Source organism: Pinus tabuliformis, chromosome 8 (genome assembly GCF_031772625.1).
Source record: "Pinus tabuliformis cultivar Carrire ecotype Pingquan chromosome 8, CPIR1, whole genome shotgun sequence".
NCBI classification, from domain to species: Eukaryota; Viridiplantae; Streptophyta; class Pinopsida; order Pinales; family Pinaceae; genus Pinus; species Pinus tabuliformis.
In genome coordinates, this window is record NC_142294.1 from 1,149,673,857 (window position 1) to 1,149,745,945 (window position 72,089).

The 72,089-nt window shown below is 37.4% G+C and overlaps 1 protein-coding gene across 1 annotated transcript; it reads right to left on the reverse strand.

The window, feature by feature from the left end:
• Window positions 1–26,930: 26,930 nt before the first annotated feature.
• LOC149239422 (uncharacterized) lies at window positions 26,931–29,698 on the reverse strand. Its single transcript, XM_089369855.1, has 2 exons — window positions 28,458–29,698; window positions 26,931–28,287 (listed from the first exon to the last, which is right to left on the reverse strand). Exons 1-2 carry the CDS (start codon window positions 29,696–29,698, stop codon window positions 26,931–26,933), a joined length of 2,598 nt encoding a protein of 865 aa, XP_089225981.1.
• Window positions 29,699–72,089: the final 42,391 nt, after the last annotated feature.

Below are 72,089 nucleotides of genomic sequence, written 5' to 3' on the forward strand. Positions count from 1 at the left end.
GCGCGAAGAATTAGAACGTCACAAGGTTCGCGATCGCGCATGGAGGGTTGTGCTGCTGCTTGGGTTGGTTGGGAGGTGACCATTGGTGTCACTATTCATGATGGGATGTTCAATTTGAGGCCAAATGGAGCAGGCAACAGGAATTTAAGATGTGAGTTATGGGCAAGATTTGGGAAAATCCGCCACAAAGAAAGCATAAATGGCCCGAAATTGGGGGCAACAGTCAAATTCGAATTCGACAGGTGCTATAAAACTCAAAGGGATGGCCAGCGAACAACACTTGGTCATTTGAGATTTGAGCGCTTGAGTAGAGCGCAGAGCATTGAGAGTTGAGCGATAACTAGGGCCCTAAGTTTGCGATAGATCGCATACAACCTAGATATGATGATGGCCACTAAGGATGGGTTGTGGATTGAGGAGGTAACTGCCGACAAGGCTGCATAGACCCAAATGGTGGAGTATGTTATAGAAGGCTCCGGGGTGGTGACAGAAATCCCCAAATCACCAAAAACACATGGGTCCAGTACACATGTCCCTGAGGAATCTGCGGCACAAAAAACTATCCATGGAAGAGAAGGGGAAAACAGTCAGAATAGAAAAAAATGAGGAAGAAGAAGACTTGTAGGCCCTGATCACCACAACAGAAGAAGAAGATTATGTGGAGGAGGATATCCAACCATTGTGCTCTACAACAAAAATGCCTGCGTATGTCCCACCATGAAAAGGGGAAACAAAAGTACCAAAGGATCTGGATGAAATGAAGAGCTCACTCCAGACCTCACTCCCCCTTGATGGCATTGTATTTGAGGGCACACACCTAGGCGTGTTCGAACCATGAAATTTGAAGACTAGGACCTCACTGACTGTGAAAAGTTCCCGCACCTAGAGATCTAAAATTTGATGAAGCATAATACTGAGGGGGTAGTGATAACTTTAGAGCTACTAAAATGGTTGTGGGAAGCAGAAAAGGTTGGGTTGCTGCACTTATTATGGATACAAAATTTCCACCGTGCATCCATCACCATTTTCGTCATCACGCAGCTGATTTACCTGGTGCATGATGGGTATCTATGGCTAGAGGAGCCTATTCCCATCACATTAAAACTCATTCACTGTATCTCTTGGCTCCCCTATAAAGGAAAGGAATCTATGACTATAGCCAGAAAAGGTAGCGATTTGGCTCTCCCAGAAGCTATGAAGGCAAAATAGAAGCTAGAGAAGAAGAATATGGGGTACACCATCTCCAACATTGAGGACAAAGGGGTGCACATAACAACCCAACTCCTGGCTGGCAAAATTATGAGAAAGTGCCACGCCGATGAGGTACCAGCGCTGATGGTCGCACTAGCCGAGTAGTATGTGGAGGGGGTCTAGCTCAACTGGTCCAAATTCCTCTGTGAGGAATTTTTGACAAACTGTCATGAAGCCTAGTAGTAGGGTAAAACTTTCCACTATGCATGGTTGCTATTATCCATATTTCTAGTAGTAGGAGAATTGTCGGAGGACATTTGGTTCCTCGACATTGACAGAGAGTTACTAGAGGCCGCGAATTACGCTTTGCTTTGGGCCACCAACGATGCGAAATAGATTCGTGACACCAAAATTTTCTGGGTGCTCATGGAGGCAAGCATCCGGATGTGGATCAATTGGAGGCCACACCTTTCACCTATGGTGCACAATAGTTTGCAGAGTTTTGTAGAATTCAAAGATGATATGCACAATATTTATATCAGGGCATGAAAGGATCCAGAGAAGTAGTGGACGAAGCTACCATTTGTAGCCACTGACAACGTGAGTTTTACTATCTTGGAGACATGGACTCCCGAATGGCACGCCCCAGACCTAGCAGAACTAGAGAAGGTGGAAACACAGAAGAAAAAGGACAATGCAAAGCTGTGCATCACCCAGTTGGTAGAGAAAAGGTGGAATGAAAAAGCAGCAACTAAGGTAAGGGTAGTGCGAGAAGTGGCACAGAAAGCCGCGGAGTAGAAGAAGGTTGCAAAAGCAGTAGTAGCCGCATAGGCAGTAGAGGCATCAATGGCGCATGTAGACGAGGAACAAGCAATGTCCTTAGGGCAGGAGGCAGAGGAAATAGAAATGGCATAAGGAGTGCAGACCCAGGGGTTGTGTCCACACAATTAAAGTGCTTGCGCATCGCAGAGAGATCAGGCCCAAGGAAGAAGGTCAAGGCCTTGAAGTTGGCCATTGATCTGATAACCTTAGCCGAAGGTGATCTCCATGACATCGGTGAGACAGTCCACGATGTCACAAGTGAAGTGCTTCAAGAGTTCATGCAGGAGCACCAAACTGTGTTGGGGGCCCTCAGGGCATAGCTGCAGGAGTTACAGGTGCGACCCCCTCAGGAAGGTACCCTGTCAACACATGTCATAGTAGGAACTTTAGCAATAGAGCAGATGTTGCACACAAGGATGGAAAACACAATAGTGTTGCCAGAGGGAGCTCTAGTGTCATCCAATGCGATGGATCAATTGTCACTTAGCATGATGAAAGACCTTGGCCTTAACTTGGCTACCCTTCCTTAGGAAATGTTGTATCAGTTACAGGATGGGATAATGGTAGAGCTGCAGGCCAGGGAGAGCCACGCAATCCAGGTTCTTAGTGAGCAAAAAATAAACATAGAACAACTCAGCTTGCAGCGCGACGAGTTGGTGTCGCAAAATCAACATTTGGTGCACATGGTAGATGACGCTTGCCGACGTGTCCCAGAGCTAGCCATCGTAGCAGATCTACCGGTAGAAGTGCAGATCCATAGTTTGGCAACTAGAGTCCACGAGGCCAGAGAAGAGATGACAAAGGTTCAGTTGGATCTGAATCTTCAGATCGTCGAGCTGTAGTTGAAGGCGCAACCTTCCACTCCCCTAGGAATCAGAGAACAACGTGCCAATGCTATCAAAACAAGGTTGGAAGCAATTGGAGGTGTAGTGCGTGACTGTACCAACATATTAGAATAGGCACTTGAGGTCCTCACGGAGGACCCCAACATTTAGTGCTTGGAGATAGAGGCGCACAAACTCCAACAGCAATACGACAGCATCAGAGGGACTGCATAGATGGTATTCCTCACCCAGCGGCTTGAAAGGATGCAGCAAGCCAAGGCATTAAAGGAGCAGGTGGACGTGACACGCCATATGGAAGTAGTTCTAAAAGCACGCGTTCAGCCATGGATTGACGAGGCCTTCACAATCATGGCGAATATTGAAGGGAATCTCGTGCACATTCAGGGGATGCTTGCACAGATGTAGGGTAGCACACTAGACAAAGAGGTATCAGGAGAACAGATGTAGCAGGTTCAACAATCAGCAGCTCATTGCACTATGGACATCAAGACCGTTCGAGACTAGTTGGAGGGACTCCTCGTCAAGATTGTTGCACCGATAGAGTGACTCGAGGGTGAGCCACGATGTTTTTATTAGGGGCCTGTTGGGAATGGAATCCCCCCACAACATGTTTTGGGGCTCAAAGTAGAAGTTTTGAGTGATATTATTGTAAAGCTCTGCGAATTGCGAGCACGAAATGTATGTTAGAGTCATAGGGCTATCTGCCCTAAGTTTGAATGTAATATCATCCTACCAATGGTTCGCGAACCATGGGATTGTATAAATAGAGTGAGGGTTTGAATTGTAAAAACATCAGATCATCATAGAATCTAATGGATAGAATGAGATTGTGAAGCATATAAGAAGATTCTAAGTGTGTCTTAGGTCATAGTAGTAGCAAGAGGCTCTGTAGCTGAGTGTCTAGAGGCCTAGTAGAGTCCACAGCTGAGTGCACGGACCCCTGCAGCTGAGTGCACAAGGTAGAGTTGAGTCTGTAACCAGAGAAGAGATTAATAAAGAAATGTTTTGTTACCAATTCAGTGCATCTGTTCTGAGCTATTACATGTTTGATGTCATTTGCAATTATATTGTTTATTTACTATGCGCACTTGTATGAATTGTGAATATTGTTAAGTATAACTGAAAGCATAAAAATAAGCTAAGTTAATCAACTAATATCAGGCTACTAGTAAGGACTTGGGTAATAACATTGTTCAGACCCCGAGTAGGGTTGCGCAAAGGAAACATCTTAGGCTGCAAGGTACAGGGAAGTTTGCGCAGTAATGTGCACAACCACAGACCACTTGAAACCATCATGCATCTCTAGGGTGCAGAAACCTGGTTTTAACACCTTCCCATGCTACTTTGAGTAAGACCTCAGTCCTCTCTCTGCGGACTATTGCCCAAAGGGCTAGTAGTACTGGGATTTGTGTGGCTAAATCACCTCGAACCTGGGTCATGCCCCAACAAGCCAACAAAGGTTCCTTCTTACACTAGTCAGCCCTACACTTATTGCAATCTGCTTGCACTAGTGCAGGCACAGATATTTATGCAAGAGGTATAAGTTGTGCCTTACCAAATATTATTGAATTCATGCAAGGGCTCAAACTTCAAGGGTTCTGAGTACTTGGATGTTGTGACAAGAAACGAATTATTGCACCTGAGCAGAGTTCCTTGCACTTAGTTATTGATTCTAGAAATAAGCATTAACTATTGCAAATGAAACTTGATTGCAGAAATAACTTACACATTTAAAAATAAATGTTTCCAATCTTAACTACATGTAAAATGGAAATAAATAACCATAACTGGAAACAACCACTAAAGAATTAACTTACCATCTACATATATATTGCTTAGAAGAATGGAAATGAAACATTGCATGAAAGAGACTAGAAATACTTGATGCAACACACCAACGTGCACTGGTGCAGGTTCATTTCCCTTGCTTCGAGCAGGCAAGAAAAACCAACCGAAAGGGATTGCATGAAAATAAATTGTGGGAAAGGGAAAAGGATTAATCACACCAACATGCACTGGTGTACATTCATTTCTCCTGCTTGGACCAGGTGGGGAAAACGAACTGAAATAAATTGCATGAAAGGAAATTGTAGGAAAGTAAATCTAACTAATTCACACAACGGAACTGTGCACACTTTGACAGGAATACATGTGCATGGAAATATAATTCAATTAAATCACACTTCAAAAATAATAACACATAAATAAGTACGAAATCGGAAATAGGGTAAATGAGCTGGGTTGGCTGGGCCCTAGCCAACCAGCTCGTTTCCCTTCTAAGAAACGATGCTACTCAGAAATTTAGATCAGACTCATTGGCTTAAAAGAACATATAATATTTGAAAGGCATGAGGCAGAGCTCCTTCTTTCTATTAATTCGCAGAGGAAAAGTACATCATGGAATACAAAGTCCAACCCAGATTTGGGCGATAACAAAATATACAATACATTTGGAACACAGTGTTGTTATCTCCTCTATCTACCGGTTTTTAATTCTATCTGCACTCTATGATTTATAGACCATCGGCCCAAGGCCGTAACTACTAAACTTACTATAGGCCATTCGGTAAACTATTTTCATAACAAAATGTAGATTTTAGCCTCTTGGCTTTTAAATATAGACAATTGAACTCGTTGACTCTGGGCCAAATCTTTAGCTTCCGTTCAAGCAATATGCAACTTTAGTCTTGTCCTTGGTTGCCTTTGGCTAGTCTGGTCTTCATGGCCAATGATGCACAAAATTTGGTGGTGGTTAGGGAAGTCCGGATTTGCTGTGCGGATTTGCTGCACTGGCAATAGTGCGAGATCTGATCCTGCACTTAAATAAGTAGTGACGCTAAGTGGCTTTATTTACCAAGTGTTTATCGAAGATAAGGATAAGTTACAAAAGTGCATTAAAAGTAAGAAATCTAAATTAAATAACTAATTAAATGCTAAATTAAAATAAAATATGAAAAATAAAGTACATGTGAAATATATCACCATGCTTAGACTAGTGTAGGATGAGGGTATGTGAAAAGGGAAAAACATAGGTAAATAGCTATGGTTTATAAAGGGAAAAAGGACAAGAATGGGGACAATTTAGGGGACTAACAGGCAAATATCTTGCTTCTAGTCTCTCATTAGCATAATATGATAAAAAATGTAAAAGTTGTGAAAGAGTTGGTTTATAAGCAAAAGGTGGCTGGTTAACTTGGCCACCTTCGCTCAGTCAACGAGAAGAAGACAATTAGTCCTTACACACGTGGAAGTAGTCAAGTCAAGGAAAATGAGAGATGAGATCAGAAGTGGTTAAGTTACAGATGTCCGAGGTGGGAGTTGATTACGAGGTGAGGAGAATGATGATGTGGTAGTGGGACCAATAGTCCAAAAATAGATATCCGTACCTCGGCTGCTAGCACACCACCCAACTCAAATCACCCACACAAGGAAATAAACGTTTATCCCTATGCACATTTGCATTCTCGAGGGTACACACTAGCAAAGCCTCTCTCAGCCCTCAAGCAGTCTACAAGAAAGGCAGAATTCATTTTTTCCCTATGCAGGAGCACCTAAAAGATCCTACAGGATATAGAACAACACCTACAGGATTGACAGTGAGCAGTTCTACAAGGGAAAAACATAGGTTGGCTTCATCAGTCAGTGATAAGAAGGTAGGCACTATACTTTCCCACAATTTCCAAGTGAAAATAATATAGAAAAGCATTCTATTGTTTTGAAAAAGATTACACTCTAGGGGAATTTTATACCCAAAATTTTTCATTTAAAATTCCTCATTCATTAAATTTGGTATCAAACATAAACAACCCTCCATCCATCAGAGAAAATGACAGGGGGATTTAATAAGAGGTAACCCATCAACACAGTGAGGATTCATCAGCATCCTCCTATACTAGAGATATTCACACAACACAATTGGATGGGTTTCTTTGAGAAGTTGAGGGGATATGATGATGAAGAAGCTGGAAATTTTGCTCTCTCCATCATTCCACTGACTAGGACCCATGCCACTTTTGTGGTGAAATTCCTCTCTACAGAACTCACCCCTGAAATCATAGGCAAAATCACCACCCTTCCTTTAGGGATTCCTTGGAGAAAGGATGATAAGGGAAATATCAAAATTACAAAGAAGAAATTATTTTTAGAGGGAGAGGAGGCCTTGGAAGACAAAAATGGAGTCAGAAGAGCAAGCCTACCATATCATTGGAATGAAATTAGCTACCACCTTATAAAATATATATCATGTGAAGGTAGGTACAGTGTGGTATATGGATACTACTTTAGGCTTCTCCAAGAGATGAGGTTTGAAGCAGACATACCTCCTCAAAATAGACTCAGCATACCCTATTTCCTTATTCAATCAAGGATAGATACGAGTATTAAGGTGCGGGAAGGAAACCACCAACAGCTAGCCCATCATGGGTTAATTAGACTTATCATAGAAGATGCCCTCCAAACTCTCAGATTCCCTATCACATGGGAAACTTTCATAGACATGCAGATAGAGGAAGGCATAAAATCCCTTGAATGTGATAAGAGCCCCACTTCCAGTGAAAGGGATGAAGAAGAAAAGCTGAAGGAAAGTGGTGAAGAGACAGAACAAGATGCAAAGGAGGAAATGGATGAACAGAGTGAGGAAGTAAAGGGAGAAGGAGAGGAGAATGACAAAGATGATAAGGGGAATGGAAAAGGGGAGACAAAATACAAGGAAGAATCACCTAGGGTATCTCTAGAACCCACTAAGAAAGAGGTGCTAGCTGCCTTCACTACCCTTAGTATCCCTATAAAAAAAATGGAAGAGAGAGAGACAAACTCCATTGTACTTTAGGACAAGAAAAAGTACAAAAATAAGGAAAGGAAAAACTCAAACTCCCACCAAGGTTCCTATTGTCATTGAAGAATCACCCAAACAACAGGAAGAGATAGCTCCTCTTATGAAAAATCAAGGAGAAGGATCATCAGGACAAGACTCTCCCAAGTCTCCTATCACTTATGTTGGGAGGCCTGTGACTAGATCCACCTCATCCAAAGGAAGAGTCCTCCTATAGGATACACAAAGAACCTACAGGAAGCAGATGAAATCCTACAGGAAACAAAAAAGGAGGACCTACAGTTGAGGGAACCTAGTCGTCAACCTAAACTTGACTCCTACTACAGGTTCATTGAAGAGGGTAGGGTCATTCCAGAAAATTTTTCCATCCCATTATTCTTTGAGCTTGAGAAAGAAAAGGCAAGAACACATAGATGGATGCAAATTTCCAAATCCAAAGGAGTGGAGGACATAGGTCACATGGAGGAGAAAGTAAAGGAGATGGGCAGAGAACTGAGCAACCTAAGGGATAGAGAGGCAATGATGAAATCTCAGTTGGAGGCAGAAAATGCATGGTTAGGAGGACGACTACAAGAGAAAGAGAATAAATTGGCATCCATGGACAATTTATCATTAGAGGCAATCTACTGTAGGATGACAGCTAAGTCCTATCATTGTATCTGAAGGAACAGTGGTTCTAGTTCCAAATCAATACTTTAGCACAAAGAGGCACTATGCCATTCCAAGATTATAGATAATTCATTGATCATTGTGATCAAAGCACATTGGAGGATAGGGATAAAATGTCTCAGCTCTACATACATAACTTAGCCTCGGTATATATGAATGTGTGGGACCCTAATTCAAAATTGGGAGACTTACAGGTGATGGATTTCGAATCATGGATGAACCATCACGAAGAAAGGGCTATAGAAATGAAGAAAATAATGGAAAGGGAAGAAACAGAACCTCTCATGATAAGAGATTAGTAGTCAAATTCAATGGCTATCATGAACACCCATAAATTTATTGCAAATGACCCTCAAATTACACCTTGGTACCTTTCTGCCCAAGAGAAAGCAATCAAAAACCTTGAGGACGTGTTTAGGCAAGCTTTCCAAAGGAGATGGAACACTCTGCACTATATCTTGAAGATCATAGAGCACCATTCTCCTTAGAGAATGAGAGAAGCACTGAACATGACACCCATGTACAAACAAGCTCTCCAAAGACTCAAAGTCTATTGGATTGGATTGAAACTCAGTCCACCACAGCTCTTAGGAATGTTGGAGGGAAGGAAGGAAGAGGAATAAGAAATAAGTGCGAGGAGATAGAAAGGAAGGCATGATTCTATGCATAGGAAGAGGAAGCTACAACGGAAGCATGGGATGTCAGGGAGACCACTAGAGCAGTGAAGGACATGGATAGTGATTGAGTTGCTTAGAGGATGAGCAACACTTTCAGTAGGGGTTGGTGATGAGCATCATAATTGGGTAACTATATGGACCTTAATCCACCTCCTAACTTACTGAAATCATCTCTTCTCATAATTTATTACATATTTTGATTGTAATTTTCTTAATGGGATGAGTCAATATATTTATAAGAAGAATTTCGGCGTAAATCACATATAGAAAGACCTTTGTCGAGATGAGTCAAAGTGAGATATTATGCTTAATAGACTAATATGTATTGATTGCAGGTTTTTGAGAGAAAATCATGGAAATTTTGGCTAATTAAGGGCTGAAACTAGAATGAGACAAGGAGGAGATATTTTAGGAGGTAGATCCTCCTCATTTACTCCTCACTCATTCGAATATTCCTCCATCAATCACACTAGCTCAAAGTATAAGCAACCATGTCATGGAGATCAAAAGGCAGCCGAGCAAGTGACAGTCAAAGAGCTAGCTTATCTTGAGTTTTGGAGCTGATCCTCGATAGATTTAAGGAATTCATTGGAGACTTCATTTGTATGAATAAGAAGGCCTAGATCCTCATTAGGATTCAAATTTTTGCTGTAAAAGAACTAGTCATTTTTCGAGTTCAAGACTTGTGGAAGACATTGTTATGTAATTTTCTATTTTGATAATGAGAATGAGTATTTCCTTGATCCAACACTGAGTTGAATCATAGGGCTAAAAATTTTGGGTTAGGTCCCAACCCTAGTATCAAAGGATCCTCTTCTTGTATTTGTATCGTTAGTCAATTTCATAGATTAATGGTTGAATTATCTTTAGAATTATTTCATTGCAAGTAGTTGTAGATTTGATTAGTTTGCTTTCATTTATGCATTACTTCAACAATAGCTTGGAAGAGATAAAGGAACATCACAAAGCTGTCAGTAGGTGTATTTGGCCTCACTCCTTACTTCAGGGACGATGGTTTGAGGAAAGGACCCCTATGCAGCCCCAAAAAGACAAAATTCTAGTTTCTCATGGAATTTAGGGTTTTTTGTACTTAGGCCAGCATTTGATCAATTTGCAAGAATAGGATTTAGTTATCAATTCTTCTATGTTCAGCCTTACGTTAGATATCATCAAGGTTTCATCTTATTCTTTAAGTTTTCCCTCATGCATGAAGTAGGCAGCTAGCTCATGAAATTTTGTTTTCCTTCGTTAATTGAAATCCTTCTTGTTTACATGATTTTTGGACAAATGTCAATGGTTGATGCAGTGCAGGAGTTTCAGAAGTACAGATATATTTCATGATCATCAACCTAATTCCAACTTATGCATCCATGATCACTCCTTCCTTTCACCAAAATTCTCACCAATTGTATCATTTCACAAGAGTACTTCTCCAAGTTTGTTAAGCAAATCCAACCATCTCCGAACTCTGGTTTTAAGTTCTGAAGTAGTCCTAGGCACTCCCTTGCCTCATTCCATCCACCAACCACTTTCCCTAAGCCTTCCATCACCTTCAACATCCCTCCTTTTTCTCTCGGCTGTATCCCGTAGGAATACAGGAGATCTTGTAGGAATTTAGGACATCGTGTGGAATGCATTAGGACATCATGTAGGGTGACCTATAGTGGCCTGTTTTGAGGCCAATGTGTGGAAAAAGCCCTAGGGAGCTAGAAAAGGAGACCTACTTGTCTCCCAACCCTTCTAACCATTCACCATCATCCCTAAGCCACTTGCCACATAACCAAAATAAGTTAGCTTTCACACTTTCTCATGAAAAAATACAAGAAGAGAAAAAGAGCTATTTTATTCATTTACATGCACAACAGTAAAGTGTTTGATGTTTCAATTTGCATACCTAGGAGAGTAGGATTGCATACATGTTAAATTAGCATTCTTTTGAAGCAAAGCCTCTTAGCAGTTAGTTATAAAATGATGTGTTTGGTACTTGATTTCAGTCATTTTCCTTACTGCACTACACAAGCTTTCCCTGAGTGTAGATTTCTCTTTTCCTCATTTGTAATCAAGCTTTTTCTCAATCAATAGAAGTCTAGTTTGAAAAACCTTAGTGGTCTATCGCCAGCTTAGCAGTGACAAAGAGCGGACCCATCACATTTACTTGTGTATACAACACTGTCACCTCCAAGTTTGTACAAACCCCTGGTTGATAAGGTAAAGTTGGTAACCCGAGGAGTTGCATTATTGTTGCTACAATACTGGTGCTCATCAGAAAGATAGTCCATGATTTTACCATTACTTTGGTGTCAAAGTAGGTCTCATCATAGGTAGACACAAATGTGTGGAACTGCTTTCTTTAAAGTTCTATTAAAACTGGCAGTGGGCAAAGGATTGCCTGAAACATCGATCTATGGGGAATCTTAGGTGATCATAGATTGGGTAAATGGAAGAGATGTGGTAGGAAATGATATTTGCACCCTATTCTGAAACAGGTATAACTCATGGATCATATTTTATTTACCATATAATACACATGCATATAAGTTTTCAAAAACAAGCTTGTAGCTGACAGCCAACACTGGTGATGAGCCTTACTATTGCAACAAAAATGTTGCAACTCCCAAGGCTACAAACTTTAATTATGAACCTGAGGTTCGTGCAAACTTAAGAGGTATCATAACTATGTGTACATCATACATTGTGTCCTTCCTTTGTTGTCATGATGTAATAGAGTGAATGTAATGAAATCAAATCCTAAACTATTTGCAGCAAATGAAATGGAAACCTTAACCTATTACAGGAAATAAAATAAAAGGAAAGAAAACCTATTCTAATTGTGTAAAGAAAATATCATGAACTAAATATCAATCATTACATTTCAAAGAGTTTAGATCCATTGGCAGAGTTCATTGGATGTGGCAATAAAAAAAATCATCATTGTATTCCCATTTCATAAATTTTTCCATTAACCCAAATCGCTAAGATGTTTTTCATGGGTAAAAAGGCAAGTCCTAAGTGATGTTTATTCCTCCTCAACCATTTATTTAGAGCATAGGGGTCATTATTTAATCCTAAGGGACAAAAACCAATATTTTTGAGCAATTCTGGGTAAGTATATACACGTCGGAAGAGTGCTACCGAAAACTACAAGATGCTACATGATGATACAAGATGTTATAATTCACTGAATGACCAAGAAGATCAAATCCAAATTGGATGGGACATTTTTTTTTTACCAGGATTTATTAGGTCTCCATTCCAAGTGGAATCACTAAAAAATACCCCAGTTAACCCATGCTAAAAAATGGCAGAATATTACTAGTCTAAAATCTAGAAATTCGAGAACTAATGAGCTAGTAAATATATCAAATGCCTAACCTAATAAAGTGAAAATGAAATGGGGTACATTTTGTTATTAACTATAATGTTTTTTTGATATAATACAAGTGGAATCAACTCGATTGAAACTCATTAGCATGTTCTAAAAAATAACAAAAAATTATTGTTATTTGCCACAAGGGGCTTTCAGAAATTTAGATTCGGGAATAAGCAAACTAATCTAAGTAGCTCAAGATTAATATGACCTTCCAAAGTTATTACAAGGATGAAATGATGCTTTTGATCCTGCAAAATAACTTACTTCAACCGTTTCACCCAATCCTACAACAAGAAATTATCAATACTAAATGCAGAAATATAAAAAGACAAGAACAAAAGATGCACATGAATAAGAAGCAAAATGAAGAAAAATAAATGATACAAAAGGGATCTGAGGCTCCTAGGATGGAAAAGGCAAAGGAAAATTAGATTTCTATGAAAGAGACGAAGATTTAGAAGCCGAACATGGCACCAATCTTCATTATTTCCATCAATACCTCGCAAGAAATGAAAGTGGAGTTGCAAAAATACAAGTTCTCTCCACAAGAAGACTAATAAAAATCCATCCCTAGAGGAAAATTTGAATTGGTACTTATAAAATATGATGAGGAAGCATTCTCCTTGAAAGGAGGATATTTTCCCTCCAAAATACCTCAAATAGTGGATCTGGTCCCCAACACTAGGAATATGCATTAAATGCAGGGAACACATTTCTAGATTTTCTCAATCACTAGAGCTCAAAAATTTGTGCAATAATTTTAGAATATATTGTTGATATATTACCCAATATTGATCCTCTTGTAGTAGGGAGTAAGTCCCTAAATTATCTCCTCCTCCAAATATTCATAATCTGCCCAATATTCTACAAAAATAAATAATATTAGTCACAAATATAAAATTATCTCTAAACCTTCCTTATGAACATATTAAAGCTAAAAAACATTATTAGCTATAGATGGAGAGTTTTAATATACCCTTCATGTGCCCATGAAAGGCTAGATGGGCCTTAGTTTGTGTCTAATTTTGAGGCTCATCATACCCCCCTATTGAAATTGTTGCTCATCCTCTAAGAAACCTATCCATCTTCCTTGCCTTGTTGTTCTTCATGTATGGTGACATGTTTCATGCTTTTTTTGATGGTCTATTTGATCATATTTTTTTTGCACTTCTTTCTACTACATTTTTTCCTATCTCAATTTCCGAAGGAAGCCCTAATGTAAGTTGAGGTTGCTTCTTTCCCTTAGGTGATTCTTTAACTGTAACAAGTTCTATTTTTGAGGGAAACACCTTGCTTTTGGTTCATATTCTTGGCCACTTGGATCATGTAAATTGACTGCAAAATCAAGTGCAATCCCATCATCATACCCCCTTACCTTTTGTTTGCACCCTTTCCATTTCCTTTGAATATTTTCTTTCTCCCCAAGGCTCTAGTGGTTGTTCTGGGTGAAATTTTCCTTCTTGTAGCACTCTATTAGCTTCTTGTAGCAGTTTCTCGACCTTCCTGTAGTGCTACAGGATCTTCTTGTAGCAATTACAGTCTTCCTGTAGCAATCGAGAGAGGGATGAAATTTGATTTTTGAGTTATTGGGATGATGGAGACTAGCGAGTACATGAGATGCACACAACCTGAATCTTGTAGAAACTAATATTTGCATGCCAAGAGGTGGTGGGGCCACCTTTTATTTCTTTTATTTTATCATTTATTTTATTTGATATTATTTTTTCTCTCGCTTTTTCAACTTTTCTCTATTTTTTTCATTGCATGCAAAATAAATGCAAAGTGCTTTGATTTAACTAAGTTGGCCCTCACCTACCCCTTTGCACTCCTTTTCCTCCATCAAAATTAAATGATTACACCCCACTTTCTCAAGTCCTCTTCACTTTTGTCTTGTCCTCTCCACCATGTGTGGGTGTATTGTTGCAAAAGTGAAGTTAATTGCTAGTTAAGGTTGAGGTTTCTTTGCTACCAATCTTGGCTAAAAAACCTTTTCCTTCATACACTTGCAATGTTTTTCAAGCTAGAATACATTTGTAGGAAAGGTTTAAAGGATTGCGTACTTATGCCTTACCATTGATGTGTTTTTGCAGGTGATATTGAGGCCGTTGATAAGCATGTTGAAGTTGCGTTTGGTGGCCCTGAAGTTGCTACTAATGATCTTGAAGCTGCATGTGGTAATTTGCTGGAGGTCCTATTGTTGATAGTCTTCAATCTGGAGGTCTTCTAGGTTTTTTGTTCTTGTTGTTGCTGCTTCACATACTTGGCCAAACTGTTGATGTTGAGCTTCATAACATGATGATTTTGGAGGTGTTTACTTCCTTTGTTTTTTTCTCCATAAGTCTTTATAACATGATGCTTTTTTGACTGATGAAATCTTTTTTGTGTGAAGGTCTCTTTCTAGTGTTAAATGTGTTATTGTTGGAGTTGACGGATGACCTTACATCTAATCTTCAGGGATGGTGTGTCCCTTCTAAGATTTAAGAATGGTCTCGTGATGCCTCAAGGTGGGTAGATCTTCTATTTTGGAGCTGCAAAAAAATCTAGTTCATGATCTTGTTGGAACTAAGGAGGCTGCTACAAAAGGAATCCTCTTCCTATAGCAGTCATTTAATTCCTATTCGAGACCTCATTACTGTATGTGGGACTAATGGAAAGTCATATGTGGTAAAAATATAGGGTTAAAATAATCAAGAGGTGATGTAGGTGGTGGAAAAGTCGATGACAAAGCTTTTTCTTATTTTTTTCATGTAAGGTAGAGTGGAATTTGAAGATGAATTTTGGCTAGATGGAGTGGATGATTTATGAATGTGGTGTTGGGGGACCTCTATAAACCTTCCCTAAAGAAGACATGACAATTTTACCACTTTCTCCAATAAGATCACCTCCTGTAGCTTCTTCTCAACCATCCGCTAATGCTACAGGATCTTCCTGTAGCAATTCATGACAACCTCATGTAGTAGACTTGTTTTGTCCATATCTCCCAAACGATAGACTGGATTGAGATGAAATTTTCAGAGCATGTTTTCATAATCCTTGTGCACCTCCCCATAAAAAGTATTGGCCAATGGATTCACAAATATAGAGTAAACTTAAAAAGTGGTTGTAGGTGATGGAGGTCAATTTCTTGAAAAGTGTGCATCAGAATTTGCTAAAATTTCTTGGGCATGTTACAATTATCCATATGCATCTCCTCATGACACAGCCTGGAAAATGGATGCACGGATATTGATAAAAATAAAAAATGGTTATAGGTGATGGAGGGCGGTTTTTGAAAAGTGTCCACTGGAATTTGCTGAAATTGCTTGTGAATGTTACCATCATCCATATGCATTGCCCCTTGAAACAACTCAGCAAATGGATGCATGGTTTTCAAGATATAACAAAAATAATTTTATGCTCTCTGTATTTTAGCTTCCTGTAGCAAAATAGAGCCTTCCTGTATCATTTTATGAAAACGAGGAAAATGAATGGGAGAAGCTTGAGAATGATGGGTGGATGGTGGAAATAGATGAGGGTGATGGATTGACATGGCCTTGGTCCTGTTGGAGCATCCAGGAAAAGGAGGACAAAGCCAAAGTTTGACTTCCTTTGAATAGATTTTTTATCAATTTTTTCCTTTTAGTGCTAAAGTGTTTTTGTTGCTTGCAAAGGTTAGAAAGCATCTATATTCATGAGAGAGAGATACATGGAGCAAAGATTTTTTATTTTTTCCATTTTTTTTCTTTTAGGCCTACTAACTGCCTGAATGAGGTTTTCAATTGGTAGGTCTGCCTAGGCATGTCAAAGGAGGTTTTCACCTCAATTTTTTTTTTTTTTTTTTCTCTTTTTTTCTCTTTTTTCTGACCCATTGATGACCTCATGGAGGTTTTCAATCAATGAGATAATCTCAAGTGTCTCAAATGAGCTTTTCTCTTGAGATTTTATTTTTTTCTATTATTTTTCATTTTTCATTTTTTTATTTTTTCTGTCCTACTCTACTTGAGAAAAGCAAAATCTCTTTCAAGTATAGGAATACTTCTAATGGAGCCATGTGCACATCAATATGACAGATAAACTGATGTGTAGGCTTGAAATATATGCTTTGACATGTACCTAAATTTTAGAGACCAAATGATTTGACTTTGAAAATATCAAGCACAATTGAAGAAGAGAGTGATGCTCCATCTTGTTGATTTTCTGGAACCAAACCTCAATATAGCTTTGATTCCCTTGGTTTTCTTGCTCATTTGGATCATTCTTCATGTCTTCTTCTACCATGACATCCAAATCTTCCTCTCTTTTGTAATTATTCTCTTGAACACATGGAGGGTTCAATGGTAAACATGATGGAAATTTCCCAATCTCTGATTCTGATGTCTACCCTTCATCAATCGTAGCCCATGATTCTTAGGTATTCTCATTTGAATATTCTTTTTCTACATGTTATCCTTCAACAAAATCAAGAGAATATCTTTTCTGAAATACCTTTTTTGATCTAAGATGAATACCATTTAGATCAAGAGGATATGCTTGGAAGTGTTGTGCCTCAACATTGTAAGCGGGATGAGCTACTTCCCTGTGTGGATTTGGAAATGGTGGTACAGGTAATTGAGTGGGAGTGGATCTTTTAGATGGATGTGGTTGGGGTTGTGGTTTTGGTGGAGGTGGATGGTAGGGATAACATGGAGTTGGGTATGTAAGATATTGTGGACAATTTTGAGGATATTGTGGATTTCTCCCATAAGGTTCTTGCCAAACTTGTTGCCAATATTGGTTTCGGGGTTAAGATGGCCACGATTTCCAAGGAAATGGTGTGTTCCAATTACTTTGATATGGATGAGCATAACCTTGAAATTGTGATTTAGGCTCTTGCATCATACCAGGTTAACTAAGTTGCCATGGTCCTCTTGGAGCTACATAACATAGCTGCTTTGGTGACTGACTGGATCCATTGTCTTCTTGGTAAAATTCCCTCAAACTTGGTAATGATGGGCAATATTTAATATCATGTGATTCTACATGGACAACACAAATATAAACATCTTATTTTTCCTCATCTTGCATTCTTAACATTTCTACTTGTTTTTTTATATTGCTAAGAATTTCTATTTTAAAGTCATCAAACAAATTTCCAAGTTTAGATTGACTCACCGATCTTGACGTTGATTTACTTAATATTTCCCCTCCTCTTGATATGTGTTTACATGTTTCACAAATTTCTTCAAATGATAAATTGTATACATCACCTCTACTCATGATATCAAGGAGATCAATTCACTCATCCCTAATCGTTCTAAGTAAGACGTTTTTTAGTGTGTCAGATCCTCCATGATGTAATTTTTCCTTCTTAACATTATACATGAACCTCTCCTTTAGATCCTAAAGGCTATCATCTTCTTTTTTATTCATTCTAAATATTTTTTCTTTAAGATCATGATGTTTATATTTTCCTAGAAATATGTTTTGCATATCATTCCATGATCTTGTTCAATTAGTCGCTAAATTCATGAGCCATTTAAGAGCCCTATCCTTCAATGTTTCTAGAAACAATCTCAGATTTTGAGTGTTTAGGAAGTAACCATATGATCTACAAAGGATTTCAAATTCAAAGAAAAAGGTTTCCGGATCCTCTAACCTCATACCATGGAACTTGGGAAGGAAATATGGACGAATGTTCTTCATATGCACACCAACATTAGTATCTTGAATGGGAAATCCAAGATGATATTCTTCACTGTCATCATCTCCCTCCATTTCTTCTACCTGCCAAAGTAGATGGTGATGTGGCTCTTACTACACCACGTGATCAAATGGGGGAGTTGGTATTGCAGATTTTTTCTTTTGTGAATAAGAATGTTAATGAAGTGAAATTTTATATTCTTGAAATGAAAGATTCATATTGCAATTTTTTTATTTTTATAGAAAGTAAAACAAAATGAATCAAATAGGGAAGGAAACAATCCATACTTTGACACCTCCTCAGCAACGACACTAAAACGTGATGAGTCCCAGTATTGCATAAGAATGTTGCAACTCTAAAGGCTACCAAATTTAATTATCAAACCAGGGTTCATACAGACCTAAGAGGTATCAAAACTATGTGTACAACATACATTGTGTCCTTCCTTCGCTGTCATGATGTAATGAAATCAAATCCTAAACTATTTGCAACAAATGAACTTCTCGAAATGGAAACCTTAACCTATTGTAGGAAAGAAAATAAAAGGAAAGAAAACATATTCCAATTTCATAAAGCAAATATGATGAACTAAATATCAATCATTACATTTAAAATATTTCAAATCCATTGATAGATTTCATTGGATATGGCAATCAATAAAATCATCATTGTATTCCCATCTCATAAATTTGTCCATTAACCCAAATCGCTGAGATGCTTTTCATGGGTAAAAAGGCAAGTCCTAAGTGGTTTTTGTTCCTCCTAAACCATTTATTTAGAACCTAGGGGTCATGATTCAACCCTAATGGATCAAAACCAATCTTTTTGATCAAATTTGGGCAAGTATATACACATTGGAAGAGTGCTACATGGAACTACATAATGATACAAGATGATATAATTCACCGAATGACCAAGCAAATCCAATCCAAATTGGATGGGGCAATTTTTTTTATTGACTAGGATATCTTAGGTCTCCATTACAAGTGGAATTACTCAAAACTACCCCTATTAACCCATGCTAAAACATAGCAGAAAATTACTAGTCTAAAATCTGGAAATTTGAGAACTAGTGAGCTAGTAAATCTATAAAACACCTAACCTAATCAAGTGAAAATGAAATGGGCTAATTTTTTTTATTAAATAGAATGTTTTTGTGATCTAATTCAAGTGGAATAAACTTTATTGAAGCTCGTTAGCATGTTCTAAAAAATATAAGAAATTTACTATTATTTGCCACAAGGTACTTTCACAAATTTAGATTTGGGAATAAGCAAACGAATCTAAGTAGCCCAATGATTACTATGACCTTACAGAGTTGTTCCAAGGATGAGATTATGCTTGTGATCATGTAAAATAACTTATTTCAACCATTTAATCCAATCCTACAATAAGAAATCATCAATATTAAATGCAGAAATAGAAAAAGACAAGAACAAGAGATGCATATTAATAAGAATTAAAATGAAGAAAAGTAAATGATACAAAAGGGCTCTGAGCATCCTAGGATTGCCAAGCCCAAGGAAACTCAGATTCCTATGAAGGAGACCAAGATTTATAAGCTGAACATGACACCAATCTTGATTATTTCCATCAGTACAATTACATCCTTGCAAGAAATGAAAGTAGAGCTACAAAAATACGAGTTCTCTCCACAAGAAGACTAATAAAAATCCACCCCTAGAGGCAAATTCAAATTGGTACTTATACAATATAATGAGGAAACATTCTCCTTGAAAGGAGGAAACTTTCCCCTCCAAAATTCCTTAAATAGTGGATATGGTCCCCAATGCTATGAATATGCATGAAATGTCAGGGAACACATTCGTAGATTTTCTCAATCATTGGAGCTATAGAATTTGTGCAATAATTTCAGAATATATTGTTGATTTATTATCTAGTATTGATCCTCCTGTAGTAGGGAGAAAGTACCTAACTTATCTCCTCCTCCAAATCTTCATAATCTGCCCAATATTCTACAAAAATAAATAATATTAGGCACAAATATAAAATCATCTCTAAACCTTCCTAATGAAAATATTAAAGTTAAAAAACATTATTAAGTGTAGAAGGAGATGTTTAATATAGCCTTCATGTGCCCAAGAAAGGTTAGATGGGCCTTAATTTGTGTCTAATTTTGAGGCCCATCAACTGGATATATAACTAAGTATCGAGGAGGGTTTCATTCACATTGAATATTTGTATTTTCTCATAAATGTGGTAGCATACACAACTTTGGACCTCATTGTCTAGTTAACCACATGTATTTTCAGTTTGTGTTGTAAAATGTAGCAAGTGGACTCTTAAGTAACCATGAACCGATATTAAGTATTGGGGTAGTTAGGACGAGAGGGGAAGTTTTGTTGGGATTTTTCTTGAAGAAACTAGCCATATAAATAGAGGTTTGGAATTCAAATCTGTCTGACAAATGATTATGGCGAGTTTTTTCTTCAAGATGTACATGTAGAATATCATTCATAACCTAGAAAATTAGTTGACTAAAAGAAATTTTAGAGGAATGTGGACAAACACATATTTGAAAGACTACTAAACATGTGTTATATACATAGAACAAGACAGTATAGCACCAAAAATTGTATACTGGTAATCCAAGAAACTAAATGAATATGAAGGCACTAGAAGATAGTGCAAGAAAGATGTGGAAATTATCAACTTTATACCAAAATGAGTAAATAGTCCCACGCTTAAATCAATAGAAAAAAACTTGGATCAGGCATCAATTTATTAGAACTCAATATTGTGGATTCATTAGAAACTTTCAAAAAAAATAATTGAGAATTATTGAACCAAAAATGACTATGAAGTGGTAGACTATAATAATTGCACTAGATAAACTAGGAAGGTGGATAGAAAATCAGAGAAGCAATCTAATCGGATGGTAAAACCTAAAGAAAAACTGCTACATGGTATAGTGAAACCATGGAAGAAAATCTATAAATGTAATTTTTTCTAGTAATGTAAATATATAAACATAAGAATGAAGATGTCTGAAATAGATGAAAACAATGTTACTAACGTATTGTGTGCTTATGCATATATAATATAGAAGTAAAAGGCTTCATGTTTATATACATGGCAAATAATATTTCATAGTTAACTATGAAAACCAAGTGTATCAATATACTCCTTAAGTATCCATGTTGGTAATGTCCTTATACCTCATCGGTTTGTGGAAGGGTAAGGAAATATGTAACAAAATGATCATAACACACTGGTAGTAGTAAGTTATTTTACACTGAAATATGTATAATAGATGTGTATTAGATACAAAGGTACCGAATTCACGGCAAAAAATGAAATGATCCAAATAGTTTGGTAATTACTATTTCTTCTATGTAAGCAATATGAAAGGAAAAGTGGAAAATTCCTATTTTGAATTCCACACGATATTACACCCATGTCACTGGATGTAGCTGTGAATAAATGAATAAAAGTAATCTATGATATTGTTGTGATGCTATATTAATATTACTGTCATTGTTTGAAAGCATGTGGATAGTGTGATGGGTGCAGGGGAACTACAGGAAGCAAGTGTTCAACATAGATACAAACATACTAGAAAAAGGAGGTGCTTCCTTTCTACTACTAGAAACGGAAGGAAATTGAAAATGAAGAATCATGGATAAATTGTGGGAAAAATTGAACCTGTAGATTTACCCCATTATATTAAAGTTCATGATAAAATTTTTTATGAACCATACTTTAGAAATATGTATCTAATGGCTCTTACAAAATTGATTGAAAAAAATGTTGCAGGTAGCACTCAAAGGAGACTTGCTGATAGAACTCTTTTTCATCCTAGATATCGATAAGGTCTGATTTTGTTTGAAATACAATGGAAACATTTGACTTCCGATGTGGGTACATGGGAACGAGGAAGTAAATTACCTAATGCTTATCCAACACTGAATATGAGAGAAGTGACTAGGGAATACACACCGAGGACAGTGTGAATTAAAGGGGGGAAGAATGTAATACCCCTATGTTGTTATAACGTTGGTCTTGTTTAGACTGAATTATGGTAGAAAAGCTAGGAATGAGAGTAAGTATGTAAGTAAATATTTTATTTAAAAAAATTGGAATTTAAGTGCTTAGAAATGAGACACCTAGACATGAGATTCTTTCCAAAGAATGAAAAACAAGAATAAAATCTCATTAGTAAATGAGATTGGATAATTATTTCATGATAAGAATTCTAGATGAAATTCTAGATAAGCTCAATGGATGGGAGGGAAAATCCATTAAGTTGCTTAGCTAGGGAAATATGATAAGCTTGGATAAGAACAAAAGTACCCTGGAAGAAAATGATGGGCTTTTATGGAAAGGCCTAGGACACTGGGTAAAAAATATCCATAAAGGTGAGGTGCCCACTAAATGAAACTTTATCATGAAAGAAAGGTAGTAAATACCTAATGAAGGGATCAATAGGGGATTATTGATGCCCTAGAAAGAACTTATCATCTCAAGGGTGAGCCAGAGGAATACAATTCTAGGTTGGGTGGAAAAAGGTGTGAAGTTCTCGAGTACACTTTTGGAAAATTTATTAGTATTAGTTATTATTGTATTCTCTTTTGAGAAGCATTCTGGTGGATACTGGATTACAAAATTATTAATCACATAAACTTAGTACTATGAAACTTGAATTATTCCGGAAATGCATGCCTATGAATGTGAATTTTCATATCGATACTAGAATTAGTTTAATAGTTGAATTTCTTACTACTCTATTAAGCCTGAATATTTTTTTTTTCTCGGTAAAAGACTAAACTATTCTATTATGTACAAGATTAAAAAATACATCATGGTGAAACAGAAGAGAGTCAGGCTCTGGGCATGTCACCCGAGAGCGATTGAGTCATCCCAAAACTAGCCCACACAAGGGCGCCAGACACAGAAACTAGACTTCCATAGGAGCTCGCCCACGCAGGGGCATTAACCATTTCATCCCACGCAGGGGACACCGACCTTACCCAGATCATTGACACAAAATTCAGGAACTTGGAAATAGACCCAGACACGAAAGAGACCAGACACATTGTTACTTTAACAAGTTCAAAATAAAACAAACAGCAAAAGACCATACAGAAGGCCATAGAAACCTTATGTGCGGGCGTCCTCAGTCGTCCATTTGCACCTCCTCGACCCGGCACCAGCCATAGGCTTCTCTTTCAGCCGCAGTGGGATAGGTGTCTTCCTCCTCGCAAGTTCTCGACTTCTTGTCTTGCTTGCGTTGCATTACGTATTCCGGGGCTGAGGCCACATCCTTAACCTTCTGCTCCTTGTCCGCTTCAGAGGCCGCTGCTTCATGGTGTTGATTGTCATTCATCCTCTGCCCCTGTTCATCCAGGGCATCCTCATCTTCCCTGGCATTTTCTATGAACAAAACAGAGACATGCGCGCTAATCCTCGGATTGTTGATGGCGCTGCTGAAATGGAATATAGCCGAACCAAAGGCAGGCAGGGCATTCGAGCTCGAAGCCCCTGCATCCATGAATTGGCTGGAGTGGAGGGGGTTGGCATGAGTAGAGCGAGTGAGGTAATAGTGGCAACAATGGACAGCATTGTCCGCTTCTTGACTGCGCGTGGTTCCCCCCCTGGAGGTGCCTCGGCGGCTAAGCATGCGCTGTCAAGGTCTCACTATTCTTGCGGGATGCGGAAGAGCAAAGTTCCAAACGACCACAGGGTAGTTCAAGTCCCCTGCAACCAGACCCCCTGCAACCAGACCTCCTGCACCCAACTCCGAATGAGGGATAAACCAGACAGATGGATAAGAAATCCCGACAGAGACGGAGAGGTCGGGCACCTGCAAAACCCCAAACATTCTCTGATCCCAAGCTGCAATTTCCCTTATAACTTCAGCGGCTCTGCTTTGGAGCTCCCCTGCCATAACTGTTGCCGTCGCCTGAGCCAATTTACCTCGCGGGTCATTAACTCTCTTCTGCCATCCCACCTTATACCAGCTGCAGCCGATGGCAAGGTTCTTTACTGCTGCCACGTGATGGCCACGGGCTGGCATGTGGCCATCTCCCATCGCCTGTCCCATCTCATATATCACCCGCATCCGGGGGCGCTGCATCGTTCTGGACCAGTTGAGAGCACTCTTGAGCCTTGTCATGTGTTAATATAGTGTTCAACTGCCCTATGATTAGAAAGTGATCAGTCCCCACTCCTACATTAGCCATGAAGTCTGCAACCCTGTTGCCTTCCCGTCTTGTGTGAGTGAAGGTGATTGCTCTGTTGTTATGGAGCTCACGTTCTATGTCTTCCAGTCTTGCTTCAAGCCTCCAGCTGGTGGCGATATTCCTAGCCTGGGATCCATTAAGGATTTTTTTGGCCATGTTTATAAGGATCTAATAATCTCCTTCCACCTCCAGGGGGTGATAGTTGTGTCCTCCAGAAAGTAGTAATCCCCGCCATAGACCCTCTAGCTCAGCTGAGTTGTTGGTATCCCATCCAATATTTATGAAATACAGCATTAGGGGGGCACCTTCATGATTTCTTATTATTCCTCCAAAGCCTGCGAGACTAGGATTCCCTTTTGAAGCTCCATCGAAGTTGAGTTTGAATGTAGACCTTGTTGGGGGCTTCCATGTGTTCTGATTTTTGTTGTTGGTTTTAGAGTGGTCCATCTTATGAGAGCCTTGAGTATGATGAATTTTCCAGCTGTCCATAATGGTTTTTTCGCTGGCTAGCGTAGGCCAATCCTCCTCCTTCCAAGATTTTAACATAAGAGTCTCCTGAAGATTTCTGCATAGCAGGTTCCAAATGTTGTCTATCGTGGAGTACTGATTTTTAAATATACGCTTGTTTCGCTCCTTCCATGTGCTCCACAAAACTAGCCCGGGTACTAGTTTCCAAAGATGATTGAGGATTTCACTCTTGTAAGGGTTCTATGGCCACTGACGAATTGAGTGCGTGATGTCATTCTCAAGTCTACATCTTCTTTGACATCGAAAGCTCGCTTTTTCCCAGAGTTGATTTGCCAGGGGGCAAGAGTCCAGCAAATGTTGGAGAGTTTCCTCATGGGCATTGCAGTTGTAACAGATGGAGGGGCCCTGAAAATTTCTTCTTCTAAGCTTGTCCCAGGCCAGAGAAAATGACAGATTTTGGGCCAGGAGCCTAAACTCCATATTTTACTCCAGATTGGGTCCTGAGGAACGGATTCATTGCATAAGATTTTGTAGGCCTTGTATGTGGTGTAGGCTCCTTTCGGCTGGTATCCCCACCTTAGAATGTCTCTACTCTCATCAAACCTAATTTTCCTTTTGCTGATTTCCCTTTCCAACTCCACAGAGAGTTGGATATCTTCATTTGTTAGAACATGGTTACCCAGTTTCCAGATTCTGAATCCCTTCTCAGAGTCCTGAGCCCAGTATTGCCTAATCTTCGCTTGCTGTGTCTCCTCCTCAATGGTGTCTGGAGGCAGGTTCAGAACATTACTAAGAGTAGGCATTTGGTTCCAAGCGTCTGTCCAAAATCTGGTGGTGAGACCGTTTCTTACTTCCCAGAAACTGTGCTGCTGAATCATTTGATAGTGTTCTTTGGCTGCATTCCAAATTAGCGATCCTTTATCATTGGGCTTTAATCTGATGAGTTCTTCCTGGGGTCGATGATTGGCATACTTTGCCGTCCATAATGTAACCCATGGTTTGCCTGGACTTGTGAGCCATTGCCACCATATTTTGGCCCCCATGATGGCATTGCTGTGCTCGGGATCTCGAAGTCCAATGCCTCCTTTTGCTTTTGGTTTGCATACAGTGCTCCACTTTACCAATGCCCATTTGTGATTAGTTGCATTGCCGCCCCAAAGGAAGCGTCTCTGGATATTCCTTAGTCTTTTTAGGACCCACTTCGGTGCAGCTAGGATTGAAAATAAGTACAGTGGCATTACTTGTAGAATGGCCTTTATGAGCACTGCGCGGCTGACTAAGTTCAATGCTCTATGCATCCACTGGTTGAGACGGGATTCAAGCTTTTCAATGAGGTTGCGCCAAGAGGAATGCTTGATGGCTGAGATAGTGAGGGGGCCCCCAAGGTACTTGGAGGGAAGGGTGGCGATAGGGAACCCCAAAATGCGGACTATAGCAGACTTGACAACCAGAGGGGTATTAAAGAAGAAGATCTGCGATTTGGAGCAATTGATGCTGGTTCCAGAGGCTTCGGCAAAGTCATTGAGCACAACTTTAAATCTGGAAGCTTCTTGAACGGAGGGGTAACCAAAGAGCATGGTGTCATCAAAAAATTGCTGATGGGAAATGGCAGGCAGCTGATGAATAGAGAGACCTTTAAGCTAATGAGTGTGGAGGGAATTATTAATGTGACGTCCCAGTCCTTCAGCCATTAAAACAAAGAGGAAGGGGGAAAGAGGGTCCCCTTGCCTTATGCCTCGGGAGGGGGCAAAGGGTCGAGAAGGGATCCCATTCACGAGAATGGAGAAACTAGTGGAGGAAATGAGGCTAATGACCCAGCGAATCCATGCGGGATTAAAACCGAAAGCAGTTAGCATTTGCTGTACATAATCTCAACTGAGTTTATCAAAAGCTTTTGAAAGATCCAGTTTTAGGAGCATACCTGCTTGTTTTGAGTGCTTGAGAGTGTGTATGATCTCATGCGAGAGGATGATGTCGTCCATGATCTGTGTCCCCTCCACATATCCTGACTGCTCCGGGGAAATGAGCATAGGCAAGAGGGGCTTTAGCCTGTTTGCAATGACTTTGGAGATGACTTTGTATATTACATTGCAGAGTGCGATCGGTCTGAACTTATCCGGTTTGATCGAGTCCTCCTCTTTTGGGATTAAGGCTATGAATGTGGTGTTGAGTGAGGGAAGCAGCCAGTGATTCACTCACGATTCCTCAACCACTTCCCAAACTTCCAATTTTATTAGCTCCCAGAACTTGTGGAAGAAAGTGGTGGTGAAACCATCCGGGCCGGGAGCTTTACCTTCTTTAAGCTGAGCCATAGCTACGTCCACTTCCTGAGTTTGGATTGGACTGAGGAGGAGTTCATTGTGCTCCTCCGTAATTAATTTTGGCACATTGCGTATGATTCTTTCGATTGCTGGACGTCTGTTGATGTCAGGCTCTTGATGGACTTGCTTGAAGTGGTTGAGGAATTCCTTCTCAATATCTTCATGCTGTTCCACCCTTTCTCCTCCTATTGTTTGAATGTAAGGGATATTATTGCACATTCTACGCTGCACTTTGGTTCTGTGAAAGAATTTGGTATTTCGTTCTCCCTCTTTTAACCATCTGATTCTGGACTTTTTCTTCCAGTATATCTCCTCCTGCTTCCTTCTCTCCTCAATTTGGTTGTGGATGAGCTTCTCTTGCTTAAGGGTTCTCTCTGTGTGGCCATTTGTACTTATTTCTTGCTGCAATTCCTTCAGAGCTTTATGGAGATCATCTTGCGCCCTGAAGATGTTTCCAAAGGTCTCTCTGTTCCATCGCTTGAGGCAGAGCTTTAAATGTTTGAGTTTCTGTTGGAACTGGTACATCTTGGAGCCATCTAGGGGCCTGAAGGATGTCCATGTAGAGTGAACCAAATCCTTCAATGAGGGATGGGTGAACCAAAATTCCTCGAAGCGAAAAGGTCTTCTTGTGGTGCTGCCAGGACGCTGCCATTGAAGGGCTACCGGCCAGTGGTCGGATCCAGAATGTGGAAGAATGGTTGCCGAGAAGTCTCCCCCTAGGTGAATCGAGTTGTCTGAGATAAGGAACCGATCTAGCTTGGAGGCTATTTGATGCTTGCCTGCTCTTCGATTACTCCACGTGAAAGTGCCATTGCAATAATGTAGATCTATCATGGATGCGTTCTGGATAAAGTCTCTAAAGAGGGTGTTTTCCTGTTCCAGCCTGTTTCTGCCCCCAATCTTTTCCTCTAATTTTGTTATCATGTTAAAATCCCCCCCAACAATCCAGAGCGGGTGCCTTCTATTGGAGTTAAGAGCTTCTATGGTCTGGAGGAGAGCAATTTTTTCCTTGGCTTCCTGCGGGAAATATACATTCGAGAGATGCCCATGTATATTCGTGCCTATTATGTGAAAAGCAGCTTGAATTAGATTATGAGAAGCATGAAAGTCCGTGAGGGTAAGTGCTTGGGAGTTCCATGCGATAGCCAGCCCTCCAGATGCCCCAGAGGCATCCACCGCCACCGAGTGACTACCTGGCCATGCTTTAGAGAGGATCACTTCTAGAGTTGAGCTGTTACATTTTGTCTCTTGGAGAAAGCATATTTGCGGCTTTTCCATTCTTAACATATTTTTTAGCATTCTGAGTTTTCCTGGGCTATTGAGCCCCCTTAGGTTCCATGAAATGAGCTTCATGATTCACTATTGGTAGAGGGCTTGTAGTACTTCGTAAGCTTAGCATACCTGCCTGAGTCTACCAGGATCTTCCCTACCGCTATTGTTCTTTGGAGATCAATTCTTCTTCCTCTTTTTTTGGAGTCTTTTGGAGTTTGGCTTAAATCCCATTGGCTTCCTGCTTGGATACCTAGCTGGTGCTGATGGTATGCTCTGGAAATTACCATTTCCAGTTTGTTAAGCTGAAACTCTGGGATGCTTTCATAAGCTTTCTTCTTGCATGCTGCTTCAAGTTCCAATATGTCTAATCCATTTAGATCTATACTCTCCGGTTCTTCCTCCATGCGCTGCATCTGGTTGTCCTCTTCCGAGGGCATGTTTGAGCTTTGGAGTGGGTCTGAGGACCCGTCAACCTCCATTTCATTTTCTTTTTCCCCTTGCTTTTCCTTGCTTTCCGAGGGGTTATCTGGGACCGCTTTGGTTGGAGGAAGGTTCGAGGAGGGGCCTGAAAGAGGTGGTTGGGTGGAGGAGGAAGGGATATCAGTGTTGGGGGGAGAGGAAGTGTTTTTCTCTTCCGTGGTTTGAGCCAGGATTCCAAAGCTATTTTTGACCGCAGGGTCAGAGGTGTTATTTTGCTGGGGTTTCTTCCCTGTTGTTGATTTTTTGTGAGCTCGTTTGTGGGTAGGGGCTTTGGTGAAGCCATCATGGGTCAAAGAGTTAGAGGAGATAGGGGTAGTAGCTTTGACATTTAGGGGGAAATCACTAAAAAGATGCCCTATGGCATGGCATTTACGACAGCGAAACAAGACATGTTCATAGTCTAAGGGTTGAATCCATTCATAGTCACGGTGAGAGAGACTTGCCGATTCGGGCAAAGCTTTGTCGAGGCGCATAAAGACACATATGCGAGCGTATGATGTGTATCTTCGCATTTTCGTTTCTTCGGTAGCCTTTATGTATTCCCCCAGACCATTTCCAATGTTTCTCAGGATATCCTCGCCCCAATACTCATCTGGGAGTGAGTATAGTCTTATCCAGATCGGAGCCCAAGTGAGGTCCTCCTTATCCAGGTTGAACCTGGGTGCCCAGTCCCTTAAGTATAGACCTGCTGAGTTGAAAAAGTAAGGTCCCTCCACTAGGATTCTGTATTTGTCTTCCAGGCAGAAGAAGATCGCTGTGAAGAATCCTTTTGGGCCTAGCTGCAGAGTTACATCACCCTTCGGCTTCCATTTCGCTGCGATCCAACTGTGTAGGGCTTTTTCCGTCGGCCAAAACCCTATAAATTTCCCGATGAGCGCATGATCTTGCATAAACTGGATTCTTTCTTCTATTTTCTCTCCCGGCAGTTCGATTCTGGGTCGATCTGTTGCTATTGGTTTGCAGGTGGTCGAGGAGACCTTCGGGGTATCTTCTGGTCAGTTATTCCGCCCTGTTTCTTCATCCCCCTTATTATCGGGTTTGTTCTTGCCATTGCGCTCATGCTGGCGCGGGATCTCCTGATTGATCACATTCTCGTTGATCTATCCAAAGTGTATTGTTCCTTCTGTTTGGTTCTGCGCTTCATTTTCCATGGGGGAGGTCGCCGTAACCCCCCCTGGGGGTTATCCATTTGCCTTCCGGTCCCTTCCAATGCAGATGAGTGATCTCTGGGTGCAGGGTCAGGTCCTCGATGGCTGTTTTTGCAGGTCAGGCTGCGTCGTCTAAGGAAAGTACGAAACCCTAGCAGTCAGGCTGCTTCAGTCCCATCCTCTGCGTCTTCACCTTCACGTCTATTAAGCCTGAATATCATATAAATTAAAATTTAGTATTTGAATTAGAACCCTATTATGATAGTGCCTAAGCCATAATCAATGCATTTAATTTTACGCCACTAGGAAAAAGGTTGATATTATAATTGTTTAAAACATGTATGCGAATGCAGACAACAAAAGTAACTAAAGGCATTTAGTGTGTTGAGCACACAATGCCTTACATTTATGGAAATTAAATTATGTAATATGCAAGTTTGATGCTTAAATGATTATCAATATAAAAAAATTGCAACTATTTGAAAGAGGTTCAAAAAAAAGGGAGAGAAATTGGGGATAGTTAAGAAACTGACAAGAAATCAATCATAACTAATTATTGGAACTCTATAGAATAGAGTCGAGAGGAATATTACTAACAAAGCATCTAAAAATCAAGGTTTAACTTAGAAATGAAAGAAGATGGGCCTTGTAGAATGATGGGTAGGTTTATTGTGAGTTAATTTTTAGTTATCCCATTGATTCATATGTTGGACATGGTTCAACATAGCTTCCAACAATTTATATAAATGGAAGAAAGTAATGCAGACACATTTTCCAAGGGTGGTGAAGCTGTAAGTAGTACTTAAGCACACACCTAGAATGAAATATCCATTTAATGCTATATTTATAGAATAAGCACTTAATCCACATTTATGTACAAGATTGACTGGTGGTATTGAACCATTGGGAAATTTTATGAAAAATATTAGTATGTTATGGGAAGGATGCATTGATTCTGGATAAGTAAGTTAAAAAAAAATGACAATACAGATAGTATGGTAGTAGTTCATTATACAAAATAAAGTCTCCATTAAACAGAAATTGGCGTGGTGATATGATTATAATCAAGTTTCATAAATGCAACAATAGGAATCTAAATTTTATTGCCATAGAAGGTAGATTTGAATTATCTAAATATATAAATATACTGGTACAACTTCCAAGGATTTAATTATTTTTAAACTACCCGACGAAGGCTATATCCAAAACTTTGTTCCTTAATACAATTTATGTTTTCATAAATAATAAGGGAGAAAAATTCTCCTATTCTTGATACATAAAAGTCATAGTGAGAGAACAACGTTGGAAAAAAAAGTGAATAAGGTTACACCAGGGCCATGAGGACACCCTTGGTTATGTCTAGAGACAATTGGAAAAGAAAGAACAAATATAACTGAACACTAATTATAGTGAAAGAGTGACAGAGCAATCACACGATGATATTCCTGGGAGTACTGCTCCTAAATACGATGCAACATCTAATATCACTATCTAGTAAGGGGAAAAGGGAACTATAACATTCGAGTCGCAAGGGGTATAGGTGAACAAACTTGGAAGGGCAGACAGTTTGAACTGATGATGGTGCCTCTTAGATGAGCATGAAGGAGGCTAATGAAAAGGGATGTTAACACTTGAAATGAAAGCAAAGTTCAAAACATTAACCTCATAACAAAATTTATAACTCTGTATAATGAGTGTTAGATATAAAATAAATTAAAGAATGAAAGGGGTTTATTCAACGTTTTACCTGTTCATGATGGATGAACCATAGAAAAATGTGTGAACCTTCATATATGTGTTTCATGTTCAAACCCTTGTGAGTATCAGATGTAGAGGAGAGCCTTAGGGTCAATGTAAGTGGTTCCATGATAAAAGATCCGAATTAAAATAAATAAATAAAACCCATGAAATTTGAAGGAAATTCCCAAAAACCTTACTAGTTAAATTAGACAGATGATAGGAGAGGGCGCACTCTTCTGGGTATGCCTCTAACTTTTGAAAAATAGCAGGCATAGAGAGGAGCACCAAGGTTATCGTGAGTGTTTCACACAGAGGTTAATCATTATTTACAGAAAAATAAAAAAAAAAGAAGAAACCGACAAGATAATTAGAAAACCCTAATTTCTAACAGAGAAAGATTGTAATAATTAAGCCATGTAAAAGTAGACAATGAAGAATGAGATTAGTAATAACAAATTCAACGTGAATAGTTTGTAAACAAAAAGTTAAGACTACAAATTTTACTTGGTCAAATTAATCATCGCCAATCATTGAGAAAGATTTTTGTTATTCTCCCTATGACCGAAAAACCTTCGAAGATGTCAGACTGATTCACAATTCCCATTCTTAGTAAGGTGGGTGTAATGCACAATATAAGGTCTTTGTTTCAAAATAACAAAAGAAGAGTATTAGTATATTTAAAGACCTCGACTTAACCTTGAATGATATAGGAAAATAAATTATGCAGAAGGATAAACTGAAACCAAAATATGATTAATGCGCTAGGAAAACAACCTATTTACCTCTAGAGAGAAATCTGAATGGTATACCGACACTGAAGGAAATATATTGGTGCACATCAGCCAGCGTGCTCACTGAATCTTTGGAGAAAATAGGAGAGAGAAACAAAATCAAAGGGAAAGCTGTCTAGTCGAGAATGAAATGTTAGGGTTTAGTGAGTCCCCAGGGGGCATCAAATTGAGAAAAAGGTTCCATATGGTTCGTATGAGTGATACTGACAACTCATGGGATTGTTACATGGCTGGGCTATCATGGAAACCAACCAATGGTTTAGTCATTCTCATGTCTCAATCTTCTAGGCCTGCCTCCCTTGGGTTGTGAAAAATGATTTTAATAAAAGTAGAAATGAAATTAAGTCGTGTATAGAACATTGAAAATTTATGATATTTTTTAATATTGGTCACATAGATCACATATACCCAGTGCGGAGTAATGTGTTACCACCATGGTTATATAACCATAAGGGTATTAGATATAATGGTAACCAAAATTGACCATATAATTTTAACTATAAAGGAAAATTGAAATTGACTCTAGAGATGTTCATTGTGAAGACAACATTGTAAATGGTCATGGACATTATAGGCAGTCATTGTAAAGGAAGCTAGTGCGCGCTTGTGTGACTTAATGAGTTGACCTTGGATTGTTCATAAGGTTATCATATTTATACAATGCTAAATGATTGAGAAAGGCTTCAAATGTTTAGTTGCTGGCATTAGGTGGGTGAGTGAGAAACTGGTTAGAGCAGTAAGGATATGCCTAGTTTTTTAGAACCATATGAAGGAAGATCTTTCTATAGACAATGATGAACACTAATTCCATGGAATTAGGTAAGGGGAATCGAAATAACTATGTCATAAATATGGGGCGACATGGATATCTCTTAGAAAATAGAGTAAAGGGGTGATGTAATTATATACCAAGATGTTTGTGATGAAGATATGAAATAAATAACCCTTTTTCCCCATTTAATCAAAATAATGTTCTCAAATGAATCATTTTTTACATTGAAATATTACTGAGTAAGTAGCTCATATAGTTTCAAGTCTAATAAATAAAGGAAAAGGAATTATTACCATCCTATACCATGTAGTGTTGATATGGAACACAGGTATATCCCTTCTACTTATGCACTACTTATCTCAAGTGAAGAGTTAAGATCCATTTCCTAGGCGCAACGTGGAAACAAGAAATTTATTTATGGATTAAGAAACCATATATACTTTGTAGTCGGAACTTGGGACAAGGGTATAGTGTGGGATATATAAATGAAATTATATCGCTGAACTAGTTCCAGAAGTTCATGAACATAGTGTAATTCATGCTAATAATACTAGAAAGTATGAGAAGAAAAATAATACTGCTGCAATAGACAATTAGAAAAAAATGGTTATTATTGGGAGTTGTGACAATAATTCACACCATGAGGGGCCATAATATGAGCATTTATTCAAATTGTCTCCTGTGGGCAGTATGTTTTCCAATATACACCAAAATAGCATCCAGGATTTTGTAGGTCCTTTTAATTTGCAGAGGTGCCTCCACCAACAACAGAGAGTGTCAGGTTCCTTAGAGGCGATTGTGAAAAGATAACCCTCCTTTGGAGAGTAAGATTTGTGTTTTGAGGGTGCCCACAATAGTTCATCCACATGATCAATTAATCGAATTTGTGTTGATAACAACACCCTAGTATACTCTCCCCATACATTGTACCATTTCTTAGGAAAATGAAGATCCACTGTTGTAATCTAGTGTTGACCCCATATATCATATTATGTTAGGTCCCCAATCTAGTTTAGATATTTGATCTTGTTATATTTGAGAAAATTGATTAACTCTGCAGGGAGAATATTATTGTTTCCACAAAAACATGGTTCTCAGAGCCTATACGCCATGCCAAACCTGAGGAAATGATCGAAAAATATTTTAGTGCAGTTTTCGATATGATGGAAATATTTATTCTTGATTTATTTGGGAGTCGGATCTAGTCCTGAATTGATAATGGATGGTTATAATTATGTTGTACGAAATCGGTCCAAAGGTTATGTGTCGTGAGGAGTGTGAAACTTACCTTGGCAACTAGATCTTGAGAAAAGCAATGGAAATATTTTTTGCCCCAATCTCCCCATGATTTGGGGAGGGAATTTATGTCCCATTTGTTAGAGTCGGTCTGGTCATCCCTCTGTCAGAGATCATTTCTCTTATTGCATTTCATTTTTAGGTGTCTCCCTCAATTCACTCAGTTGCATTTCACTAGGGGCATGCCATCATTTGATGGAAGGATCTTGTCATTCATTACCCCTCATGCCTTATCATTGCTAGCTCAGGTATGTTCATCAAAATCAAGTTTTAAAGTCACTTACAGTCCTGTTTTAGTCCATTGATCATCAAGAGTCATTTCAGTCACTAGGTCTAGGGTTAGTTGATTTGGTCTTCAACAATGTCCAACAATGCCAGCACACCCATGAGGGAGGTCCTTAATAAGTTTTCATTTCCAATATTTTCATCATCATATGCTCGAGTATGACTTTTCTTCAAAACTCTGTTTTGAAGAAAATTCGTCATTTCGTTTTGTAATAAATTGCCATGTAATTTTCAAAAGTTTTTCAGTTGTTGAATTCTCTAGGCGCATCCCTGGTCTTCCTTTGTCAAGACATGCCACTATCCCCGCAAAAGTTGCCAAAATAAAACATCATTCAAGCCAAAAAATCAAAGAGGAAACAAAAAGACAGAGTTGTATTAATTGTGAAAAAAGTGCTAAGTCGAAACATTACAGAGTGGGTTTGTGAGAAGCAAAAATTAAATCCATCACTATAAGATACTCTCATTGTTTAGAAACATCCATTTTCATTCAAAGGTTGATTGAAATCTGACTCAAAGTGGTGAGAGGGTGAAACTGTAAATTTCCAAGCCAAAGCTGTGTTCAAAGCTGGTGCGGCGCATAGAGCAGGTGGCGTGGTGCACTAGGGAGGCGCGGTGCACTGGGCACGACCATTCAATGTAAAATAACATGGGCATGGTGCACCGGGGAGGCGCGGCGCGTTGGACAAGCTGCGCGGTGCATACAGCTAACTGGCCCGAAAAGTTCTAGAACGACCTCCAAACACCAAAACCGCATGCATTCTCTTGATTTCAAGTAGGTTAAACTCCACTTTTGCTGTTCATCCATCCAAGTTTAAGACGTATATTATGTGGTTTGATGTGGTGAATGCCTAAACAAAAACTCAAACCCTACCATGTTAAAATCCTCACATGAATATTGTTGTTTAGGGTTTGAAATTTATTGTTTGTCACCAAATCTATTCCCCCATACCATTTCTCCCTTATTTTCATCATTCTTAAGTTTCCCTACTCCCTAAAATCATCAAACCCCGATCCCAAATTCTCTGTCCTAAATTCTCAAATTCCAAACCCCAAACCCTAACCCTACAAAAGCTCTCCTAACCCTACATATAAAACCCCTAAAACCCTCCTACATTTCCCTAACAAAATTTATCCCAATAGTCCCTAATCCCTTACTACTTTTTCCCCTTCCTAACGGTCCCTGTTTAACTGTTTTTCCCTTGGTGGCAGAGTTTAGGCACATCACTAAAAGAGCAGTCCAACACAGTTTTCATACATCAAAAATCCATTTTCTCCAAGGCATTTTGTACAACAGTCATGTCATCCGGTCATTCATCTGGTTATGGAATGGAAATCCAAAGTGACTCACCCATGGAGGAACATGCACCCCGGAGGCCTCATAGAGGAGGCAGACATATCAGAGAAGAACCAATCACCCTCACTGAATTATAGGCCTGCCCTCTAGCCATCTTCTATTTTCAGCATGAGTCATGTTATGAGTTTTGTGAGAAGGTGGCTAATTTTCAATTTCATCATGAGCTGGCTCGTCCTTTTGTACCACATTTACATGGAGATCAGGTTACTTTGGCTGGTGTCACCTTCACACTTACACTGGAATCTATCTCACTGGCAACTGGCATACCCAACATTGGAGAACCATGGAACAAAAGGAAGAAGATTGACTGGCAGCATTATGAGCCATATATTAAAACTAGTTTCTTGAGACAGCTCAAGAGAGTGTTTCTATTCAGATATCTTAAAGATGAATATGCTCCACTAATGCAATTAATCATGGAGTATTTCAGCTGTGAGGGACGGTTCTCTCATTTATATGCTTATCACATTAGGTTTCTCATGCATTTCACATAGGTACGGATGATGAACATTCCGAATTTCATTTACCGGAACATAGAGAGGATGACCACCCTTGTGCAACACAAGACCCCTCAGCAGCAACTTAACAGTGTTTATCATTTTGCTCTCATCAAGATTTTGGTGGTTCATCAGCTTGGATTACAGGGCATTACTTGGGATGCTTTCATCTCCCGTAATTTCTTCAGAGCTTCACAGGGGCTTTCAGAGGTTGGGCATGAGACAGGTGGACCTTCTCATCGGTATGAGCACCATGAGACCATTAGTGTGCCGGTATTCATCACATATCAGAGGGGCACTAGACATTTGTTTGTAGCAGCAAAGAGACTATTATCTCCACCCAATGTGGAAGGGGCCTCGCTTCCGACATCAGCACCACAGGTACAGGACAAAGGCAAGAGGCCAATGCAGGATGAGCCGCCTTTAGGTGAACGAGAGACCGACTTCATTCTCGGTCATGATGATGATACAAATATGTGCCCGGAAAGTGACAAACTTAGAGAGATCATCCAAGAGCAGCAGATAGAGATCAAAGCCTTGTCCCTTGACTTGGAGAGGGTTAAGTGGAATATGAAATACTTGGAGCGAAGGAATAAGTAGCTTGAAGATCAGCAAGCGATTGTGGAATTACAAAATATCAGGGAGAATCGTCAAGCTGCCCAAAGGAGGAGGATTGAATTCACTTCGTTGGAGCAAGAGATAAATGATGATCGAGAGTCTTGGCTCGAGAGAGTCAAAATCCACTTAGAGGGACTGCTGAACAAGGATGATAGAGACAAAGTATTTTTGAGACACATGGCTTTCCGCTACATGACGCATAACAAGGTTTGCAAGGCACGAATAAGGAATCTAAAGGCAAAATTAAAGAAGGCAATAAGGAAGAAAAAGAGGCAAAAGGAGTATGATCGTCTTCAGATATTGGTCGAAGCCTCTTTAGCCTAGAATGACACTTAATGAAGAAGGTCCAGCACAAATTTCAAGAAATTTGGAGCAATTTTTGACATTTGAAAGTTTTTGCACTAAAAAATAGGTTTTGCCTCCCTATGCGTCGCGCCACGTGGCGCTCGCTTTTGATAGAGGGCTCCAAATCCAAAAAACTTTGCATTTCTAGATTTTTGATGATAAATTATAGTTGTTGGTGCATGTCCAAGAAATTTGGGTAGGTTTTGAGTCTTCAGGAGGCCAAAAACACTCAAAAAATGACCTCACTGCCCCTATTTTGACACACAGGAAGTAGTCTTTGGAGATTGAAGTTTTGGAGGGGCAAATGAAATCCAAATTCAGAAATTCCACTTGGGTTGGAAAGTAGATAGGGAGGGCTTTCCAACAAGAATACTTGGGCTCAATTTTGACTTCAGGAAGTGCCTCAAAATCATCTCAAAAGTGGCACAATGCATAGAGAATCAGGCGCGACACATAGAGGATTTTTACCTATTTTTCATTGTTCAGCTCAGAAATTCACCCAGTTTTGACCAGTTTTGCTTCTTGATGTTACTCTTGACCTTTCATGATGTAATTTGATAACCATGATGTAATATTGGCACATTTTTACTTGTTCTAGAGGATTCATTCACTAAAAAGTGAAAATTAAATGAATGAATCAGTTTCCTAGCATATAGGAGTAAGTTGTTTGACTACCTAGATTTCAGTTCCTTGTTTGGAATTGGTTCAAACAGCTTATAGAATGATGAGCTCGAACCCTAGAGGCATGGGAAGGAGTTAGGATTGTCTATATCGTCTAATATCTTAGTCATTTTCAGGGTTGGACACTTGGGATTGCTTGGCACTCTATTGTACATTTCATTTCTACAATTTTGGCAAAGGAAAGGATAGGGTTTTGCAGCACTTGTTGGGATCCATGTGGCTCTATGTTTTGATGGTGTTTTTCTCTATGTATTTGTAAGTTCATCGGTGTTTATGTGTATCATTTTCCCTTCTCTTTTCTTCTGCATTTAAACAAATGAGTGATTGAGGTAGAATTCATAGGACTGCTCTGCTCTGCCTTGAAATTTTGTTTAATTCTACATGTTTTCACCTGTTTGAGGAGGACTCTTGAGACATTATTTCCCTCCTTAGCCCCTCATCATTCTGATCCATCCATTCATTCATTCAATCCAAAGCATCAAAACGATTGCCTTCCTTTCCCTAATCAGAACTCTGCAAAAACTAGGCCTCATCGCCGAACCCAAAATTTGCCTGTCCCTTTTTCCAAAAAAATCCTTAAAAAATAAAATAAAATCCTTTCACTTCATACCTAGCCTAATATCAGTTGTTAAATCAATCATCTCAAGCCCCACCAATTATCTTTCGCTGAGATTGACCCGGAGAGAGCCCTCTCCTATCCTCGTAGGGCTAGCTACGAGGTTGAACATGGTTTGATGTTGGACTTAGAATCTTGCCTTTTCAGCCTGAGTCAAATCTAGGATCTAACACCATCTAACCCATGCAAATTTGCACCCTTCATTTGCCCCCTTCCAGAGAAGCCCACAAGAAATCCTTTGAATGATGTTAAGTATGCCTTTGGGGATCCATGAAAGGGACATCCAAAATACAGGAGTGGCTTCAATTACAGATTTGATGAGTACAAGCCTGCCAGCTCTAAACAACCACTTGTGACACTAAGATTTTATTTTCTTTTCAATTTTTGCTACTAACCACATCCAATCTTCCTTGTTATAATCATTTGGCTTCAGCTGAAATCCAAGATATTTTATCCCTTCCTCGAGGGGCAAATATTGGAAAGGAAAAATATTACGAGCATATGTAATTTCAAGTTCCAAACATTCACAACATGTAATGGTAGATTTTTGTTGATTTGGAGACATACCTGTAGCAATGAAGAAAGTGTCTAGGACAGATACGAATTAATTCACTTCACTACATGAGCTATTTAAGAAAATCAGTGCATCACCTACGAACAAGAGGTAAGAGAGGATAGATGCACCCCCTATGTGAATCCCCTTGAGGACACCTTGGCTAATTGATATGTGGAATAATCTATTGAGACCTTCAATAATTAGTAAAAAACATAGGGGAGATAATCGGTAGCCCTGCTTGAGCCCGCTCTCAACATGGAAGGAAATGTATAGAACACCATTGATTAATACTGCAAAATAGGCTGATCTAATGCAAAACATGATCTAATTGATAAAGGAGTTTTGGAAAACTAGGTGGGTGAGGAGTAATCTGATATAGAGCCAATTGTCTCATTCAAAGGCTTTACAGAGGCCAACTTTGAGGACCATACCCTTGAATTTCATAGTTTTAATAATGTGTATCCCTTCTTGTGCAATTCCAATAGCTTCATGTATTTGATGATCTTCTTGTAAGGAAAATTTCTTCGGGGTTCTCTGTCAAGAGAAGATCAGTCTGAGCCTGTTGGCAATGATTTTGGTGGTGATGTTGTAAATGACATTGTAGAGGGAGATCGACTGATAGTTTGAAAAACAAGAAGGGGCATCATATTTAGGGATAAGAGCAATGAGTGTTGAGTTGAAAGCATTGTACATTTGGACAAATTTATGACTTTACTCTACGACATTCAAAAGGTCCCGACCGATAAGTTCATAAAAATTGAGGAAGAATTTGATAGGCAATTGATCTGGACTATACCTCTTATCTTTAATGAACCAGTGTAGGCATGGGAAGTCTACATGATTTTCTTTAGGGTGGCTTATCAAGGGGCCAAAAAAAACGATTGGAAATGATGGACTCCGATTCTTGCAAAGTCCTTGAAATTTGATGTTGTATTGCCTAATCCATCATTAAGGGACCAGATGGTGTTGTAAGCCCTCCCCACCTTGGAGAACTGATAGAATATTTTTTTGTTATCAACCCCAACCCATAGCCATGTAGCCTTGCTCTTTAGTCTCCATGCCTCTTCCCTAGCTTCTAACAATCGTCTCTTCTCCATTTTGAGATGAATGAATGAATGAGATGAAGTTTTGATTCATTTTATGAATATTCCCTACCCCTAGGTAGTTCCAACTTATCTAGTTCATATTCAATCTTCTTTAGGGCTTCCTCATCCCTCTATCATTTCCCTTTAAGCCACTCAAGGGTTTTCCTTTTTATGATACAAAAATTATCATTGAATTGTGAGGCCATCGATCTGTTCTCTAGTAACTCACACTTCCTCCAATTGTCAGACACAATTATTTGGAATTCCTCCTCTTTGAGCCATGTTGAATTAAATTTGAAAGGGGCTCTGGGCTTGTCAAAATGACCTGCCATCTGAAGGTAAATGGGGTTATGGTCGGATTGAGCCCGCGAACCTACTGATTGCTTGAATTGAGATAGGTTCTCTAGGAATGCTTCCTTAATTAGAAAACAATCTAATATATGTGTAATCGATTCCTTCCCCACACAATGATTTCTCCAAGTTGGTAGGATTTTTGTGCCGTCAATGTCAATGAGATATTATGAATCAATAATTCAGTAGAAAAAATTCGAGAGGGAATCTGCTTGTGTGTATTGGCCCCAACATTCCGCCCCACCCAAGGAGAATTTCAAGTCTCCTCCAATAATGAGATTGTCAGAATTAATGGAGGACTAATTCATCAGTGCATTCAAGAAAGCTGCACGATTGGGACTTGGTCCATAAATATTTACGATCCTGAGTGACACCTGAATAAAATATATTATCAACAATATAGTTGTGGTGTCCCCATATATTGAATATCTACATAGATTTAGGATTGAAATCAATAGAAAACCCCCCAGAGCATCCCATCGCATCAATGGCATGGAAGGTCCATCCTTTGAATAATGATGATAGAGTGTGTTCAACCTCTAGACATGTCACTAGGGTTTCCTGGAGAAAAATTATATCAAGATAATCTGATAGACCAACTATTCAAGAGTTAACTTTTTTGAGGGGCTAGCTAACGCTTGGAAGTTGTAGGATCCAATTCATGGGGGACCTAAAGATGGGGCATGAATGACTATAAGGACCCCCTCTATCGATAGTTTTCTACAAATGCCTATATCCAAAATGGCCTGATTCATGGATTTTGAGATATGTGATTTTTTACCACAAGAAATCTTGGGCAATTTGGACGAGGGTAGGGGGGCTAGGCTAGCTGCATGGCAGGTGAGGGAAACATTACCAGAGGGTGGATGAGTCAAGGATCATACGAAGTATCTATGCCCCATGCTGGATGCTAATGAGGAGTCACTTTGAGTAGGGAGAAAAGGGGAGGGTATCAAGGAGAAAACATGTAGGTATTTTACCAGATAGGAGATAGCCCAAATGATGCAAGGGAGTGTGGCTTATTGAATAAATGGAAAAGTAGTTTGAAAAGCTAAAAAACATGTGATAGCATGAAAGAAGTAAAAGGAGGGGGAGGGGGCGAATTACCCTGCAGAGAAGATGTTGAAGGATGGAGAGACCTTGAGCTCACACTATCTTTAAGCCTTCCAGTTCTAACAGAGTGTGAAGCCTCTCTAGATGTTGTGCCTTCATATGTATAGGGTATTGGGCGAGACACACCATGAGTTCTTGGTGCGAGTTATGTTGTAGAAAAATGGCCATCAACTCCCTAATGTTATTGAAGAATAAGAGGACAATATTTGTATACATGTCCTAGCTAGTGACAATAACGACATCTAAATGGAACACCCTCATAGTCAAGGATTTGATTGAACAAATCCTATATATTGCAAAATAAAATTCTCCACTAGACCCTCCTGGGTATTCATAAAATCCAAGATTCATGCTAAAGGCATTCTTCTAGTCTCCGAAAGGTACTTGTAATACTCCAAATACTGTGCAAGATCATCACCCATGAGCTGAAAAACATCCTTAGACCAAAGTTGAAGAGGAAAATCTAGAATATGAACCCAAATAGGACCAACACACAATTGTTCATGCTCAAGATCGAACATGGCAGTTTACTGCTTCCGTAAAACATGAGCCATTGTGATATTCTTGAATCGCGAGAGAACCCATCTCGCATGTTCTTCACTGACGAATCTAAGGGTGAACCAACCCTTTTGCATAGTGCATACCATGGAGGGGGCATCTAATGCATGCCCCCATATTTTCTGTGCCCATTTACAGAGCCGGGAGATGAAGTAGTTCTTTCCTCTTACACTACCTACAAAAACCCTTCTGGCTATGTCCATAATATCATCAATTCGTATTCCCTCTCCTAACACGAGTGCCCATTTTTGGTCATTTACTTTGGGGCATTTGGCATTCTTGGATCCTTTCTTATGGATCCCATCTAGTTCCCTTGAGGAGAAACCCCCATGCTAAGTCTTCTTATCCACTTGAGCTGAGTTCCTAGTCACCATCGGAGATGGGGTACTTGTTCTAGTTCTGAATATGCTAGATTCACCTGGAATCTGCAAAACCCTAGATTCTATAAAATCTAATTGGGCTGAAATAAAGCTGGAAGAGCCACTGGGATGCATGGGTGCATCCTGATATTTCTCCTCCACGAGGATCCAATTTGAAGGCCTACCATTTAGGCTAGCCCAACTGACCTCCAATATAGGGGCATTGGATGGGTGGGGAGGGTTATGAGGGTATGATAGGACTGAGTAAAAATGAGGGTTTCAAGAGATAAATTGACAAGGGGATTCGGGAACTCATGGGAAATAGGCCAACTAATAGATGAATTTATGCTAAGGGGTTTGCGACTAGGCAAAGAGCCAGATAGAGGGGAGCCAAACTAAGTGAGATAGAGAGAAGAGGGTATGGGGTTACCTTCTGACATAATATGTATCAAAGTGAATATTTTGAGCTAATGATCTCCAGGTGTCAGATTCATCTCCATCCTGAGGGTCAGATGTGGAGGGTTAGTCTACATGGTGGTATCTCGGGAAGGATCTTTTGAGATGTCCACCAATTCCTCATCCATGGTGAATTTCCACTCTCGCAAGGTGAGAAAAAAATGAAAAAACAAAAGAATTGTCCACTACTGATCATCAAATTCCTCTTGTAGAGTTAGGTAAAGTGTGTTTCTTTATTATGTACTTTTGTAACTTACAAATCCAACAGTCACGATATGTAGTGATCCAATGGTTCATTCTCTCCTCGGTATTACCGACACTTGATCTATGGCTTAACACCCAATTGGTCCATGATCTCTATTTAAAGAGCATGGAGGGTCATTTGTAGGGCAACCATTCATGAGAGAAGAGTATGTAAATTTTCATTCTTTTATTAATAAATTTCCTGAAGTGGCCGCATTGGCTCAGGCTGTGGAATGTTTCCCTCTTTGAGGGTTTTAACCATGTCAAGAATACTAGTGTATTGATCTGTGATCTATTTGTGAGCGGCATCCTTTGGTGTTCTATTTGAGAAACTTACCCTGTAAATTCCTACATGGTATCAAAGCTATTTGAGGGCCGTATCCATTAGTGATCCAAATCTGAAGCTGGTAGAACTGCATCTGACTATCGTTTCCTTGATCTACTATTTCTGACTACTTTCGAGCCAAGGGCACTGCTCTATTGTGTTAGAAGCATCTATTCTAGTGAGGAACCCCTTTCGTTTAATGCGAAAAGGTTTTTGGTAGCCCTAGCTACGCCATTTTTAAGATCTAGAGGTATGTAGTGTTTATTTGCAGTTTTTAGATATTTTCTCTCTATTTATTTCGGTTTATTTAGCTCTCTGTTTTTTGTTACCGAATCTATACCTTTCATTTTTGTTTATGGTCTTTGCCACGTGACTCTATGTGATCTGGCCAAATCAGAAACAGAAAGGAAGGATTTTTCTCATGCGTATGCTCTTTTCCGCCGTGCCTTAGTGTGATCTCGGAAAATTAGAAACATTGAGGAAAATATTTAGTTTCCGGCTAAAGCTAACTTCAAGTCGTAAGGTTTGTTTTTTTTGAATGTCCATGTTGGGTTTTGTGTTTTTTGTTTTGTAAGCTAAAAAAGAGATTTATCAAGTAAGCACGCACCCCAAAGCTTTAGTGACTAAAAAGAAAAAGAAAAACCCCTTCCTCTTTTCCAAAAATTACTAACCTTTTAAACTAGCTTACTTGGTCCAAAGTTATTTTATGAGAATAGAGGTCTTGGGTTCAAGTCTTTCTTTTTGTTGAGTTACATTTTCAAAAAGCACATGTAGCTTATCTTTTAAAGTTACTTTATGTAAAAATGTTCTCACGCATTATAAAAAATGAGTCACTTATAATTATAAAGTCTCTTTATCTTTTATTTAAGTTACAATTTAGTGGGTAGCTCATAAAGAACCATTGTAAAAGTGATTTTCACTTATTTATAAAAGTGAGTCACATAATTTTTTTTTTTTAAGTGAGCTAATTAGATTTATGTTTGGAAAGGGGGGAGATTTTTTTAAATATAACATTATCATTCATTTTTGCACATTCATTCACTTCGTCGACATCCTCAACAACTTTTCTTCAAAAGGTCATAACTTCTTCATCTTGAAGCCGTTTTCAGAGCCGTTTTTTTAAGCAACCTAATTTTTCGAGATCTTTCCATTGGAACACTTAGTTTCAACATCTATAGCTTCAGTTTTTGTTAAAATACAAATTCCATGCCAAGTTATTCTTGACAGCACCAACTACTTCTAATGGTGGTCCTACATTGTGGATTTACTTAGAAGTAAATGTCTTTATAGAATAGCCTCAGGCCAAGAAACCAAACCTCAAGATGAAGATAAGGCAGCCAAATGGGAAACTAAGCAAGATCAAGCACATGGGTTGATAGGGATGTCTATTTTTCCAAACCCTAGATTCCATATCACAGAACTTGATACTCTTAATGAAGCAATGAAACAACTCAATCAAGTTTTTAGAATTAAAAATGAAATTAGAGCCCATCAACTCGAAAATGAGTTGCTCACATTGGACCCCAATAATTTTTCTTCAATTGAATATTTTTTGTCCAAGTTCAATACCCATAGACTTCTCTTGGAAAGTGTTAAGGTTAAGAAAGAAGATGGTAGCCTTATTTATTCCACTCTTACTAAGTTGGGATCAACCTACTCTGTGTTTGTTTCCACCTTCCATTCTACAACAGAAGCCTTCATTTCTCAAGGACAAGACTACAAGTCCACCTCATTTGATGCCTTTTATGATTCTTTAATAAGAGAACAAGAAAAACTCTTACATCTTGGTATTATTAATCTTGGAAACTCTTCTAAGAAAGACTTAGCCGCTCAACAACAACCAAATTCAAAGAATCCTAAGAAGCCATATCCTAAAAAGAATGGTCCTAAACCAAACAAGGTTCCTAAGCAATTTCAGTCTCAAAATGAAAAATCATTTCAACAAAATGATAAGGCAAATAAAAACAAAGGGAAGAAGATTGATAGACATTGCCACTTTTGTAATTGAGATGGCCACTTAGAATCCAAATGGTTTAAGAATATGGAAGTCTTGGAAGTAGCAATGAAGAAGCATAACATCCATTTGGAGCACTCTTCAACTTCAACTTCATCTTCAGGAATAGCACTTTCTGCATGTGGTTGTCAAGCATCTCGGTTTGGTTATGACTAAATATATCTTCTTCTTCTCATTCTCATGAGTGGCTCATTGATTCTAGAGCTTCTTATCACATGGCCAAAAACAAAGCCATGTTTCCTTCTTTAAATGATTGTAACAACAAAAATATATATGTTGGCGATGATAGATCTCTTAGTGTTGTAGGGACTAGAACTATTCATATAGACAATGGTCAATTTAATGATGTATTATGTGTTCCAACCTTATCTTGCAACCTTCTATCTGTATATCAGATAACCCATTCAGGTGAAGGTAAAATCGTTGAATTTTTACCTAACGATGTTGTAATTAAGGACCTAAGAGATCCAAGACAGATTTTAGCTACTGGCATTGCTGATGATTGTACAAGGTTGTATAAGTTTAACAACTTTGGGTCATCAAATCTTCCCTCGGTATTTGTTTCTCATAATGATGAAGTGAGCAAAATTTGGCATGAGTGATTTGGTCACTTAAACTATCACTCCCTTTAGAATCTGTGAAAAGAAAATATGGTGACAGGTCTTCCAATGGTATCTTGCAGAGATGGTGTTTGTTCCGGATGTGTACTTAGAAAACATCATTGGGATAGTTTTGAAAAACGTGCCTCTTGGCATGCCTCAACCCCTTTACAGTTTGTGCATAGTGATTTATGTGGTCCAGTTCTATTTGTTTCATTGTCTGGCCACAAGTATTTCTTAACTATCATTGATGATTTCTCCACACGCACTTGGGTATACTTCTTAAAACTCAAGAGTGAAATATTTAACATGTTCTTGGCCTTTAAGGACTTTGTTCAAAAACAATCTAGACATCAAATTCTTAAGTTAAGATCTGATAATGGCAGAGCATATGTTAACAACAAATTTATCAACTTTTGCACTGAGAATGGAATTCAAATGCAACATACTGTTCCATATACTCACAACAAAATGGTGTAGATGAAAGGAAGAATCACACCTTAAAGGAAATGGCTAATTGTATGCTTCAATCTAAAGGACTTAGTCTTATTTTTTGGGAAGAAGCAATTAACTGTGAAAATTACATAATAAATCGCACTCCTACTAAGGTTTTAAAGGATATCACTCAATAAGAAGCATGAAGCCCAATTAAACCAAATGTAAGTCACTTTCGTGTTTTTGGAAGTGAAGCATGGGCCCATATTCCAGATGAGAAACATAAAGCTTTAGAACCTAAGAGTGAAAAATGTATTTTTGCTGGTTATTCTGAAGATGTCAAAGGATATAGCCTTGTTCCACTTAAGTCCAAAAATGTTATCATTAGAAGAGATGTAAAGTTTGCTAAAAATATATCAGCCTACGAGCCTAGTTCGGAAGATGTGCCACCTCTCTTTATCCCTTCCACTTTTGAAAATATTTCTTCTTCAGATGATGACAACGAGGATGACAATCCTCCCCCACCTTCTGAGGATCCTCCTTCAGCTCCTCAGCTTCCAAAATGGGTCCATGCTACTCGGGATGCAGCAGGTGCTCTTGCCGGTGATCCTATAGATCAAAAATGTACACGCTCTCAGTTCATTAGAGCCTCTTCTTTACTGGCTCAAGCTTCAGCGAAATATGATCTTGACACCTTTGCAGAAGCTTTAGGCCATCTAGATTGGGATGCAACTATGAATGAAGAATATCGTTCATTATTGGCAAATGATACATGGGATCTTGTTCCTCTACCAAAGGGACAAAAACTTATTAGATGCAAATGGGTTTATAGAACCAAGTATGGACTAGATGGAAAGGTTGATAAACATAAAGCTCGTATTGTTGCTAAGGGTGTTTCCCGATTAGAAGGCATTGACTATATTGAAACCTTCTCCCCTATTGCCAAAATGAACTCTATCCGCCTTGTTATTTCCCTTGCTGCCCCTTTCAAATGGGCAGTCCACCAGATGGATGTTAAATATGCCTTCTTGCATGGGGATTTTCATGAAGAAATCTATATGGAACAACCTACTGGATTTATAAAACCAGACTTTAGCCTTGTATGTCAGCTTAAGAAATCCCTTTATGGTCTCAAGCAAGCCCTTCGGGCTTGGTATGCTAAAATGGATGGCTCTCTTCGAAACTGGCTTTTCTAGGTGTCATTTTGATAATACTGTCTACACCAAGAAAGTGGGAAAGTCTCTTATCATTCTTGTTCTTTATTTTGATGATCTTATCATTATTGGTAGTGATCCCAACCTTATAAACCATGTCAAGTCCAGCCTTAAAAAGAATTTTCAAATGACAGACTTAGGACACTTGCATTATTTTCTTGGTCTTCAAGTCTTGCAATCCAAGGAAGGTATTTCCCTTTCCCAGACCAAGTATGCCTGTGATCTTCTGCGCCATTTTCACATGGAAGACTGTAAGCCAACCCCTTCTCCCTTTCAGTCTGGAGCCAAACTTTCAGTCACTTGTACTTCCCCTGAAGTTGATGCTACCTATACTGTCAACTTGTAGGAAAAATTTTGTATCTAACCCATACTCGTCCTGACCTTTCCTTTGTTGTTTGCCTTGTTGCTTGGTTTATGCAAAACCCACATGAAAATCATTGGAAAGCAGCTAAAGGAATACTTCATTATGTTTGAGGTACAGTTCAATTTGGGATTCATTACAGTGCAAAAGCATCTCCTCTATTGGTTGGTTTCACTGATTCTGATTGGGCTGGTGACCTTGATGATCGGAAGTCTACTGTAGGTTATGTGTTCACTCTTGGTTCAATACCTATTACATGGGTTTGCAAGAAACAAAGTGCCATTTCTCTTTCTTCAGTAGAAAGGAGAGTACTGTGGTGTTGTAAAAGCCAATAAGGAAGCCCTGTGGCTTTGTTAGATCTTGTTAGAGTTTGGCTTTCAGCAGCAACATTTGACTACACTTTGGTGTGATAATCAAAGTTCCATTCAACTATGCAAAGATCCAGTCCAACATCAGCGCAACAAACACATTGAATTGCATATGCACTTCATCAGAAAGCTTATTCATGACCATGTTCTTGAAGTGCAATATTGTTCAACAAATGATCAAGTTGCAGAAATCTTTATAAAGGCTCTCACATCTAGGCGAAGTTTACTAAACTTTGATTTATGGTTGGAGATCAAGAGGTTGTCACTAAGGGGGGATAAGCTCTAATGCCTCCTTCCTTGTCCTATTGCGTCATTTTTTATATACTTCAATCCTATCCCAAGTTGTTATTAAGGGGGGATGTTAGGATATTCCGACACATAGGAAATAGTTAAGTATAACTTGGTCTAGTGTAGAGTTAGGTAAAGTGTGTTTCTTTACTATGTACTTTTGTAACTTACAAATTAGACAGTCATGATATGTAGTTATTCAACGGTTCATTCTCTCCTCGGCATTACCAGCACTTGATTCGTGGCTTAACACCCGACTAGTCCATGATCTCTATTTTTAAGAGCATGGAGGGTCATTTGTAGGGTAGCTGTTCATGAGAAAAGCTTATGTAAATTTTCATTTTTTTATTAATAAATTGCTTGAAGTGGCCACATTGGCTCAAGCCGTGGACTTTTTCCCTCTTTGAAGGTTTTAACCACGTCAAGAATACTGGTGTATTGATCTGTGATCTGTTTGTGAGCAGTGTCCTTTGGTGTTCTGTCTGAGGAACTTACCCTGTAAATTCCTACAATAATTCCCTGGGCTTATTATATAATCTATATAGTCGATATTTTGAATTTACTTTAAGTAAATATATGAAAGATATTAATAGTTATATTAATAAATATATAATAATTATTCAAGATGTTAGTGAGAGATAAATACGTATTAGAAATAATAACAAAATACTATTATTATGTTATATCTGAATTACATTATAGTTTAAGTTATAACTATTTATATATTAATAAAAATTTATTATATATATATATATATCCAAGTAATAGTATAATATATTTAGTTTAATACATAGTATGTACATCGTTAATATTATTAATACTCTAAGTAAATATATTAAATATATTGACAATTATATTTATAAATATATAATAATTATTAGCAACATAATGGTGACAATAAATACATATTATTGATAATAACTAAATGTTATTATTATATTATATCTGAATTATATTATGGTTTTAAATATAAGTATTAGTATACTAGAAATTTTTTATGTATTAACTAATATGATAATAAGTGTAATTATAAAATAAGTATAATTATATAAATAATATGGCTATTATTATGTATATAATTATTAATAATTAGAAATAATTATTATGGATAGACGTGTATAAATCTTTGGTAAATGTGGTTATAAATATATTTATTATACGCTCTGAAACATATCAACCATATTGATAAATTTGATTGTGCTAGTTTTAAATATATAATCACTATCAAATCACATACATACTGATATTAGTAATTTGTCAATCAAATCTTTACTCGTTCACCTATAAATTAATTATATATAATCACTATCAAATCACATACATACTGATATTAGTCACTAGTCTGTCAAATCTTTACTCGTTCACCTATAAATTGATTTCTTATACAATAATTGATTTATTTATATCAATTTTATTTATTAATATAATTATTCCAGTAAACAATTAGTTACCAGAAATCAAAACCTTGATTTACCAAAATTATTGATCAAATTGAATTAATATAATGTTTTTTTTTTATTATAATCACATCAAACCATCAAATCAATATATTATACCAACAAATTCCATTATCCTCGCACTTCTCCTCCCTTCGTAAGTACTCTCACTATATATTCGTCTAACTTCGTGTACATATGAACTCAGGAATCTATGATTGTTTTCTATACTGGTTATCTTCGTTCCTCTAATTTTAATGAATGTGTAAATCTTTATCTTCTAAATGAAAATTTTATCTATTAAAAAATGATACATAAATTTTATTTTCGACATAAAATGTGTTCCTCTTCCAATTATAGATTAGTTTTCCACTACTCGTAAAAATAATAATAAAAATAATTACTAAGCTGATACCTCATTTTGCAATGCCTCTATTATCATAATTCTTAAAAATCCAAATAAAATATATTCAACAATAAGATAGATATAGAGAAAGCTTAGAAAGCACAAATTTTGATATAACTAAGTACGAGAGAATATGAGAGGTAAAGATGAGTTTGACGAATTTTCCATAATTAAATTTTATCTCAATATAGATTTGATTTTGAACTTGGTAACTATGACATGGAGCGGATTTGTCGACAATGATTAACTATGGTTCATGTTGGTTAATTAAGGTTAAAAATGGTTGTTAAGGATTGACCTTGGTAGTTGAGGGTTGTTGATGGTTGATGATGGTTGACCATGGTTGAAGATGGTTGATGAGGATGATGATGGTTGACGAGGTTGACTGAGTTTAAGGAGAGTTGATGAAGGTTAACCATGGTTGACTATGATCAACCATAATGAAAAAATGTATTAATGTTACATTAATTTAACAATGTTACATTAATGTTGATGATTGCTACATTATTATATTCACATTAAAATGATGTTGGCCATGGTTGATATTACATTAAGGTTACTATTTTTAAAATTAATGTTATAAATAAATGGTTACATTAATGGTTGAAGAGTGTTGATGAGGTTGACCATTGTTGATAAGGTTGATGAAGGTAGACCTTCGTCCACTGAGGTTTACTTTAGTTGAGTATGGTTGGTTATGGTTGACCTTAATTGACCATGATCAACCATGCTGGACCATGGTTACATGGTTGACTAAGGATGTAGATGATAGATTATGGTGGAATAAACGTGACCATGGTTGAGCTTGTTTGATAAAGGTTGACTATGGTTAACTATGGATTGATCATGGGGGAACATGATCGACCATGGTAGTTGACATTTGATTACAATATTTATGGTTAACCATGGTTGACCTTGTAGACCACCTAGCCATGTTTGAGCATAGTTAATTATGTTATCCATTTTGACCATGGCCAAGCATAATCTAACCAAGTTCATTATGGTTTACCATGTTGTCTTTGGTTATTTATGCCTACTATTGGATGAATATGATAACCATGTGTAACCATGGTCAAACATTCTTGACAATGGTTGACCAAATAAACTATGTATGACCATGGTGACCATGGATGACTATAGTAAAGTTGGTTTGAAAATGATTGACTATGGTGGAACTTGTTGATTATGTTTGACCATGATTGAGTTGACCATGGTTGATTATGGTCACCTATGGTTTATGTGGTGAACATAGTTATTAATGTTTTAGTATCAATGACTATGGTTAATCATATTTTACCATGGTTGATCATGTAGACCACTTGACCATGTTTCACAAGGGTTTCTTTTATTATGCATGTTGTCCATGGCTAAGAATGTTTGACCAAGTTCACTATGGTTGACCTTATTCTCTATGGTTTACTGTGGTCGACCATGGATAAACGTGTCGACCAATATTGACCATGGAAAACCATGGGTGAACATGTTTGACATACTAAAAAATGGTTGACCATAGTTGACCAATAAAACTCATTAGATAAATTTTGAGGTAAAAAATGGGCCTAAAAAGAACAATGTACAACCAAAATCAACTTTATAAGAACTAATAAAATTGAACATGATGATGTCAACCATAGGGAAGGATTCACCATTTTCGGAGTAAAAAGGTAAAATGATAAAAAAAAATGAAAAACCACTTTTTCAACTTGCATTTACAACTTATCTCCCTCAGATGTTACTCAAAATTTCGAAAAGAGCACTTGTTGGATGCAAAATTTGCATCGAAGGAGTACCCATATTGAATACTTTCGATGGATTCCATTACATGAAAAATAAGAAATACATGAAAAATGTGAATGCAATCATGCATTTTCATGTTTTTCTCATTTTTTCTATAGTATAATCCATCAAAAGTATTAAAAATGGACACTCCTCGGATTTTAAATTAAATTCCGCATCCAATGAGTGCTCCTATTCGAAATTTGAGTAAAATTGTAGGAAGAAATGTTGAAAATACAAGTTGAAAAAGTAGGGTTTTTTTTTTTTTTTTTTCACTCCAAAATTTGATGAGGTAATCTAATATTATTTTATTATTACCACTATTATTTTATAATTTTCCTTAGGAGACCCATTTTAGATCTTAAAATTCTCTAATGATAGTTGCCTAGTTTCGACATTGAATTTGTCATGTATTGTGCATGTTGTGCATTGCATTACAATGCTATTTTTTGTTCGTCACATTTTAACATTGATTTTTGTTTGTTATATTGAATCATTTGTAGCTTTTTTCCATAATCAAATATCAATTTTTGTTCATCACATGTAGTCTCAATTTGTTCTCATCACATTGCAACATCAATTTCACTTTGTCACACTATTGCGATAATTTTTGTTTGTTACATTATGATGTTGAATTTGGTTCATTGCATGCACTGGTGATAATTTTTGTTCAAAAAATTGTGGTGTCTATTGTTGTTCATTAGATTTTGACATTGATATTTGTTTGTCACATTGTAATGTCAAGTTTTTTTTCCATCGCATTGCAAGCCAACTTTTGTTCATCATATTGCAACATCAAATTCTTTGACCATGTTTGACCATGATTAACTATGGTCAATCATGGATTTCAATGGGAGAATATGGTTGACCATGGGTGACTATAGGTGAAAATGATTGACCATGGTTGGTAATGTTTAAATATATATTAATATGGTTGACCACTAAAGAGTTCGTTTGACCATTGTTTGCCTTGATTAACCATGGCTATCAACATGTAACTATAAATTTATATCGGTGACCATGTTGATTATGTTGATGATGAACAACCATGGTCGGCATGCTGAGTTGGTTTGAGCATAGATAAATCTAGTGAACACCTTATACAATAGTTCTCCATGGTGAGCATGCACCATGATTAACTATAGACAACCATGGTTGACTATCAACGAACATTGTTGACCACAATTTTCAACATTTAACTACAAATGAGGTTATTGTGATTGTCAACCTAGTAAACCTAGAAAGCCACTTTATTATTGTTTTTTAACGACTTTATTAATGTGGTTGTCAACCTAGTAAGCCTAGGTGAGACAATTAAGTCAAGTAAACCTAGTAAACTTAGGTCAACCAAGTAAACATAGTAAATCTAGTCAACCTAGTTTAACCAAGTAAATCTAGGTCAACCTAGTAAATCTACTCAACCTAGTAACCTCTGTTAGGAAAAATATTGAAGGGTGGGGGAGGGGAGGTGAATCAATATTCTTAATTCTCTTAAAATTTCGATTTCATGTTCACAATTATGTACGCCACTATAATTTATCCAACCCACGTGTGTTCGCGATTTTAGTGAAGTAAAACCGAATATATCAAGTTTACCTAACTTATCATAAATACCATCAGTGAGTTAAATTTAACCATTGCATTATTGCTTGATTAATCATCCAATATGTAGTAAATAACATATAATTCACAGCACATGAGAAATGCACATAGAACACCAGGATTATAGGTGGAAACCCAATGTAGGAGAAAACCACCGATGTTTTCGTCTTTGTCTTCTTATTTTATTTTAAAGAAAAATTCATTACATCTTATACTAGCGGAGACTCTTAACAACATTCAGATACCCACCTGAAGGATGCTACAACCTCCATTCATTCTCCAACACCCACTAAAAGGGAGAAACAACCCCTTGATCTCATTTATCGGCACCTACCAGAAGGGAGTGCCTACCCCCTGAACAAATTTGCCAACTACCACTAGAAGGAAGTTCTAACTCCCTCACTAAAGGCTCCAACCTTCAACACCTCTTATGGATCATGTTTCATAATATTTGACATTAGATCTAGCTGTCTCAAACAAACATCAAAACCTATAGGTCACTTTTCATCAAATTTTCAGACTGGACCCACACCCAATGTTATGCTCAATACCAATTAACAACTCTGAAACAAACAATGAATCAAATCATCCAATCAATAATCAAACCAAGATACCATACTGAATCATAGAATACTAAATCAATATTGAATCACCATAAGAAGAATATATCAAGCCATAATGAACTGGGTATCCAGAATGTCATCAACATAGTTAGTTCAAACCATGAATAGATTTACTTCAAAATGTCTACATGACTGTTCTGAAGGAAACCTATGTAAATAACTGTCTCCTTTACAAAGAACCTTCGTACAGATCTCAAATTACTAAACAATGAACCGTTTAACTAATTGAAACACTATAACTCATAATCAACCACTGAAACACTACAACTCGGAATCGACCATTGAATCAAGTATTGAATCATTCACAGATCATTGAACCATACCAAGTCACACTTCTACAACAATATAACTAACCAGTATTCCAATGCAAAATAATATCAACTGAAACAACACTAGCATATATAGATCATGTTTATCAAGACATCATTGACAGACAAAAACAAATAGAACAAATCTCATCAATTGTCACCATAAAGAAACACTGCAAACCTTGACCATATATAACTCAAAATATATATATATGTGACTATTATTAGGCATGCCTACATATATACACACTGATCATGTACAATGCCCTTGTATTGGTCTCAACATATCTCAGAATATATATGTGACTAACCAGAAACAAATCCACTTATGTGCGTGATTACCCATAATAAAACCAATGTATAAATCTTAAATTACTGAAACATACCTTCTCTGTAAACGTAACTCACATTTCACAACCTTTAGTGTCAAAACCACATACATTCAAAAACAAATCCAGATCATAACATCACTATAACCACATATCTATCATTGTTAGCTACTTAAACATTTGCAACAAGAAAATCAATCCAGCATATATATCAACATATCTTCATTCAGATCTGAGTCTTCTCCTTGTTTCTTGGTGCACAGTTATTTCAGACCAGATCACACATGAATAATCCATTTACTTGCACACTTAACACCTTGATCTCCATCTCCTTATATAAATTTTTCCTTAGCCAATACCTCAGGTAAATCCTTTGGTAATGTTGTTAGTATTTGTTGATAGGATCAAATAAACGTTGCTACCCCACTTACCATGGGAAAGTACCATGGTAATGACCCCCTGGTATCCAGATTTCCATGGTTCAGATTATGTACATGACTTTTTTCTCACAAGACCTGTGTATGTACGCGACCCTTGGTTACATGAACCACATATACTTTTCAATATTTACATTTTTCATCCATTTGTAACTGAACTACCATTTCTCTATCCATATCTACTATAGCATCTATACCAATATTCCTGATAGATGCATTAGTTCCATGACCATCATATTATTACCATGTTTACATCAAGTACATCTTTTTCAAGAAGGTTTCCATCAAGGACAACACATTAGCCATAATGCCAATAATCTCCCCCTTAGGACTTGATGGCAACTGCTTTAGTGTTTGGAAACCACTTGTAAAACCACCTGCAAAACATAAAAAACACACCTGTAAACACCAAGTCTTCTCTCTGCCTTTGACATCAACTGAAAAGGGTTGAACTAGGCTAAGTGAAGTACTTCCCTGGTAGAGCTCAATACTAACTCTGATCTATTGATCTAGAATCTAAAATTTTCATATTAACCCCCCTGAGCATACGTTGGACCTTCTAAATATATACAATAAAAGTACAAGGTTATATGACTCAAACAAATATGACCTCTCCTATCACCAATGACTCTATGCTCCCATGATTACATCAATCACCAAACATAATGTGATTGCATATTGGACCCATCTCTACATCATTTACCCAAAATAATGGGGTTACATACTTGACATGACTTGATAGTAATATCCCATAGATGACTAAATTTTACAATGATTACAACATAGGTCTTTTCATGACCTTTACATCAAGAGACAGACATGCCATTCATAATCATAAATAAGAATTGAAATCCTGATAATTAGCAGCAAACATCATGTATCATATAGGAATATGCAACATAATCATCTGATAGAAGCAATATAATAGCAACATGAACCTCTTGATAATCGAGAAGTAATAAGCAGATAAGACAGTGTAGCATCAATCTCTTCAATATAATCAACACATGACTAAATGTGCAATGTTTCAAAGCATCGCCAAGAAACTGTAGCAAAAGCATAATATTATGCAATAAATTTGCGTCAATAAGCATCCCCTTGACCTCATGTCATTGAGGTCAACATACTCTCTCCACATATAGGAAGAGCCATAATCCACAAGTAACAATATTAATCTCTTGAGCCACAACACCATATGTAGAAATCATATGTGCAAACAAAGAGTACTTCCAACATCACAAATCATTGGGTAGAATATAACTAATCAACATCATCATCAACCAACATCTTTAATGATCATAGAATATATATCTTCCTTATCAATATCGAGAACAAGGCACTAATACCAACGTTTATTGATGCAACACAAGAAACATATAGAAATCATCCGTAAGTTCACCATATGAAATTCATGCGTCATTGATAAACTATGACATAATGACAAAAACATATGTACCTTTAGCAGTAATAAAAATCATAACCACACATCCAGATTACCAGCAATGATATGTACTCATCATTGTCAACATAATGCAACAAGGAGTTCTCAAGAAACCATAATGCTAAGAATGGACTATCAGAATCATAACAGATGCTCCCCTAAACCTATGCCAACTGTTCACCATCAATTTTGATATTATATCCATCTCCATTAATTAGAAAACGCACCAAGGATCCATTTCATCAGCAACAATATGAGATTTTGTAACAACTCATAAACTCATCATGAGCCAATACCATCACCAACGGACTACAAGAAAGCAATGTAAAAACAAAAAAGACAAGAATGAAATTATGGAAACATATTAGAATCTCCCCCTAAATTTGTACCACTTCTTTTTTATCGCAGAGAGGCATACATGACTATCTAGATCAAGTATTGCATATACACATGGCTTTATTTCATAAGAACCACGTACAAAATATAAATTTCTTATTTCTATAGCCACAACTCCCCCTAAACATGTTATGTATGTTCCTGTTCACATTCTCTTCATCATATGTAATGTCAATAATATACAAATCAAAAAAAGAATATAAAAACAACATAGGGAATCATCAAGATAGACATGCATAACTCCCCCTGAGATCATATACCACTAATCTTGTGGGCTTGATATTCATCACCTATTTTCCAAGAGGCTATATACTTCTTATTAACTTTTGCAGTCAATATAAGAAGAATGCATTAAGAAAAATATACTCTAATGGGGACCATCTTCTTTTACTCTGAATTTGAAGAGGAGGAACTGTACCACTTATTTCTGCTTGATTTCTTTACCATCACATACAATTTGCATGCATTTCTGAATCCTATTGTTATAACTTTTCTAGGGTATTCTTCTATAAATTTGCATTTAGTTGATGTAAAAACACTTATATGTCCTTTATCAACTATTTTACCTACACTTAGAATGTTCTACTTTATCCCTTGAGCTAATAATGCATCAGCTCGTTTTGTATACTTATCAAGTTTGACTCTACCTTTTCTTGGAACCTTTTATGAGGCACCATTTCCAAGGTGTTATCACTCCGTAATTTTCCTAGGCTGAGGAAGAAAACTACAAAGGTAACCACAAAACCACTCTTAAATATGGGATCTAGCCCTTCCAGCTTCAGAGAGGGACCTATCTATATGATTTATATTTTTGTTTCAAATTTATGGATAACTTTACCATATTGTTTTTTCATAAGAGATTCAAACTTGTTCTTATCTCAAGACATGTAATGACAACATCCACTGTCTATGTAAAATTCATATTCATATTCAAATGAACATGGAACATGAAAAAATTTAACGTTTTCTTCTTCCTTTTCCTTAATATGATAAATGCTGGCCCAGATCCATCCTTCTCAAGTCTTTTGATAACAATATTCTTTTCTGGTTGCTTGCCTTGGAGAAAGTCAAATTGTTGTTTGTATATATCCATTGACTTGTTATTTCACTATATTTATACATGCCCAAACTTTGTTATCCTTCAAGTTCCTTGCATGAGCCTGTGAAATAGATTCTCCTTTAATAGTTTCAAGAAAACCAAGACCATATTTAATGGAGGGAGACCATTGACTACTAAGAATGTTATCCAAAATATTAGTACTATCTTGAAATCTCAAGTGTTTATCGTTTTATTTTAATTTACCTTTTAGAATATTTACCTCATCCTCTAATTTTTTACATTGTTTGTCCTTTTCCAGAAACTCCTTTTTGAATCTTTCTTCCTTCTTCCAATTTCTACTTTAATTCAATAATCTCTTCCTTCAGCACATTCTGTTACCCTTCAAATACTTGGAGCAGCTCTTCATTTTGTTTAATTGAATTTTCAAGATATGATATTCAAGAGACAATCTCAACTTCGAGTCCTTCACAATATTGTTTAGATTCTGTTGCAATATTTATTGATTTATCACGATCCTTGTTCTCATATGCCTACAACTAATTCTTAATATTGTTATTCCTTTTCAAAGAAAAAACAAGTTTTATTTTAAGATTAAGTACTTCCTTTAACCTATCTTCTTCTGAATCTGTAACTGCATCTCACAAAACACAGGTTGTTTCATTATAATAATATTCTTTTGATATATCAGGATTGCCCGTTGTTTCTCTTGATGAACAATATGCCTTTGCTTTTCCTTCACGGATTGCCTACAGATTATCACATGCTTCCTTTGAAATTGTATAATGCATAATCTTTTCTAATGTTGAATTAGTTAAGTTATAAATGATTTCATATAATGCCTCATTATTCCTTCACAATTATTCACCTCATGGGGGAGTTTTAGTGCAACCATTACATACTAAATTCCAAACATCAGATCCAAGATTCATTAACTTAGACTTCATCTTTTCTTTCCATTCCTAATAGTTAGCATCACTAAGAATAAACATACTTTTATTGTCCATTATGTTTGAATATGTTTTCTCTTTATAATAATTACTTACACTTCTACCCATGAGAGAAATTTCAGTTGATTCACTATCATCTTCACTATCATCATTATTACACAAATAGGGAAATGGACCATAGTTAGTACTCGATAATTATTTGTCATTTCCACTATTATTCATTCTTGATCAACAAGAAGCAAGTTGTTCCTATAGCTGAATGTTTTCTCACATCAATAATCGTTACTCTATTTGATATATCACTTTCACTACCACAATTTCCTTGAAATTAATTCTTCATTTGAGCCACCTTCTTCTTTTGTTTCTTTCACATTGTCCCTTATCCATGCTCAAGCAGTTAAGCTTCTATTGGAATGACCTACTATGATAGCAGTTGTTAGGAAAAATAATGGGGGGGTGGGGTGGGGGGTGAGGGAGGTGTGAAAAAGTATTTTTAATTCTCTTAAAATTTCAATTTCAAATTCAAAATTGTGTGTGCTACTATCATTTATACAACCCACATGTATACGCGGCTTCGCAAAAGTAAAACTGGTTATATCCAATTTACTTAATTTATCATAAATTCCATTAGTGAGTTAATTTTAACCATTAAATTATTGATTCATTAACCATCCATTTTGGAGTAAATAACAAATAAATCAAAACACATGAGAAACACACATAGAACACCAAAATTTTTTAGGTCAAAACCCAATGTGGGAGAAAACCACTGTTGTCGTTGTCTTTTTCTTATTCTTTTATTATCAAGAAAAAATTCATTACATCTTGTACTAACAAAAACTCTTACTAGCATATAGGCACCCGCATGCATGAGGCTACAACCTCCACTCGTTCTCCCACACCCACTAGAAGGGAGCTACAACCCCCTGATCTCATTTACCAACTCCTACTTGAAAGGAGCACCTACCCCATGAACAAATTTACTAGCTACTGCTAGAAGGAAGCTTTGACTCCCTCATTGAATGCTCCAACCCTCAACACCTCTTGTGTACCACATTTCATAATATTTCATAATATTCCAATCTTAAACAAACACCAAAACTTGTAGGCCACTTTTCATTAGATATTCACACTAGACCCACACCCAATATTATGCTCAATACCAATTAACATCTTTGAAACAAATATTGAATCAAATCATCCAATCACTGATCAAACCAAGATACCATATAGAATCATAGAATACTGAATCAATATTGAATCACCATAAGCAGAATATATCAAGCCTTACTCCACTGAGTAACCAAACTGTCATCAACATAGTTAGTGCAAACCTTGATCATATTTACTTTAGAATTTATATGCAACTTTTCCGAAGAAAATATACATATATACGTGCTTCCTTTGCATACAACCTACGTATAGATCTCAGATTACTAAACATTGAGCCATTTAACTAACTGAATCACTGTAAGTCTGAATTAACCACTCAAACAAGTATTGAATCATTTATAAATCATTGAACCATGCCTAGTCACACTTCTGGAGCATTATAACTAACCAATATTCCAATAAACAACCAAATGAACTCAAACAAAATTTAAAGATACAAATCATGCTTATTAAGATATCATTTAAAAACAACTATAAATAAAACATAGCTCATCAACTATCATCATCAAGTAGGACTGCAAACCTTGACCAAGTATAAATCATAATATATATGTGATTTTTATTAAGCCAACCAACATATATATGAATGGATCATGTGCAAAACCCACATATAGGTTTTAGCCTATCTCATAATATATACGTGAATAACTAGAAATAGATATGCATACATACACGACACTCTAGAAGGAAACCAATGTACACATCTTAAATTATTGAAACATACCTTCACTGTAAACATAACTCGCATTTCGCAACCTTCAGTGTCAAAACTACATGCTTTTGAAAACACATCCATATCATAATGTCACTATAACCATAGATCTATCATTGATAACTACTTAAACATTTGCAACAAGCAAATCAATCAATCATATATATAAACATATCTTTAGATATTTCAGATCTGAGTCTTCTCCTTGCTTCCTGGTGCACACCTATTTCAGATCAAATCACACATGAATAATCCATTTACTTGCACACATAACACCTTGATCTCCATCTCCTTATATAAATTTTGTCTTAGCCAATGCATCTGGTAAATCTTTTGGTAATATTGTTAGTATTTGTTGATAGGATCAAATAAATGTTTTTGCCCCAATTACTATGGGAAAATACCATGGTAATGACCCCTGGTATCCAAATTTCCATGGTTCAGATTATGTACATGACCTTTTCTCACAAGCCCTATGTATGTACATGACCCTTGTTCACATAAACCAGATATACTTTTCAATATTTACATTTGTCATCCATTTGTAACCGAACTACCATTTCTCTATCCATATCTACTATAACATCTATACCAATATTCCTGATAGATGCATTAGTTCCATGACCATCATATTTTACCATGTTGACATCAAGTACATATTTTTCAAGAAGGTTTCCATCAAGGACAATACATTAGCCATACTTCCAATAACTTCATGTCAACCTAGTCAACATTGGTCAACCTAGTCAATCTAATAACCTTAGTTCAACTTAGAAAAATAAGGTTAACCTAATAACCTAACAAACCTATATCAACCTAGTTCAACCTAGTAAACCTAATAATCTTAACCAACCTAGGTTAACCGAATAAACCTACGTAAACCTTGTAAACTTATGTCAACCTAGTGAATCTAGGTCAACATAATAAACGTAAGTCATCTTACTAAACTACAGGTGACCTAGGGAAACTAAGTGATACTAGGTCATCTTAGTTTAACTATAGATGAACTTAATGTGGTTGTTAACCTAATAAACCTAGTAAGCACATTTATTAGTGTTGTTGCCTAGTTACACTAATTGGTGTGTCTATTATTTATGTCAATAGGTGTGTCTATTTTGTAATAGGCTTCCATAATTTTAATGTATTATTAGGTAGATGGTAGGGATTTAACTTCCATAGGATATTATAGAATATTCTTAGTAGTATATAGAAATTAGAGGTTGAGATTTATCTCCAAATTTGTTATGCCCTTTTTCCCCTTTTAATTAAATCAATTAATTGAAAAAATGTCAAATGAACAAGTGTCATATCAAGTGAGTTATTATTTTTTTGGCAAGTCGTACTGGTAAGACATGATATCCGTCCATGATATTGTAATAAATTCTATTTATAAATCAAGAATCTCCATGGTAAAGTGGAGTGAATCTCCATGATTAAGATTCATGTTCCATGTTTTTTTACATGCATATATGTTTAACTTATTTATCAATTCTTTTTATAATAATAATAATAATTATTATTAATCTAAAATAAAGTTGTTTAATTTAGTTTTTTCTTATGAATTATTTTAAATTTTAGCAATGTTTTGATACTTATTCATGTATAAACCTAATAAACCTAGGTTTACCTAGTAAATGTAGGTCAACTTAGTAAAGACATGTCCACAATTAGGTCAACTTGTAAACCTAGGTCAACCTTGCAAACTTAATAAAACTAGGTAACCTAATAAACCCATGTGAACCTACTAAATGTAGTAAAGCTAGGCCAACCTAGCAAACCCAATAAATCTAGGTGAACCTAATAAACCTAGTGAACCTAGTAATAAACCTAGGTGAAACTAATAAACCTAATAAACTTAGATAAATGTAGATATATGTGTTAATACATAGATTAATATTATCAATAAATATTAAACTTTAATAATAAATGATTACTACACCTTAACATTAATATTAATTACAATACTAATATCGACATTAATGTTATTAACTTTAATATTAACATTAAAATTAATATGTTATTAACTAGGATTGTTTCTACCACTATAAACCATAGGGGTCCACATTGAATGTCTTTATACATAACGCCATTTTTAAATGTATATATGTTAAACTTATATATTAATTCTTTCTAATAATAACAATAATAAAATTAAAGTTATAATTTTTATTTTTATGATTTTTTTTTTTAAATTTTAGAAAATATGATGAAATAAGTATTTTGATGCTTAGAGATGTAGTCTAGTAAACCTATATTAGCCTAGTAAATCTAGGTCAACCTAGTAAACTTAATAAAACAAGGTCAACCTAATAAACCTAATGAACCCAATAAACCTAGATTAATAAACCTAGTAAACCTAGGTAAAACTGGTAAACTTAGATAAATGTAGATAAATATGTTAATGCATAAATTAATTTTATTAATAAAGCTTAAAATTTATTAATAAATAGTTACTAACCTTAATATTAATATTGTTAATGTTATCAATATGCATATTAATGTGAACATATTATAATTATATATATATATATATATATATATATATATATTTTGTGAGTAGAGGAACATCCAACTGGGACGATTTCTAGCACTATAACACCTAGGCGCTAAGTATCAACCTATTAAACCCAATGTCTAAGTTAATTTTGTAAACCTAGCCATAAATATAGGTCACCCTAATAAAACTAATAAATTTAGATAAATATAAATAATGACTACACACTAATATTAATATTCGTAACATTATCAATATGCATATTAATGTTATTAACTTAAACTTGGATAAATATAAATAATGACTACACACTAATATTAATATTCGTAACATTATAATATGCATATTAATGTTATTAACTTTAATATTAATATTGATATAGATATTAATATTATTTTTAATATATAATCCAACAAAAAAATCTAAAGTTGGGGCAGTTTCTACCAAGGTAAACCTTAGGTCTATAGGCATGTCTTTTCTGTAGACATAGTAAATAAGGGGATTTGAACGTCAATATTTTAGTGGATAACACTTCATTCTCACCACCTATACGAGTTAAGATGCAGTGAGAACAAATTAATACATTTTAATATTAATTTGAAAGAAACATATTAATATTATTAACTTTAATAATATAATATTAAATTATTAATCAAGATATTAATTTAATATTTTCATTTTAATATTAATGTCATTAACCTTAATTTTGTCTAAATCCCTGAGTGAGCACGACTATATGGTTTGGGGAGTTTGAAGCTGAAACCGGAACAGTACAGTATAAAAATAATAGGGTTGGTTGCTATTATTGTATTGGTTATAGTGCTGACATGGACCAGAGTGCAATGGAGGCATTTAATCAACACGGGTCTGCACATGTACGTGTTTCAATGGTGGCCTGTAGATAAGAATATCGTGTGATTGTTTGACCTGCTATTACAGAGGCACAAGGGAGCCAAAACATTACAGGTTCGAATCTCAAGAGACAGAGAGCCCATTAGATCATTCGACAAGAGAAGAAATTGGCTTAGCTGGAAAAGGGTTTCTGAATGCTTCTTGTAAGAATTTTTTTCCAGAGATCAGACTTACTTTGCAAGCAACCATATTTTTTTTCAAGTGAAGAAATCATTTTTTCAGAGATCCGGACTTACTTTGCAAGAAATAATTTTTTTTAAAGTAAAGAAATTATGCCTGGAACAATTTTATATAACCCTGCCAAGGATTGAACCAGATAACCCTTAGAGATATATACATTACATGTTATATAAATTACCCACGACCTATATAGATCCAGACATTACATGTTACAGAAATTACCCAAGGTGGCCAGAATCTGACTTCCAAGTGTACGACAACGTCAAAATTTTCAACTCCCCAAACTCACGGGAAACTTCTCGAGCCGGCTGTTATCGAGCTGGACCTAGCTGAGAAAAGTGCAGTTGAAAATTTTTCAAATTCCCATACAGATAAATATTCTAAAGCGCTACGCAGTCACCAATCTCCACTTGGCATTGATCTTCGGATATAAGCCATATCTAATGCAATTTTACATAAATCTCATCTCAAAATTACTTGGGGGAAGTTGGGGTTTGGTTAGGAGGTGCTATGATCCATGCGATGAGATGGACTATTTCCATCGTCCGAGAATGTCACAGGTCATGTTTTTCATCACAAAAATGTGTATGATACCAGAATAACTAGGCCAAAAGGTGCTTAACAACAACAAATAGAATAGGAAAAACCAATTGCACAACTATACTACATTATTTACATTAGATTAAATACAAATATAAATATATCAAATATTGGTTGAAGATAGTAATTCTATCTTAATCACACAATCAGTTGATTGAGAAAATCTCTTAACCAATCACTAAATTAGGAATTAAATATCCAAGTTCCAACTAATTAATAATTAATCTATAATTACATGTATGATGATGAATCGTGTTAGCTCTGCTACAAAGCTTCAGTGTTTAAAGGACAAATTTAGGTTTGGCGGTGTGTTTGTGCTGAAAAGGAGCTCGCAGCAGTTCATTGTATTATTTCTCCTTCATTTGCATTATTCCCTCATAACTCCTTACACCTCCGTTTCCTCCTTCCCTTTCATTCTCCTTATTCTCTTAACTCCATTATTTTTGTTGTCTTCTATAAACCCTATAAACCGCATTTAAACCCTTTTCCTCTTCGGTCTCGGGTGCAAGCGAAAACACATCAAACCGTGGTCATATAGCCCTGGCGCTAAGGTCCTAACCCCTCATAACTGTGTGCATATGCAAAAGTGCTACCGCCGAGACCCTTACCTGTCATATCAAGCAATAGGCACACGCTTTAATTCCTGGACCGTCCGATCATTCCCCACAGGGGTCCAATGATAGATGCTTCCCCCGATCAACGAACTTGCATGACTATTAGCCCGCGGGGAAGCAGTTTCCCGCCGGCTACGTGGCTCACCCTGACTGGATCGCACCCGCCCTGTACGTAAACCACCGCAGGCCAAAGGCAGTGCGGGGAATACCGTCCGCCCACTATACCGATGTTCTCCCGTGCATTGACTACCCCGCATCTTCCACCCCTGATCACCATCGGATCTGCCTGACAGTGATCCAACGGCCTTCGTTAACCTCGATCGTCCATCTCTCGATAACGCCTCCAGATTGATCTCTGTCGTCGATCCACGCGATCCGACTGTTGATCTTTCTCCTTTTGCTCACGCTTTCGCCATGAAATCTCAAATCTTTTGACTTTTTTGAGCTTGCGAAGGACATCAACGATAAATTACCTGTACCCGGCACATTCAATCTGCAACCACCGCAATCAAGGAATAACGAGGTTGAGGAGGAAACAGGACAACCTCGAGCAGTAAACGAAGTTATTAGTTATGGAGCTCCTATCAATCAGTACTCAATCTATCAGAGAAGGTTGAATTCATGCGCAGACACAGTCAGATCATGGCAGAGGCCCATTCCAAAAAATTAATAGGGTTGTTGGCCCATTATTATCCTTCCTTGTATAACGCAGCAGAGCAATTTTGTAAACAAACTCTATATAAACCCAAAAAGAACATCTGTTGAAGGTTGATGAGTGTTATTTTGCTGTAAGGTTCAACTTCTGGAGATTGTAATTGCTGTGATACCTGCGGTGTATGGTCCCCATTTTCAGCTAATGTAAGCTTCTTTTGATGTTAATTGCTCACTGTCCACTTCTTCTTCTTGTTCCAGGCTGTGCTTGTTTTGCATTTATTCATGTGCTGTTAATGTTTAGCATTAGAGGGGCTGTCATCCCACCTCTGTGTTAGAATTTAGCATGTATCATTGAATTTGTTTGCAGGTTTCTATTATTTTGATGCCAAAGAGTTGTCATCCTGTCTGTGTATTAGAAAACAGATTTGCAGATCTTTTAACTGGTTCCAGCCGGCCATCACAGGGTCCTATGCATCTATTGGTGTGGTCAGTCTTCTCCATCATCACATTTTATTTAAAACTGTGAATAAAAATTGGTGGTCTAAAGCCTTGTAGTATGGGGGTGTTCACCCATGTCTGGGGTCAAGCATAGTAGAATTGGTTATCTGGCTTGAATATGTAGCATTTCTTTCATTCATCCACCATTTATCCAACATTTTGTTGAGTTTGTAATGTTCCCGAGCATCTCTGATATACAACCTAGGAGAGTTTCTTGGGGTGATAACATTAATTGGCGTCGTTGCCGGGGAGAGGAGATTGAGGCTCACCTTCCCTAGGAGAACAACACAGCTTCAAGATTTGATGATAGACAAGGCTTGAACACAGTTTTTGGTTGTAATCATCTATCTGGCGACTCCATTGGGGGTAGACCAAGCTTTGGCGACTCCACATTGTAGTTCTAGCGCAGTTGGTGAGGCATGTTAAGAGATATCTTCAGAAATCATTAGATAAACCAGTGCCTGATCCTAAGAAGATCGTTCAACAGATGAAAATATCACAATAAGGAGCATCAAGATTAGGTAAGCCTTGGAATTTTTATGTATCTGTGCTAGTGTAGAAATATCTTCAGAGAGTCATACAACTCCTTGTCATTCATTACCCTTTCAGACCTCAGTTGAAAGAAGCATCCTTGTTGTCCATCATATTCCTCTGTTTCTACTATTCCATTCATTGATTCATTCCACTCAATCCACTAGTATCCCTTTCGTATACCTCAGTCATGGCAGGGCAACAAGCCCTCACAAAGATAGAACGAATAGTTGCTGCTAGGTATGGACCCTTAGTCTTGCCTTCCCCTTTGAAAGCCATTCCTGCGGGAGATTATCAAGCATTTATGCCAAAGTTTATTGGTGGAGAAGGAATATCAGCTAAGGAGCATTTAGAGTCCTTTTACAACTACGTTGATAACCTAGATATCAATGAAGAGGATGTCTGGATGAGGGTTTTTGTTCAAAGCTTAGAAGGGGAAGCTAGAAAATGGTTCAGAGAATTACCCCCTAGGTCCATTGCAGAAATTGAGGCCCTAGATGATGTATTTTTAAAGCACCGGGGAAATAATAAAGATCTGCTCTTTTATCATGATGAATTTGGGAACTTGCAGAGAGAAGATGGTGAGCTGCTGTCTGATTTCAACAAAAGGTTCAACCTTATGTATAGCAGAATTCCAGCTGAGGTAAGACCCACCCCTTCTTCTGTTATGATCACTTATGCTAATGCCTTCGATTCTCAGGTTTGCCTGCTGTCAAGAGAAAGAGGATGCACTTCTTTGGCTGATATGCAAACTGCAGCCTTTGAAGTAGAGGCAAACCTTATTGCTGCGGAAAGACTCGAAGGTGATGATGAAAGGAGAAGGTAGGGAGGTGAATCCTCTTCATCTTATGATTCTGAAATAGATGAATTGGCTAGGATGATAGGGCTATTGACCTCTGAAGTTTCCAAATTAAAAGTTGAGCAGAATTCTAAGGAGGCAGGAGCTCATTGTTCCATTTCTTTTCCAACTCCCAATCCATGTAGAGGAACACATGAGCATTTGCAGATTTTGCAAAGAAATAATGTTACAAATGAAGATCAAAGGGTGAAGACCCTTTGTCAAAATATAGTCGTGAAAGAAGAGTTGTTTGAGGAGGAGGTCCATGGTTTGGAAGGTGATCATTTCCTAACCAGAGCTGCACATGAAGAAGCATTATCCAAAGGCACTGCTCAGTAATTTGTTGTAGCTGGAGAACAAAAAATTAGCTAGCAGTGGCAGCCAACAGTAGATCGCTTCATCCTCCAAGAATCTGTGCTCGATGCTAGCTCATCTTCACATGGTTATGCAGATCTGCAAGTTAAACAACCTGCTGTTATCCCCAACACAATGATCAAGAAGGGAGAAGAAAGCTCCCCATCATCTTTTGCTTCTTTGTCTGCTCAAGTGAAAATCCCTCAAAGTTTCCACTTAAACACTGAGGCAGAACAAAATCCAACGCTCAAGGCCAAAACTGATTATCTCAGTCTTGATATTCTGAAAACTGCTTAGGTGACCTCCACTCAGATTGAAAGGGCAGCTTGCTTGATAACAGAAATAGAGGATGTTCAGTCTTGGAACTCCTACTTGGATGTGGACTGTTTCAAGCAAAATGAAGGAGAAGATAATGTCCTTGTGTCCCTTGCATAAGAATACAGTGGTGCATCTTTCATATTAGTTGTGCAGACTACAAAAGACACAGGCAAGTACACAACAGTCATGATTATTCAGCAGATGTATAGAGGCTCCCATGACAAACATCCAAGGAGGAGAATACACAGAGGGGAAATGAAATTTAATCAATATCTACCTCTTAAGCTCAAATGTCCTAAATTGTTTGAGGTAGATGATCAAATCAATCCTATTTTGCAGCTCTATGATGAAGGGGCTGAGAGCAGGAGAAACAATTTCGATGGTCTATCAGTTGGCCCATTTTTGAGTAATTTTGTTGATTGTAAGCATTTTCTTTATAAGTTTTAGTGTGGACCTAGTTTGACTCCATGCCCAATGGATACTAGGCAAATGTTTTTAAACTTATTTTTTATGAAGGCATTGGTTTGCAGATTCTTGAGACCTCACAGGCAGGATCTCATCCCTAGAAGGAGCCAATGTTAGCTCTGCTACAAAGCTTCAGTGTTTAAAGGACAAATTCAGGTTTGGCGGTGTGTTTGTGCTGAAAAGGAGCTCGCAATAGTTCATTGTATTCTTTCTCTTTCATTTGCATTATTCCTTCATAACTCCTTACACCTTTGTTTCCTCCTTCCATTTCATTCTCCTTATTCTCCTAACTCCATTATTTCTGTTGTCTTCTATAAACCCTATAAACCCTATAAAGCCTGTTTAAACCCTTTTCCTCTTCGGTCTCGAGTGCAAGCGTTAACACATCAAACCGTTGTCATATAGCCCCAGTGCTAAGGTCTTAACCCCTCATAACCATGCGCATACGCAAAAGTGCTACCAACGAGACCCTTACTTGTCACATCAAGCAATAGGCACGTGCTTTAATTCCTAGACCGTCCGATCATTCCCCACCAGGATCCAACGATAGACACTTCCCCCGATCAACAAACTTGCACGACTGTTAGCTTGCAGGGAAGCAGTTTCCTGTCGACCATGTGTCTCACTCTGACTGGATCGCACCCACCCTGTACGTAAACCACCGTAGCCAAAAGGCGGTGCGGGGAATACCGCCCGCCCGCTATACCACCGTTCTCTCGCATATTTACTACCCCGCATCTTCCACCCCCGATCACCGTCTGATCTGCCTGATGGTGATCCAACGACCCTCGTTAACCCCGATCGTCCATCTCCCGATAGTGCCTCCAGATTGATCTCTATCGTCGATCCATGTGATTCGACGGTTGATCTTTCTCCTTCTGCTCATGCTTCCGCCATGAAATCTCAACTCCTTTGACTATTTTGAGCTTGGAAAGGACATCAACGATAAATTACTTGTACCCGACATATTCAATCTGCAACCACCGCATTCAAGGAACAATGTGGTCAAGGAGGAAACAGGACAACCTCGAACAGTAAATGAAGTTATTAGTTATGGAGCTCCTATCAGTCAGTACTCCATCTGCCAGAGAAGGTTGAATTCATGTGCAGACACAGTCAGATCATGGTAGAGGCCCATTCCAAAGAATTAATATGGTTGTTGACCCATTATTATCCTTCCTTGTATAGCGCAGTAGAGCAATTTTGTAAACAAAGTCTATATAAACCCAAAAAGAACATCTGCTGAAAGTTGATGAGTGTTATTTTGCTGTAAGGTTCAACTTCTGGAGATTGTAACTGCTGTGATACCTGCAGCGTCTGGTCTTCATTTTCAGCTAATGCAAGCTTCTTTTGCTGTTAATTGCTCATTTTCCACTTCATCTTCTTGTTACGCGCTGTGCCTGTTTTGCATTTATTCATGTGTTGTTAATGTTTAGCATTAGAGGGGATGTCATCCCACCTCTGTGTTAGGATTTAGCATGTATGATTGAATTTGTTTGCAGGTTTCTATTATTTTAATGCTAGAGAGTTATCATCCTGTCTGTATATTATAAAACAGATTTACAGACCTTTTAACTGGTTGCAGCCGGCCATCACAGGGTCCTGTGCATCTGCTGTTGTGGTCAATCTTCTCCATCATCACATTTTATTTAAAACTATGAGTAATTGGTGGTCTAAAGCCTTGTAGGCTGGGGGTGTTCACCCATGTC

What these genes read in the sequence shown, in the direction of transcription:
- LOC149239422 (XM_089369855.1), bottom strand. Translation starts at nt 29,698, where the DNA reads ATGCAAGATCATGCGCTCATCGGGAAATTTATAGGGTTTTGGCCGACG. An exon ending in ATCCTGGTAGACTCAGGCAG is followed by an intron (nt 28,288 to 28,457) that starts GTATGCTAAGCT and finishes AAAATGTAACAG; the next exon opens with CTCAACTCTAGAAGTGATCC.